At 37.4% G+C, this 72089-nt stretch overlaps 2 protein-coding genes across 2 annotated transcripts in view; both read left to right on the forward strand.

Moving 5' to 3' along the window:
* Window positions 1-5841: 5841 nt before the first annotated feature.
* Window positions 5842-55076, forward strand: DENND6A (DENN domain containing 6A; the record flags this gene model as incomplete). The annotated part of the gene is made up of 20 exons (XM_084248076.1): window positions 5842-6072; window positions 21500-21538; window positions 21639-21681; window positions 35606-35718; window positions 37448-37528; window positions 38995-39100; window positions 39712-39791; window positions 40827-40889; window positions 41705-41760; window positions 43119-43241; window positions 44025-44120; window positions 45990-46084; window positions 49759-49824; window positions 49909-49973; window positions 50495-50584; window positions 52282-52335; window positions 52443-52552; window positions 52775-52877; window positions 54425-54499; window positions 54945-55076. The coding sequence occupies 20 exons, from the start codon at window positions 5842-5844 to the stop codon at window positions 55074-55076; spliced, it is 1821 nt and encodes a 606-aa protein (XP_084104202.1).
* Window positions 55077-66530: 11454 nt separating this feature from the next.
* The window catches only part of ARF4 (ARF GTPase 4), a gene marked incomplete at both ends in the record, with an annotated part of 13060 nt that continues 7501 nt past the window's right edge, over window positions 66531-72089 (forward strand). The window contains one exon of the mRNA XM_084247677.1: window positions 66531-66597. Coding sequence (XP_084103803.1) covers window positions 66531-66597 — 67 coding nt within the window. The remainder of the gene's footprint in view (window positions 66598-72089) is intronic.

The raw sequence follows: 72089 nt of genomic DNA on the forward strand, positions 1-72089 counted from the left end.
GCTTTCTGAACTTTTTTCTGAGTCCTTTCTTTCAGTTCTACTAACCTTTTACTTTCTGCTCCTTTCATGATCAGCCTCAGGCAGCCTCTTCATTCTTCTTATTTGCTGTTTACTCTGAGAAAGACAATTTATAATTAGGATTATGACAAAATTCAGACAAAATAATTTATGAGTGAATTTTATTGGTTATTTTTTCTTTTGCATATTGACTACAGATCTATTAAACCTGCCTCCTGGTATGCATGGGTCAGACAATTAATGAAGTAACCTTCAAATAAGTGATTTGCTACTATCTTTACTTTTCATAAACTGGAATGAAACACATTTTCAAGTACTGAAATGGAACTTTTTTTTTTTAAAGATTTATTTATTTATTTATACAAGCACTGGGTACAGTCAGAAGTGTGGGAGGGTGAGAGAATTCACCAGAGCCAGAGCAGGGAGCAGAACAGGCAGACAGACGAAATACACTGCTGAGGGGAGCAGCGGGCAGGAGAGGTCTGCGCGTGCCATGTGGGACCCCCCCCCCAGGATGGCGCTGTAGAGGCTATGGGCAGCTTCGCAACCCAGCGCTCAACCGCTGCGCCACTGGGGAGGCCCTGGAATGGAACATTTTATATAAACTTTTAGTGTGTTCTAACAACTGCCCGTGACAGAAAATTCTATAATATAGGAAAACAACATTAGAAATTTGTTCATTTAGAAAGTAATTACTGAATGAGCATAACATGCCAAGCACTGTATAAATACTTGGAATGTAAAGATGGCAAAATCAAAGCTCTTCACCTTAAAAAAAAAAAAAAAAGCAAACTTTCACAAACAGTATTTAGGAAGCATCTAATTGTGTATTTTATTGTCATTTTTGCTTGGATCCTCCCTTTAAAATCTACATTTGAGCATTTTGTTTTTCAGGGATGTATGGCAGTTAGCTCAGTCTTTACCACTAACATATTGGCTCTTGAGTTTCTCTGTATTTTCTTTCTTTCTGTATTTTCTTTCTATATTTTCTTGCTACCACAAATATAGTTATGCCCCAGCAGCTGCTGTAACACATAGCTCAAGAGCAAGAGGGAATCCTCTGACTGCCCGACTGAACATCTAGGGCATTTGGAATTATTTCAGATCCAAAAAATATGGCAGTGCAATTCACAGCATTATCTGAAGCTCACCCTCTCTTTCTTCCTTACTTCCTTCTTCCCTTCTCTCCTCCTTCTCTTTCCCCCTCCCTCGATCCCTCTGTCCCTCCTTCCCTCTTCTGTCTCTTATTTTTAAGCTATCAACATTGTTGAAATGCCAGGAGTTTGATTAGGGGTGAATAGGGAAGTTTGGAATGTTTTTAATCCTGTGCTTAGTGTTGTTGGTAATATTAGAAGAGCAGCGGACCCACGAATCCAGTTGTGCTTTTGGCTAAAGCAACCTACCCTGACTTAAAGCATTCCTTAAATGAAAAAAGACATAGGGCTTTAGTTGACAGTAAATGCAATTTGAGCCAGTAGTATGACCTGGCTGCCAAAATCAGCAAATGTGATCTGAACCAGCATTAATAGAAGGTTGGTAGCTGTCACAAGTAAGATGATAGTCCCAGAGAACACTCTGCAGTGGTCAGATCACACCTGGAGGATGGTGTTTCCTCCTGGCACCACATTTTGATGGTGATGTTGACAAGTTGGAGTAGGCCCAAGTTGGGCAACAGGATGATGAATAGCTGAGAAACGACCTCTCTGAGAAACTGTTGGAGGAACTGAAAACTGGAAGGCATAAGGATGTGGGACAACCATTTCCAAATACTCACATGGCTATCGTGCAGAAGAGTTGGACTCTCCTGTGTAATCTCTGCAATTTAGACCAAGGGTGTATATTACAAAGTAGCTGATCTTGCGTCCATAAGAGGAAGATTTTTTCCTAGTCCTTATGAACATCAGAAAATGGCAGCTTTGCAAAATAGTGACTTTCCCTTAATAAACAGTGTTAGAGTGAATGTTGCCTGACAGACAGCTGGAAAATCATAAATAGGATGGGAAGTTTGGAAAAATGACCTAATCTAATCTGTTCAGATTCAAAGATTCTAATGACAGAACCCCAAGAAAAGAGGAAGCATTAGCACTTTTTTTCCCATGTCCTATGCAAATATTAACCACAGAATATAGGCTAAAATTGACAATATAGCCGAAAGTCAAAGTTTTTGTGGATAGTAGAGGAAAAAAAGCCCTACGAACTTACTGTTTTCCCTAGTGGTTTTTATGTTTTGTGTATAAAGGTTTGAGAAGTCATGTTTATTAGTTTTTTCCAAAACAGACTTGAGTATATGACCTTTTATTTTCCTTTTAACTTTTAAGATTCTCTAGAGCCTCTGATGTGCTTTCTTTCTCACTAAACTGGTCTTAAAGTGTTATTTTCTGTATACTATATTTTGAAAATATTACTCTTTTTTTAATGATTTATTTATTTATGCATACAAGAGCTGGAGTAGAGGCCAGAGATTGAGGGGGGCAGAGGATTCACCAGAGACAAAGTGGGGAACAGAACAGGCAGATTGACTGAAATACACTGCTGAGGGGAGCAGCGGGTGAGTCAGGAGAGGTCTGCTGCGCCATGTGGTTTTCTCCCTGGTTGGCCAGGGATCGAACTCATGCTGCAGTTGCTGTGGATAGCTTAACAGGTTGCATCTTAAACCTTGTGCCAGCAGGGAGGCCCGACAATATTACTCTTAATCCAAAATTAGAAAGGGCACTTCAGTGAATAGGGACCTATGTTCACATGTCAAAGAACCACTCCTATGGACTAATTCTGTTTAAAGTTCATTAATCATTAATAAGGTAGCACCCTCTAAAATGTGTGCATGGGAGAGATTGTCTCTTCCTGACAACCAGTGAGATAAGTAAGCTTATCATTCCTATTTTACCAGTGCAGAAAATGAATCTTACAGTAGATTGTTCCATGATCAAGGGTGGTTCTGGCTGTAGAATTTAAGCCTTCTGACTTCTAGTTCAGAACTCTTCTAATACTGTTTTTCATACTAAAGGCGGCTGTTCTTTCCTATTGCAGATTTACTTCAATGCAAAATGTAGTTTTTTACTCATGTAAAAGTAGATTGCTTTGGTTAAAGAAGTGAACTTTAACTTTCAATGTTATCCCTAGTTTATATTTTGTCTTTAAAAATTGTCTAGCAAACATCATCCTTGATGTTTGAGCTTTGACTCTCTCCTTAAAAACAGGATGCTAACACTACAAGTAAAAAAATCCTGAGGGTATGAAGAGGATAGTGTTTGTCAAATGGTGTGAATTTGACTAGGCAGTTCAGCAAGATGCTTAGGAACTTAGACTGAGTCTGATACCTTGGCTTAAATCTTTGTTCTGCCACTACTGACTGTGACATCATCATCACCTCATGGACCCTCAGGGTCCTTATCTGTAAAATGGGGATTTTTTGCTCTTGAAGGAATTAGAGAAGATAATATGTGTAAAAGCCTGAATACTGTCCTTAAAAAAAAATGTTTATACTGAATTACTATCCATTGTCTTTTACTCATTTTTCTATTTTTTTTTTAAGATTTATTTATTTATGCATACAAGAGCTGAGGTACAAGCCAGAGATGGGGTGGTTGAGAGGATTCACCAGAGACAGAGTGGGGAGTAGAACAGGCAGATTGACTGAAATACACTGCTGAGGGGAGCAGTGGGCGAGGCAGGAGAGGTCTGCTGAGCCATGTGGGTCACCTCCCTGGCTGAGGCTTGAACATGCTGTAGTGGCTGTGGGTAGCTTCATAGTGCTCCATCTTAACCCCTTGTGCCACCAGGGAGGCCCCTCTATTGAGGTATTATTGTGTGTTTCCTGCTTACTTTCACTGTTGCACTCATATTCAGCAAAAAGTGGGTGTTTAATAAATTTTAGTAGTATCATGCTGGACCAATAATCAGTAACAATTCAAGAAACCAAGTGTCTCTTGGGTGCCCAGACCAGTACTGATGCTAAGAATACAAAGCTTGCTATAATGAGTGTTATTGGGCAACCCAAACCTGCCTGCTTTTTTAAAAAAATTTATTTATTTATGCATATAAGAGCTGGGGTACAGGCCAGAGGCACGCGGGTTAAGAGGATTCACCAGAGACAGAGTGGGGAACAGAACAGGCAGATTGACCAAAGTACACTGCTGATAGGAGCAGCGGGAGAGTCAGGAGAGGTCTGCTGTGCCATGTGGGTTGCTCCCTGGCAGGGAATCAAACTCGTGCTGCAGTGGCTGCCAATAGCTTCACGGGTTGCATCTTAACCCTTGCACCACCAGGAGGCCCCAAATCTGCCTGCTTTAGTGTGCAATAAAGAGAAAAGAAGGGAAAGAAAAGATAAAATAGTTTCCAAATCAAGTACCCAAAGTTACTCATCTCCTAGTGGGTAAATGCTTAACTAAACACAGCTCGCCCAAAGCAGGGCCAGTGAGGACCGAAAGCCTGCTACATGTCTAAGGCACCTCCTGGTGGTGGTAGGAAAAGGCCAGGAGTCCAGCACGTTTTGGACAGGAGGAGCAAAATCAAAATCAAGATAAAAGCTGCCATTGTTAACCGCCCCACAGGTCTCTCACCCACATCTGTTTCAACCAGTCCAAGACCAAGAAGCCAGCGCAGCTTCTTAACATGTCCCTTTGTTCCATGTCCCTCCTCCAGGTCTCCATCTTTCTTTCTTCCTTCTCCCAATTTCTTTCCCAGCTTCTTTTCCTCTCTGCTCAGCTCTACCTGTCCTTGGGTGGGGCAGGGAAACTGGAACCATCCCTTTTGCAGGGAACCACCCTGTTACACTAGAACCTTGCTAAGAGAGAATGATCCCTGGTTGCTGTGGAAGCTAACCTGTCCAGAAAGATCTGGAGATGTGTGTGTTTAGTGAGTCAAAGACAACGGGGTCAAGAAATATGGGAGGGGCCTTAGTGGAGAGGGAAAAGCTGAGTAAAGGCACAGATCTCTGCATCAGCAGAACTTCCTGAGTAGACTACAAGTTGATATTGATATTGGAGTTGTGATACTCTGGGGCTTGCACGTAAACCTCTTAGAACTTCAGTTTCCTTATCTGTAAAAATAATGACATCTGGGCCTCCCGGGTGGTGCAAGACGTTAAGACACAACCTATGAAGCTCTCTGCAGCCACTGCAGCCCGAGTTCGATCCCCCGGCCAGGCAGCTACCCACATGGCGCAGTAGACCTCTCCTGGTTTACCGGCTGCTCCCCTTAGCAGTGTAGTTCAGTCTTTCCGACTGTTCTGTTCCCCACTCTGTCTCTGGTGAATCCTCTCACCTCCCACAACTCTGGCCTGTACCCCAATTCTTGTATGCATAAATAAATCTTTTTAAAAAATAAATAAAAAATGATGACATCTACCTACTAGCTATGCTGTGAAAATGGAGGGAGCTTATATTTTTAAAGTACTTGGTTGGCACATCAACTGGTACAGTGTTCAATAAGTGTTAGCCACTGTTACCACTATGTTTCTAAGATTTAATAATGCCTTGTGATTATGAATCGTGTCATTTCAAGAATAATCCCCCCCCCCCCCGGGTCATCAGACTGCAAAGCAGGGTGCCGACCATTCATAAAACACCGTTTCAGCTTTGAGCAGTTTGAAGGCCAGGAGGCAAGGGCCGGCTTCACAATTCTGCAGTGACGTCCCCACCTCCGGGCAGCGGCTCGGGACAACCCCCGCGGCGCGGGACTCCCAGGGTCACGTGGGCGGAGGCCCCGCCCCGGCCAGGCCGGTCCCCCGCGGCTGCGGCAGCCGGGGCTGCGCCTGCGCAGAACAGAGCGCTCGCTGCGGCGCGGTCCGCGGTGGAGGCGGCGCGAAGAGCAAGGGGGCGGCCGATGGCTCTGCCGGGCCCGGCCGGCTCTGGGCCCAGCTCCCGCGGGCCGTTGGACGAGGCGGTGGCGGCGGCCGAGGAGAGCCAAGTGCCGGCCATGGTGGTGGCTGGAGCCACTCCAGAGGACGAGGACGAGGGCCGCGACCGGGGCCTGCTGCGCTGGGACGGTTTCTCGGCCTGGCTGCACTGCGTGTGCGTGGTGGGCTTCGACCTGGAGCTGGGCCAGGCCGTGGAGGTGAGGCCGGGCGGCTCGTTGCCCCGCGCCGCGTCCGGGTCCCGCGCCCGGTGGCCGCAGCCGAGCCTGTGGCCCGAGGGCCGGCCGCGCTGGACCTTGGCCGCCGCGCATCCGGGCGTGGCCGTCGGCCCCTCCGAGCGGCCGCAGGGCTGCGGTGCACGGGCAGCTCCCGCGGGAGGATCGTGGGCTGCGGTTAGGGGTGAAAAGTTCTCTGGGCCCCTCCTAAATACTTGTTGATTTTTTTTTTTTTTTACAACCCGGAGTCTCGGGAATAACAAAAATGGTTAGCTGCATCCGGAGCAGGCTTGCAGTCTGGATGTTTGGGACTTGCAAGCAGGAACAATGCCCTGGCATATGGTGAACTAGAATAGCCAAACTTTACGCAGCCAACTTTTTCAAACTTATAGGTTGTTTTGGTCATTTTGGGAACTTTTAGAGCGTTATGCCCATCCTGAGCTCAAATGCTTATGTCTGCATGCATTTTCTCCTTTTGTTCCTCTTTCCTGTGATTTTTTTTTTTTTTTTGGCTTCTGAAACAATTGGCCTGAGAACTGTTATCAAGGTGAATATAGGGAAAATTGTTTGCTTGTGAATCAGTCAACTTTTTTATCTTCATGGTGCTTATTGAAAGTCCTTTGGATCTTAACTGTTCTTGACATTGCTTAGGGTTCTTTTGTTGCACAAAAGATTGTTTTTAGAATGTGTCGAAGAAAAACCTTATTTTATTTGTTATGGTGGCAATGATGGGTTTTCATGAACCATTACGTTCTGACATTAGTGTCATGAATTGACTGTAAAAATTGGCGGCTTAATGGGAAGCTAGTGTTTTTTTGTATTCAACCTGTCTTTTCTGTGCTTTGTCATTATATAGTTCACTACACATTTGATTTCCACTTGGATCTAGATATTGTGCTGGTTGGTGGGCATGCAAATATTAACTATATGCTTTGTATGTGTTTGTATATTGAATCTGCAGTTTGGAGGAGAACCAAGAATTAATCACAGTAGCAAGTAGAGCCAAATGCAGTGTCTGGCACATGGTGGGTTTCAGTAAATGTTGATAGAACCAGTGAATGCATGGGCAATTCTTTTATTTTACTGAGAAACAATGGTACCCAAAGACATCATTTTCAGTCACATGTTAACTCAAGTTTCACGTAAAATAGAACAGCAAAATAGAATTTAACTTGAAAGCTTAGGATTGTGTTGTTTTGATTGATTGCATTTTTAAATAACTAAAGGCGATCCTTTTGGGGTCTCATGATTTGGAACATTTTTTATGAGTTTTTTTTTTTTGACCAATTAAACAAAATACTTTGGATAATTGATGTGCTGCAAAAATGTGACTCATTAAAAAACTTATCTTGAATTTGTTTTTCATGGTATATGTTTTCTTTAGGTTAGTAGTGTCTAACGTTTTTTGCGTGCTGGGTCTTTTTAAAAATATGAACCCCACGAACTCTGCACTAGGAAAATGCTTATAAATACAAAATTTTTGTGTATAGTCTCCCATGAACTATTTGGGATCATCTATGGACTTTCTATTTCTTGGCCCCCAAGTTAAAAATCACTGATTTTTGAAGGTGGGGAAAAGTTCTTAATAAAGGATCCAAAGAAAGATAAAACACAGATGAAAAACAGCTTAATTTTGTTTTCCTGATCAATGTAGATAGACTAATGTACCTTGTGATTTTTAAAAGGAACACAAATTAGGGCCTCCCCTGGTGGCGTAACGGTTGAGCGCTGGGCTGCGAGGCTGCCTGCAGCATCTGCAGCGCCAGTTCGTTCCCTGGCCACCAGCGAGGGTCCCACAAAAAAAATAAATAAATAAAAGGAACACAAATTAGCAGTTAATGTGGAAAAGCAGTTGAAAAATATATTTCACTTTTCTATTCCAGCCATACCTAGGCCAAAAATGAATAGCAGGGGTGACTAGACTGGGACAAGAAGGGAATGTAGAATTGTGCTGGAGAAGTCACATTCTACTTCAACTTCTTATAATGTACAACTATGGGGACCGAAAAGAAACATTAATTAAAGAATAGGTAAAAGCTGAGTTTAGAAGGTAGTATCTTGGGACCTACCCACATTATCGAAAAAGGCGGTCATTGCATCTTAGATTTGAGAGAGACTTAATGAGACTGTTCATGACAGAAACTAACATTTGCAGACTTTTTAAAAAAAGATTTATTTATAATACAAGAACTGGGGTGTAGGCCATAGGTGTGGGGCGTGAGAGGATTCACCAGAGACAGAGTGAGGAGCAAAACAGGTGGATCTATTGAAATACACTGCTGAGGGGATCAGTGGGCAAGACAGGAGACGTCTGCTGCACCATGTGGGTGCTGTCCCAGGGAGCTGTCCCTGGCCAGGGATCGAACTCATGCCGCAGTGGCCAGCACAGTGGCTGGCAATAGCTTGATAGTACTGACTTTAACTTCTGTGCCACCAGGGAGGCCTCTCACTTGCATATTTTTAATAAATGCATAAACAGTACCACTTATTTAAGCTTAAATCCTTACTAAAGACAATATAGAGTAATGATGAAGAAGCCATGCTCTATTGCTAGGCTACCTAAGTTAGAATCCATGTCACTTTGGGCACATTAATAGCTTGTCTGAGCCACACATCCATCCTCTGTAACAGGGTAACATTGACTTGATCATAGCATTGGGAAAATTAGAAAAGTTAATATTGGTGAAGCATATGGAACAGTGCCTCGGACCCAGTAAGACCTATGTAAGTCTGGTTGGGAAGCAGTGAAATTCCCTTTGTCATTTACAGTGAAAAGAACCCTTAACTTTTACTTTGTTGAAGATGAAACCTTGATTTGCTTTTTGCATTATTAATACTTGATGATCATTTAAAGTCCTATGCTTTGACTTTATTTATTTATTGAGGTAGCATTGGTTTACAATTATATATGACCTAGAGGTATAGGATCATACCTCTTTACATGCTTGTTAACCCATCACACCCACCATCAGTGCATTCAACAGCCTTTCACCATAGTTTATTCGGCTTCCTCCCTCTTTTGCATGCCCCCCCCCCGCCCAATTTCTAGTTTATTTTTGCCTGACCATTTGTTTTGCTTCTCTGTATTCCACATGAGTAAAGTTAAATGGTATCCCCTCCAGTTCCATCCATGTTTTTGCAGCTTTTTATAGCTGCATAGTATTCTACTGTACACACACACATACACACACACACACACACCCCTACCTCATTATAATCCACTTAAGATGAGGCCTCTATACCTTAGTTTTCTCATTAGCAAAATGAAGTCAAGGTACAGAATCAATACTTTCTTTTAAGTGAGGGACCTTTTTTCCCCATACAAATGAAAATCCAATATGCTACCTTACTAGTGAATCTGGTTTAGATTAGTCCTGTGTGTGTATATTTGATTATAGACAGCAGAAACTAAGATACAGCTTAAATAGAAAAGGAGAACTTGTAAAGAGTTGTCTCAAGGTATCCAAGTCATTCTAACTGCAAGAGCTTATTTTTTTTCACTATACTGTGTTGTCCTGGTTAAAAAATTAAGTTAGTTTCACTTATTACTAGAGAAAACCGAAGCAAAGCAGATATTTGAAGTGCCAGTGATAACCTGCGCAAAAAATACTAAATTATTGGCAGTTATATTGCAATTATCTTTCCATTAATATATCATAATGGATTCTAGGATCATTTTGTGAGTTATGAATGAAAGATCTTTGACATTTTATAGTCCTTTAGATGGCAAAGTGCTATGAAATGCACAGTAGACAACTTCTTATATTAGGAGAAAGAGACCTATATCTAGACCAATGTGACCTATGTTAATGGCATAAATATTCTGAATGTAGGTATTCTGTTAATTGAAAATAGAAAATAATTCATGATCATGGGCATATGCTGAACTGAAATAACAGTAGTTACTACTCAGTGTATTTGTGAGGATTAATTCATACAGTACAAGTATGTCTAGCACGGAATGTGGTACAAATGAAACATTTGATAAATGTTAACTCTTCTAATTATTTATTGAGTTTATCTGGTCTAGTTCATTTGAATTCTATCACTGTTACTCATGTAATGAATTCCTGCTTCACTGTAGCTTCCTCCATAAGAAATATAGACTCAGTTTTGGGAGTAGCATGATTTTTGTTGGTATATATTAGAGCACTGAGGCCATAATGATTTATTTATTCAGCACCTATCATGTGCAAAGGATTCCGTTAGGTATCTTAGCCAAAAATGAAGACAGAAGAATCCTTACTCTCCAGCAATTTAAATGAAGAGATAAATAAGACCAGGCTATAAGTAATGAAAATTTCTGGCGGAAGCTATGAATTGATTTGAATCTCAAAGACTACATTATTAAAAGTTTTAACTTATCTAGTTAAAAAATAATATATGTGCTCATTAAAAATTGTAGAAATTAGAAAAAGAAAATGGAAATCATTTATTTCATATGTTGTTAGAACTTAATAGGCATTTTTAAAAATGAAGAAATAGTTCCTAAGCATGAGCAAGGGAGGAAGCAGGGAAATTCAAAGCATATTTATTAGGATTAGTGAATACATTATATACTGAATTGTTGAGATCATCTATCAAGTGAAAAAAGCAGAGGTGAGAATATTATTGTTAATAAAAATACATTTTTCTCTGAAAGATATATATATATATATCTTTAATAATGGTCATATTGGCGGAGGGAGAGTTCAAAGTCAATAGAGAGACTAATTTTTATTTCATGCCTTTTTAAGATTTGAATTGATTAGCTTGTGCTTATAATTCTTTTTTTCTTCAGATATTCACATGTCATAAAATTTACTCTTTTAAAGTATATAACTTAAGTTTTAGGGTTTTGTGGTGATCTCCACTACTATCAAATTCTGTAATATTTTCGTCACCTCAAAAACAACCCCATGCCATTTCTCTTTTCACCCTTGCTCCCGGCAATCATTAATCTACTTTCTGTCTCTGGATTTTTCCCCTCTGTACATTTTATATGAATGGACTCATATAACATGTGACCTTTTATGTTTGACTTCTTCCAGTTAGTATAATGTTTTCAGGATTCACCCATGCTGTACTATGTGTCAGTCTTCATTTCTTTTTGTCACTGAATTATGTATCATTATATGAATATACCAAATTTTGTTTATTTGTTTATCATTTGATGGAAATTTGGATAGTTTCTACTTTTTTGACTATTAATAATGCTATGATGTACATTCTTGTACAGGCTTTTGTATGAATGTATGTTTTCACTTCTCTTGGCTCTGTATCTGGGAGTGAAATTGCTGGATCATTTGTTTAATTTCTTGAGAAACTACTAAGCTGTTTCCCCAGCATGGCTGCGTTTTCAAATTTCCATCAACAATGTATGAGGATTCTAATTTCTCCTTGCCAATGCTTGTTCTTCTGTATCCACTTGATCACCATATTAGTGGTAATGAGGAGGCATCTTTTCTTAATTGAAAATTTTTATTTATTTGATACTGTTCTACAAATGAACTTGGAAAAAAAAGAATGAATAAGTTCTTTGCTTATAGTCAAATGGCAGATTCAATGAATCAAGTCCCACACAGATACTAAAAAAAAAAGTTATATGATACAATGGCAAGAAAATAGCATTTGCAAACAAAGAATGATATTATAACATTTTTAATATGGGATAAATTATTATAACAATTTTTATCCCCTTTTGCCTCACCAATAATATACTAAATAATAAAGGAATCACTGTACTCTTTGGGTAAATATTTTAAAACATGAGTAGGTGTCTTATTTTATTCCCATGTCTCTAAGACTGAGGTTGAGTCTCTTTTCATGTGCTAATTTGCCATATGTATATCTCTTTTGGAGAAATGTCTACTCAAATCCTTTGCCCATTTAAAACTTAGGTTATTTGCCATTTTTATTGTAGAATTTTAAGTATTTATATATTTTGTATACTAGATCTTTATTAGATATATGATTTGCAGGTATTTTCTCCCATTCTTCGGGTTGTCTTTACTTTTTTTGTCAGTTTTATGCTGACAAAGCAGTTTTATACTTCGATTAAGTTCAATTTATTTGTTTTCCTTGGTTGCTTTTGCTCTTGTATCATACCTAAGAAGCCATTGCCTTATCTATGGTAAGAAAGACATTCCTATGTTTTGTTCTAAGAGTTTTATAGTTTTAACTTTTACACTTAGGTCTTTGATTCAGTTTGGGTTACTTTTTGTATATGATGTGAAGTAGAGGTGTTACTTTTTTTTAAACATTCTTTAGAGAGAATAGACTTAGTTAACATTTTATATCAGTGTAGTATAATAGTAAAACTAAGAAAATAACAATGTTATGCTATTATTATTAAGCGAGTTTATTCTGATTTCACCAGTTTTCCTACTAAAGTCCTTTTTCTATTTCAGAATGCAGTCCAGGTTCCCACATTGCATATAAATGTCATATTTCTCTATAGTCCTCTACAATCTATGGAAGTTCCTAAGTCTTTTCTAGTATTTCATGACTTTGACACTTTGAAAGAATACTGGTCAGATGTTCTATAGTATATTTCTCAATTTAGGTTTTTCTAATGTGTTTATATAATTAGTCTGAGGTTATGCATTTTGGGGAAAAATACCCAGAGATGATGTGCCCTTCTAAGTACATGATATTAAAATGTCTAATTGTTGGTGATTTTAACTTTGATCATTTGGCTAAGATAGTGTCTGCCAGATTTATCCACAATAAAATTACTAATTTTCCCTTTGTAATTAATATTTTGTTGGAGAGCCTTTGAGATTGCAATTTACACTGAATTGCTAATTCAAACTCTGCGGGCTAATATTAGCTTCCATAAATAGATCTTTCCACTCATATTTAAAATACCAGAGTAATTAATGTTCTAATAGTGATTTTCTTTATTTTCCTTATTCCTTCCACATTTGTTAGTTGGAATCCTTTTGTAAAGAAGAGTTGTCTTTTCTTAATCCATCTGCCATCAGTGTGGACTTAAGGATACTTAATATTTGTGTTATAATATATTATTGTTACTTATTTTATTGATTATTTTATTGTTACTTATTTTATTGAACTGCTCCAGGTTTGAAAATTGGTGCTTTTCTTAGGTTGGCTCCTGTGTCCTTTAGACATGTCCTTATCTTTTTTTTTTTAAACAATTTCTTCCTGGCATCACAGGATGCTCAGTGATCAGGCACCTCTGATCATAAATCAGCCCTGATTCTTTTTATTCCAGAACAGTGTTTAACAATCAACATTTGGGTTTTAGATGTGCTCATTGCTACTGGGGTGTCATTGATTTATTTTTCATGTTAAAAAGTCTTTTAAAAGAGATAATGCATTAATATGCCAAATATTTTTCAGCCAACTAAAAAAATTATATGAGACATAACCAGTTGAAAAATATAAACTTGTTTTCTGTACTGTAAATAGTTTCCATCTTCTTTCTGGAATGCTTGTTATTGGCTAGTCATTGAAGACATAATTCTCATTGGGTTTAAAATGATTATTTCCTTTAAAATTATGATGATTTTGTATATGACTTAATGTTTATGTTGGAGATCTAGGCAGGTGTTTCTGGGGAAATGCAGTATCTGCCAGTCCTGGAATACTTTGTACAGTTTCATGCAATTGTGACAGACAGTGGGTCACATGGCAGCAGGCAGGTACCCATTCATGCTTGACTGATACACATGGTAGACATGAATTTTTCTCATGTCCAAATGATACTATTAAGTTTTTATTAGCTAGTAAGTTAACTGATATTTCTAATTTTCCTCATCCATGATTATTTTCTACACTGAGGTGGGAATGTTAGCGTATGCAGGGGTGAGTGACAGATCAACAATACCTCTGAAGAGAAAAGCCCCATTTAAAACATTGTGTAATATGATTTTTAAAATGTATATTTACTATTATATATACTATTTAAATACATAATAGTATATATACTATGTATATTAATATGTATTAATATATTAATATTTTTCTAGGCATATTTTTTCCTATCAATGTGAAATATTCATGCCGTCACATCATTTTTTAGGCTTTAATAATTATATCAAATAAAACTTTCTGTTTATCACCTGGCCAACCTCTCTCTCATTGCTTTTAATATGAGAGATCTTAACGTTGGTAACAGAACCAGGGTGATACTAGCTGATGCTCTCTGTCCCCCTTTGATGCCTCCCAGGAATGCCAGTGGCCTGGGGGACAGAGAGGCCTGGACTTGAGCTGTGGAGAGAGGAAACTTCAACCGAGAGGCGTCTCCAGGTACTGGGGCCAATCCACAGTTGGTTAATTCCCATGTGGGTATCAGGAGCTAACTAAACTAACAGTGATTGCCCAAACTTATAAAGTTTTTTTTTTAATAAAATAAAGTATGTACATAGATAATAATTCTAGTAACTGTGGTGATTTGGTGCAGTTCAAGATGCTTAACAGTGGTTAATATTCTTTTGTTTTTTAAACAAAGAATATAAAATATAATTGAAGTTTTAAATTAAATATGCATTTTTCTGATTTAGCTGACTAAGTACAGTCTGCATATTTGGATAGCTATTGTATAAAATATGTGTTTTTTCCCAAATTTCCTATCTCTTTCAAAATAAAATACTGAGTAGTCTTAACTCAGACCAATCAAAGTCTAAATGAGCTACTATGATATCTTTATGTGACAAGAATAGAAATTTTGTATATTTTTTTGAGTTGATATTTTAATTGCAGGAAATAAAACTCTGAGGGGTACTCATAAAACTGGTTTTGGACTCTAAAATTAAGCTATTACAAGTAACTCAATTTACCAGTAATTTTCTGACCAGCAAACTCCTGTGTAACTTAGATCTAGTGATATTTCTTAAAAGTATGCCTTACTATTAGGTTATATGTTTGCTATTTCTGCTTTAAACTTTAAAAAAAAAATGGTCAACATCCCTTTTGTTATTGAAACAAAAAAAATCAAATATTTGGGAATAAATCTAACAAAAGAGGTAAAGGACCTATACAAAGAAAACTATAAAACACTGTTAAAAGAAATAGAAGAAGACACAAAGAAATGGAGAGACATCCCCTGCTCATGGATTAGAAGAATAAACATTATTAAAATGGCCATCCTTCCAAAAGCAATATACAGATTCAATGCTATTCCAATCAAAATTTCAATGTCATTCTTCAAAGAAATAGAACAATTATTGATGAAATTCATATGGAATCACAAAAAACCCCGAATAGCCAAAGCTCTCCTGAAAAAAAAAGAAGGGAATGGAGGCATCAGACTCCCAGACTTCAAACTATACTACAAAGCCATAATCATCAAAACCGCATGGTATTGGAACAAGAATAGACATACAGACCAATGGAATCGAATAGAAAATCCAGAAATAAACCCACAGGTTTATGGTCAACTAATCTTTGACAAAGGAGCAAAGACTATGCATTGGAGCAAAGAAAGTTTGTTCAATAAATGGTGCTGGGAAAACTGGGTCGCTACATGCAAAAGAATGAAGCTTGACCACCACCTCACACCATACACAAAAATCAACTCAAAATGGATTAAAGAACTAGACATAAGACCTGAAACCATAAAATATATAGAAGGAAATATAGGCGAAACACTACGTGATTTGCACATCAAAGACATCTTTACAGACACATCACCCAAAGCAGTGATAGTGAAGGCAAAGATAAACAGCTGGGACTATATCAAATTAAAGAGCTTTTGCACAGCAAAAGAGACAATAACAAAAACAAAGAGAAACCCCACCAACTGGGAGAACATTTTTGCACCCAACACTAATGATAAAGGACTGATCACAAAAATCTGCAAAGAGCTGATGAGTCTCAACAACAACAAAGAAAATAATCCAGTCAAAAAATGGGCAGAAGAGCTTAAAAGAAACTTCTCTGAAGAGGAAATGCAAATGGCCAACAGGCATATGAAAAAATGTTCAACATCACTTGTCATCAGGGAAATGCAAATCAAAACTACCATGAGATACCATCTTACACCAGTGAGAATGGCACATATTAAAAAAACTAGCAACAACAAATGTTGGCGAGGGTGTGGAGAAAAAGGAACTCTTCTGCACTGTTGGTGGGAGTGCAAACTGGTCCAACCACTGTGGAAAGCTGTGTGGAGATTTCTGGACCTACTAAACATAGAGCTTCCATATGACCCAGCAATTCCACTCCTAGGTATTTACCCAAAGGACACAGAAACATCAATTCCAAAGAACACCTGCACCCCTATGTTTATAGCAGCACTGTTTACAATAGCTAAGCTTTGGAAACAACCCAAATGCCCAAAAATAGATGACTGGATCAAGAAGATGTGGTACATATATACCATGGAATATTACTCAGCATTCAAAAAAGATAAACACATGCAATTTGCTGCAACATGGATGGCGCTGGAAGGGATCATGCTCAGCGAAATAAGCCAAAAAGAAAAAGAAAAATACCGGATGGTCTCACTCATAGCAGGAATCTAGAAAACTTAAATAAGGGACCAGGAAAATGAATAACTATAAGAAAGTGAAAATCAAAATCAACAAAAAACTATGAACCAGAGACACTTTTAGGGGGGCGGGGGCGGGAGGGGAGGGATTGGGGTCAGAATGGGGGGCTGCAATTGTATGGGGAATATAACAATAAAATTTATAAAAAAAAAAAAAAAAAAAAGAAAGAAACATCAAAATCAACAAACAACTATGAGCCAGAGACACTCTATGGGGAGTGGGAGGTGCGGAAAGGAGGGATTGGGGTCAAAATAAGGGGGTTGTAATTGTATGGGGAATACAAAAATAAAATTTAAATTAAAAAAAATAAAATCAGTAAGACCAACAAACTGATAGAAAACTAGGGAAAGGATGAAAAATAAATGAAAATTTTAAAGATCCTTAAAGATTTATACAATATTCAACTTCATTCCTAACAAGGGAAATGCAAATTAAAACTTTGAACCACCAGTTTTTACTTCTTATTGTCAAAGATCTAGTGTCTACAGTTGGTTAGTAAAGGCAAAGAGAAACCGACATTGCTATTTATTTGATTGTCAGTCAAAACAGTTCTATTGCAAAGAATTTGTTCAAAGTTTATTAAGTAATTCTACTTCTAGGAATTTATGCTACACATCAATTTGTATATCTTCAAAATAAAAAAGATAGGTGACTACTCATTACAACATTGTTGGCACCAAAAAATACTTGAAACAACCCAACTAGAGTGTCTGGTTAAATAAATTACTTTACTTGCTTTTATTTGAATACTCTGCAGCTATTGTGCAGAATAAGCTAGGTCAAGTATCAAAGTATTGATATGCACTGACTGAAAAGTGGAAGATGCAGAAATGTGTGCAGAATATATTACCAATTAAAAAAAAAAAAATGGTCAAATGGCCTAAGGTTAAAGCCATTTACCCTTAAAGAAGAATTTTATATTATTATTAAATATAATAATTATTTTCTTACCTTTATTAGATATAGTTATTAGATATAATAAAGGTAAAGAAGAATTTTATATTATTATTATTAGGCACTGAGTTGTTGAACTAATTTGAGGGTATAAATTAGTTGATTTATACTGATTAAAGATTTTTTTTAGTGACTACCATGAACCAGACACTGTTCTGTGTGTAATAGATAGAGTGGTGGAAAAACTCGGCCGGGTTCTTGCCTTCATAAATTGCAGAGAGAGAGTTTAAATCTGACTGGTCAGAACATGAACTACAAAGCAGAGAAGTAGAGAGAGAGTATTGATGTTGGTGTGATTCTCTATTCCAGCAATAATGGTGGTCCTTATGTAATACTGTCTCTGTGCAAGCCTCCCCATTGACTTGGATTGAGAAGGATTATTTGCTGTATCCTGGCTGGGGAAAAAGGGGGATACCATGGCATGTTAGTGATTGCATCTATGGGTAGAGAGGAAGGATGACTTTATTTAGATATGTAACTTTGTATATATCTTATATAACTTTGTATATATCTTGTACAAAGATGTATAACTTTGAACAGATCGATTGATAAGTTCAAATCTTAGCTCTGACACTTACAAATCAAATAAATTTTGGGAGAATTATTTTACTGTAATCTTATTCCTCTTTCTGTAAAGATAGGGGGAATTAATAGATTTGTGAAAATTGAAAACTCCAGAAGATGCTCATTAAATATTCTTCCCATCTTTTTTCTTACCTTAGTTTCCTTACATGTAAAATGGGGATGCCACTGCCAGTTTATCTGTTTTTAAGAACTAGATAGATGAAATAATATGTGAAGCCACTTTAATTCTGTTTATAATGTGATGTTACTACACATTATTTCTGGAAATGGAAAATTTTCATATTCTGGGTAATCGAAGAATTTGTGGGTTCTTCCAGAACTGGAAAATCATGGATCCCCACAGCAGCAACCCACCATTAATGTAATTTAGCTACTCTGTGTTTTATTTTCTCTACTTTTTTGTTAATCTGCTGCTAACTAACCTGCCTATTCCTAATCCCATCTCTTTTTCACATTCCTAAGAGAATCTGCATTGGCTCACTTGAGTTCAGTTATTCTTTTGGGTAGAATTTTCACTTCCACCCATTTCCAGGAAGTTGGTTGATTGGTCTGTAAAGTGTGTACCTGGGGTCTGGGGTTTACTAGTAACTCTCCTAGCCTGGTCTTGCATCCTTTGCAGGGCCCTTTGTTGCATTTTCCCTTAGAAGGTGGCTGTGGTCAGCATGGGCACTAAACTGACCTGTCTAGGAGAATGCAGTTAGTTAAAAGAAATTAACTAATTAGCTGGAGGAAATTAGGACAGGTTTTATGGTGGGACATGGCCTTTTAGATATCTTAAGCTGTGGACTTTTTTTCCCCCCATTTTTCTTTGAATAAAATACTTAGTGATTTGCATTACTTTTGAAATCAATTAAAAATTATTTCTTTGGGCCTCCCCTGGTGGCACAGCAGTTGAGCGCTGGGCTGTGAAGCTGCCCACAGCCTCTGCAGTGCTGGTTCAATCCCTGGCCGCTGGCAAGGGTCCCATATGGCATGCAGTCCTCTCCTGTGCCCGCTGCTCTCCCCTCAGCAGTGTATTTCTTCAGTCTGCCTGTTCTGCTCCCCGCTCTGGCTCTGGTGAATTCTCTCACCCTCCCGCGCTTCTGACTGTACCCAGTGCTTGTATAAACAAACAAACAAATAAATAAAAATCTTTAAAAAAATTTTCTTGAAATACTTATGGTACTGTTCTCTCTTTTCTCTCTAGTTAATAGATCAAGTCCTCTTTTGATTTTAGACTTCCTAAGAAAAGACTTAGTAGGGCCTCCCCGGTGGCGCAGCGGTAGAGCACTGGGTTGCGAAGCTGCCCGCGTCCTCTGCGCTGCCGGTTCGATCCCTTCTGCTCCGGCCACCGGAGGAGGGTCCCACATGGCGTGTAGACCTCTCCTGCTGCCCGCTGCTCCCCTCAGCAGTGTGCTTCGGTCCTTCTGCCTGCTCTGCTCCCCACTCCGGCTCTGGTGAATTCTCTCACCCTCCCGCGCTTCTGACTGTACCCAGTGCATGTATAAACAAAACAAACAAACAAACAAATAAATAAAAACATGCCTCTATAAAAAAAAAAAAGAAAAGACTTAGTAAACTTTGAACTATTGGTAATTCAGTTGGCAAATTATTATTATTTTTTTAAATAATAAATTTTATTTTTATATTCCCCATACAATTGCAACCCCCCCATTCTGATCCCAATCCCTCCCCTCCCGCCCCCCCCCAAAAGTGTCTCTGTTTCATAGTTTTTTGTTGATTCTGATTTTCACTTTCTTATAGTTATTCATTTTCCTGGTCCCTTATTTAAGTTTTCTAGATTCCTGCTATGAGTGAGACCATGGCAAATTATTCTTGATAATTTAATATTTTACTAATCTTTTAGAGATAACTTTGACTCAATTTTTTTTAACCTAATGTAAATCCTTTTCAGTTCTCCCAGCTTTTTCCATGTTTCATTTTTAAAGTTTGTGAGCTATTTCTTTTTCTTTTATTTGAGATATAATTGCCAGAAAACATACTAGCTTCAGGTGCAAAAAGATAATGATTCAAATTTTGTATATATTGGGAATGATCACAATATGTCTAGTTAACATCAGTCACCATACATAGTTACAAAATTTTGTTTTCTTGTGATGAGAACCTTTAAAACTTATTCTTTTAGCAACTTTCAAGTAGATAATACTGTATGATTAACTACAGTCACCATGCTGCACATTATGTCCCTAGGACTTACTTTATAATTGTAAGTCTGTACATTTTGACCCACACTGTAACTCCTTGCCCCACCCTTCCCCTGGCAACCAGCAATCTATTTTCTGTATCTATGAACATGGTTGTCCTTTCTTTTCTTTTCTTTTTTTTTTTTAAGACTCCATGTATAAGTGAGATCATAAGGCATTAGTCTTTTCTCTGTTTGACTTACTCAGCATAATGCCCTCAAGGTCCATCTATATTGTCACAAATGGCAAGATTTTATTCTTCTTTATGGCTGAATAATATTTGTGTGTGTGTGTGTGTGTATACACACACATACATACCACATTTTCTTTATCCATTCACTAAGGGATGCTTAATATTGTTTCTAGATTTTGGCTATTGTAAATAATGCTGTAGTGGACATGGGATTGCAGCGGTCCTTTCCGGTTGGTGTTTTTACTTCTTTGCATAAATACCCAGCAGTGGGATCTTAGGGTAGTTCTATTTTTAATTTTTTGAACAACTTCCATATTGTTTTCTGTAATGGCAACACCAGTTTACATTCTTACCAATAGTGCATAAAGTTTTCATTTTCTCAATGTCCTTTCCAACACTTTTTTCTTTTAACAATAACCATCGTGTAGGCAAATTCATAGAAACAGAAAGTAAATGAGTGGGACTATAAGGGAATGAATGCTGATGGGTTTCTTCTTGGGGTGACAAAAATATTTTGAAATTAGATAGTAGAGATGGTTGCCCAACTCTGTGGATATTCTAAAACCCAATAAATCATACATTTAGAAAAATAGCCATTCTAACATTTATGAGGTGATATCTCTTTGGTTTTGATTTACATTTCTCTGAAGATTAGTGATATGGATCATCTTTTCATATACCTACTGGTCATCTTATGTCTTCTTTGCAAAAATGTCTATTTAAATCTTCTGCCTGTCTTTTAATCTGTTTTAACTATTGAGTTGTATGAGTTCTTCAAATATTTTGGATGTTATCCCCTTATCAGATATATGATTTGCTTATGTTTTATCCCATTTTAGTGGGTTGGCTTTTCATTTTCTGATGATTTCCTTTGCGGTAGTGAACTATTTCAGAAAATAGTTCACCATTTGACCCTAGTCAGCTTGTGTTCTAGAAGTGCCTGCCAATGTTTATAACATACTCAATATATCTGTCTAACACAATGTAACTTTTTTTTTCAGGTAATTTATCCTCAACATTCCAAGCTTACTGATAAAGAAGTAAGTAAAAATATTGTTCTGTATAATCTACTGTTGTATTTCTGTTTGTTTTTACTGATGTGTGTGTGTCAGCATATATAGCTTTTGTTTTCTTTTTCAGAAAACCAATATTTGCTATTTGTCTTTTCCAGATTCAAATTCAGGTAACTATTTTTTCATGTGGTGTTTCTGTTGAATTTTATATTAAGAATCCTGATTATACTCTTAGTGTATGAAAATTGATTAAAATAGTGTATTGGAATGCAAACTCAGTTTCTTACTAACAAGTCCATGTTTTTGATACATAGTTTAATGATACCTTATTATGTCTGTTGATTTTAGTTCATTCAGCCTTTAAAATAACTGTTAATGATATAAAACAATCAAGGAACAGTAACTAGTTAAAATAGTGAAAAGACTGAAAATTGTGACATTGGTGTGTTTGGGGTTTACTTTCAGTTTAGGATTTGGGAGCTTGCCAAGAATTTTGTGAAAGCACAGCATTAAATAAAAACAAAACAAAACCAAAAAAAATGGTGAATCTGGTGATGAAACATGGCCATTAATTATTTGCAATAGTCTTTGTGAGCTAATATATGTGAAGTACGTGGAATAGTGTTTGAAATATAGAAAACAACATATAAGTGTTTGCTATTATTAAACTTGGTTTTGCTGGTCTCTTTCAAACTCTCTCTTGTGTGGTCCTAATTGTTGAAATCTTTCAGGTTACTGGTTGTGTTCCACTTTCAAAACAACCTTTTAGGTTTACCATGACCAGAATATGTCAGACCACACACAGTTAGGACTCTGTGAGGCAAAGACATCCTAGATCCCTTTCCTTTTGTGGTTACTTCTAATATCCTTTTAATTTAGTTTAATCTGATTTGGGAGACTTGACATTTTAATTTATTAAAGATTTTTCATTTTTTTATTAATGCTCCCAGAGGTCCATTACATTTGAAACTCAGTTTTTGTGATATATGTAAAAGAGAAATGATGTCTTGGTAAAAAAGATGGCTTTGAGACATCTTCGTAGGACTATTCTTCTAACGTGGGGTTATTGGAATCTTTTAGTACATTTTGCCTACTAATGAAATTTGATAGAGGAAAGGTAAGGGAAGGAGCCAGTTCATTTACTTTCTAAAATTTGCACATGCAATTCTGAATGTAGTTAGTATTGGATTTGACTTCCAGGATGTAAGGTAAGCTGAGTTAAATTGATTGCAGGATGAATTGACTTTATGTGATTGGAGTCCCACTGGACTATACTGCACACTCTTCTCTTTCATATCATTGCCAGTTTTCATGGTTCACTCTCTTTTCTACTTCTTTATAAGTATGAAGGCTAAGAAGGTTGTATAGCCTTATTTCTAGTTTTATATACAGTTAGTCTCTTCTTAGTCATTTCTTTGATTGCAAGTTAAGTTAAAGTGTAAAGCTGTGTAAATCAGAATTTTTAAAAATACTTTTAGGTATTTGAATATTATGTATTCAAATATAATAAATATTTGGGTATTTATTTTATCTTGGATCAGTAATAAGAGTTTGTGTACTGGCATCAGTCTGTGACTACAGTTTGAGAAACTCTGGTCTAAAGTCCTGCTTCTCAGCAATTCCAACTCAACTACTCTTATCAGAGGGAGAACGTCTACATAGAGATGAAGTTCAGGGGTTGGGGCTAGCTCCTGAAGTCTCATATTTTATCTCAGTCTCATGCACTCTGAACCACTATGTGTTGTTGCTACTGTACCACTCTAAACCACTGACCCATGCACTATGAACCACTCTGTGTTGGTGCTACTGTAGAAGTAATCTTTAAAGTTGCCTGTTCCCTTTAAGAATACTGTGTTGGTGCTACTGTAGAAGTAATCTTCAAAGTTGTTTGTTCCCTTTAAGAATACTATTTAAGCTTTTTTTTTTCTCAAATTTCCAAGTGGTTACTAGAAGGGGTCCTCTGTTTGCCTTTAGCTTTGCAGTCTCAATTTGATTGGCAGAGGTAAAACAAGCTTGAAAAATATCTTGGGCCTCTGATTATCTTAAAATGGGAATTCTTTTTGTGACATATTGTATATACCACATGCATTTATGTAGGAGGAGCCATGACTAAATGAACTGGCTCCTTCCTTGAATAACAGAGATCAGTGAGTTCAAGAACTGTTATGTGAGTGGTAGTTTTCAAAAGAACTTTGGTAATTTTTGAGCAAAGAAAGCAGCTTTGATCTCTGCCCCAGTTAGCAGTGATATAACATTTTTTTTTAAGATTTTATCTATTTATACAAGAACTGGGGTAAAGGCCAGAGGCTCGGGAGGGTGAGAGAATTCACCAGAAACAGTGGGGATCAGAACAGGCTGACTGATGGAAAACACTGCTGAAGGAGGCAGTGGGCGAGACAGGAGAGGTTTGCTGCGCCATGTGGGTATCTCCATGGCCGGCCAGCAATTGAACCTGCGCTGCAGAGACTGTGGACAGCCCCACAGTGCTGCACTGAAACTATTGCGTGACGGGGGAGGCCCTGATAACAACATTTTAAAACAGTTTTATTGAGGTATAGTTTACTGTATAAAGTGTATAATTCAATGACTTTAAGTATATTCACAGACCTACACAACTATTATCACAATCAATTTTAGAAAAATTTTGTCACCTGAAAAGAAACTCTGTTCCATTTTCTTCCCCTTCCCCCACTGCCCCAAGCTTTAAGCAACCACTTAACTACTTTTTGCTTCCATGGAGACCCCTATTCTGGATATTTCTTTAAGTGGAAAGTAGCATTTGTGCAGTCCATTTAGACTTGAAAGAACCAGTATGATGTAGTGGTAAAGAGTACCAGCTCCAGAGTCAGACATACTAGGTTTAAATTCTTGATCTGCCACGAGGGGATTTTTTTCTTGTGATGGTTATAAATCCTTTCTTTGCTTTGGCTTCCTCCTCATAAACAGAAATGGTAGTGGAACCAATCTGAGAAGCATGAAGACCAAATGAGTTAATATAGTTAAAGCATTTAGAACAGTACCTGGCACAGAGTAAGCAATCAATGGATATAAGTAATACATATATTAGAAGGAGGAATAAACACTTCTGAAGTAGTGACAAAATAATGAAAATAATTTTGAACTGACATTCTATTTAATTTTTCTTTTTTTTTTATATAAATTTTATTGTTATATTCCCCATACAATTGCAGCCCCCCATTCTGACCCCAATCCCTCCCCTCCCGCCCCCGCCCCCCTAAAAGTGTCTCTGGTTCATAGTTTTTTGTTGATTTTGATTTTCACTTTCTTATAGTTATTCATTTTCCTGGTCCCTTATTTAAGTTTTCTAGATTCCTGCTATGAGTGAGACCATCCGGTATTTTTCTTTTTCTTTTTGGCTTATTTCGCTGAGCATGATCCCTTCCAGCGCCATCCATGTTGCAGCAAATTGCATGTGTTTATCTTTTTTGAATGCTGAGTAATATTCCATGGTATATATGTACCACATCTTCTTGATCCAGTCATCTATTTTTGGGCATTTAGGTTGTTTCCAAAGCTTAGCTATTGTAAACAGTGCTGCTATAAACATAGGGGTGCAGGTGTTCTTTGGAATTGATGTTTCTGTGTCCTTTGGGTAAATACCTAGGAGTGGAATTGCTGGGTCATATGGAAGCTCTATGTTTAGTAGGTCCAGAAATCTCCACACAGCTTTCCACAGTGGTTGGACCAGTTTGCACTCCCACCAACAGTGCAGAAGAGTTCCTTTTTCTCCACACCCTCGCCAACATTTGTTGTTGCTAGTTTTTTTAATATGTGCCATTCTCACTGGTGTAAGATGGTATCTCATGGTAGTTTTGATTTGCATTTCCCTGATGACAAGTGATGTTGAACATTTTTTCATATGCCTGTTGGCCATTTGCATTTCCTCTTCAGAGAAGTTTCTTTTAAGCTCTTCTGCCCATTTTTTGACTGGATTATTTTCTTTGTTGTTGTTGAGTCTCATCAGCTCTAGGCAGATTTTTGTGATCAGTCCTTTATCATTAGTGTTGGGTGCAAAAATGTTCTCCCAGTTGGTGGGGTTTCTCTTTGTTTTTGTTATTGTCTCTTTTGCTGTGCAAAAGCTCTTTAATTTGATATAGTCCCAGCTGTTTATCTTTGCCTTCACTATCACTGCTTTGGGTGATGTGTCTGTAAAGATGTCTTTGATGTGCAAATCACGTAGTGTTTCGCCTATATTTCCTTCTATATATTTTATGGTTTCAGGTCTTATGTCTAGTTCTTTAATCCATTTTGAGTTGATTTTTGTGTATGGTGTGAGGTGGTGGTCAAGCTTCATTCTTTTGCATGTAGCGACCCAGTTTTCCCAGCACCATTTATTGAACAAACTTTCTTTGCTCCAATGCATAGTCTTTGCTCCTTTGTCAAAGATTAGTTGACCATAAATCTGTGGGTTTATTTCTGGATTTTCTATTCGATTCCATTGGTCTGTATGTCTGTTCTTGTTCCAATACCATGCAGTTTTGATGATTATGGCTTTGTAGTATAGTTTGAAGTCTGGGAGTCTGATGCCTCCATTCCCTTCTTTTTTTTTCAGGAGAGCTTTGGCTATTCGGGGTTTTTTGTGATTCCATATGAATTTCATCAATAATTGTTCTATTTCTTTGAAGAATGACATTGAAATTTTGATTGGAATAGCATTGAATCTGTATATTGCTTTTGGAAGGATGGCCATTTTAATAATGTTTATTCTTCCAATCCATGAGCAGGGGATGTCTCTCCATTTCTTTGTGTCTTCTTCTATTTCTTTTAACAGTGTTTTATAGTTTTCTTTGTATAGGTCCTTTACCTCTTTTGTTAGATTTATTCCCAAATATTTGATTTTTTTTTGTTTCAATAACAAAAGGGATGGTCTTTTTGATTTCTTCTTCTTCAGATTTATTGTTTGTGTATAGGAAGGCTACTGACTTTTGCGTGTTGATTTTGTATCCTGCCACTTTACTGAACTGATTGATGAGTTGAATTAGCTTTTCTGTGGAGTTTTTGGGGTTCTCTATGTATAATATCATATCGTCTGCAAATAGTGATAGTTTGACTTCTTCTTTTCCTATTTGGATTCCTTGGATGTCTTTCTCTTGTCTTATTGCCCTGGCTAGGACTTCCAGTATTATATTGAAAAGCAATGGTGAGAGTGGACATCCTTGTCTTGTTCCAGATCTTAATGGAATTGCTTTCAGCTTTTCACCATTGAGAATGATACTGGCTGTTGGCTTGTCATAGATGGCCTTTATGATGTTGAGGTATGTTCCTTGTATCCCAAGAATTTCAAGGGCTTTTATCATGAATGGGTGTTGCACTTTGTCGAAAGCTTTCTCAGCATCTATTGATATTATCATATGGTTTTTATATTTCTTTTTGTTGATGTGTTGGATAACGTTGATTGATTTTCGGATGTTAAACCATCCTTGTGCCCCTGGAATGAATCCAACTTGGTCGTGGTGAATTATCTTATGGATACATTGTTGGATTCTGATAGCTAAAATTTTATTGAGGATTTTTGCATCAGTGTTCATTAGGGAGATTGGCCTGTAGTTTTCCTTTTTTGTGTTGTCCTTGTTCGGTTTTGGTATTAGTGTAATGTTGGCTTCATAGAACGTGTTTGGTATTGTCCCTTCCTTCTCAATTTTTTGGAAGAGTTTGTGAAGGATAGGCACTAATTCGTCTCTGAATGTTTGGTAGAATTCATTTGTAAATCCATCAGGTCCTGGGCTTTTGTTTTTGGGGAGGTTTTTGATTACCATTTCAATTTCGCTAATTGTAATTGGTCTGTTTAGGTGTTCTATTTCTTCTTTATCTAGCTTTGGGTGATTGTAGAGTTGTAGGAATTTGTCCATCTCCTCTAGATTGTTAAACTTGTTTCCATATAACTGTTCATAGTAGTTACTGATTATTCTTTTGATTTCTGCTGTGTCCGTTGTGATTTCTCCTCTTTCATTGATGATCCTGTTTATTTGTGCTTTCTCCCTTTTTTCCTTTGTGAGCCTGGCTAGGGGTTTGTCTATTTTATTGATTTTTTCAAAGAACCAGCTCTTGGTTTCATTGATCTTTTGGATTGTTTTTTTAGTTTCAATTTCATTTATTTCTGCTTTGGTTTTTATTATTTCTTTTCTTCTACTGGTTTTGGGGTTTTTTTGTTGTTCTTTTTCTAGATCTTTGAGCTTCGAGATTAGGTTGTTTCTTTGCGTTCTTTCTTGTTTCTTGATGTGAGCTTCTATTGCTATATATTTTCCTCTTATTACTGCTTTTGCTGCATCCCATACATTTAGGATATTGGTGTCCTCCTTGTCGTTCAATTCAAAAAATTTTTTAATTTCTTCTTTGATCTCCTCATTAGTCCAATGGTCTTCCAGTAGTGTGGTTTTTAATCTCCATGAGGTAGGAAAGTTCCTTGCCTTCTTTTTATGGTTTATTTCTAGTTTGATGCCTTCATGGTCAGAAAAGATGGTTGATATGATTTCAATCTTGGTGTATCTGTTGATGTTTGTCTTGTGCCCCAGTATGTGATCGATCCTGGAGAATGATCCGTGTGCGCTTGAGAAAAATGTGTACTCCGTTTTTTTGGGGTTTAGTGTTCTATAGATGTCTGTTAAGCCCAATTGCTCTAGGTCTTTATTTAGAGCTTTGGTTTCTTTACTTATTTTTTGTCTTGTTGATCTATCCATTGTTGATAGTGGTGTGTTGAAGTCTCCCACTACGTATGTGTTTTCTCTGATGTCTGTTTTCAGAGAGGACAACAGTTGTCTGATATATTTTGGTGCTCCTTCGTTTGGTGAGTATATGTTAATGAGTGTTATTTCTTCTTGAAGTATTGTCCCCTTGATCATAATGTAGTGACCATTGGGGTCTCTTTTTATCTTTTTGAGTTTGAAATCTGTTTTATCTGATATAAGTATAGCTGTTCCTGCTTTCTTTTTTGGTCCATTTGCTTGTAGGATTGTTTTCCATCCTTTAACTTTGAGCCTATTTTTATCTTTTGTAGCTAAATGTGTTTCCTGGAGACAGCAAAAGGTTGGGTTTTGTTTCTTAATCCAGGCTGCAACTCTGTGTCTTTTTATTGAAGAGTTTAGTCCATTTACATTTAGAGTTAATATTGATATGTTAACATCTGTATTTGCCATTGTGTTTGTCTTTCCTTTGATTTTATTTATTTATTCTTTTAATAACTTTTTTTTTTTTTTTTGGCCTTCTTTCATTGTTATTCGTCGCTCTGAGGTTCTGGCTTTAGGACTCCTTGTAGTATTTTTTGGAGTGGGGGTTTAGTTGCAATGAAATTCCGGAGTTTCTGTTTGTCTGGGAAGGTCCATATTCTTTCTTCAAAGAGGAAGGAGAGCTTTGCGGGATAGAGTATTCTTGGTTGGCATCTGTTTTCTTGGAGTCTGTTGACTATGTCCCTCCACTCTCTCCTTGCCCGTAGTGTTTCTTCGGAGAAGTCTGATGTCAGCCTGATTGGTTTTCCTTTGAATGTTATCTGTTTCTTCCCTCTTGCCAGCTTCATTATTTTTTCCTTGTCCTGGATTCTTGGGAGCTTTACTATTATGTGTCTTGCTGTATTTTTCCTTTCGTCGTGGAAGTTTGGTGTTCTTCTTGCTTCTTGTATATCAATTTTCAGCTCCTTCTTCACATTTGGGAAGTTCTCTTCAATTATCTCTTTGAATATTTTCTCTGTTCCTACATCTCTCTCCTCTCCTTCTGGTATTCCTATAACTCTTATATTTCCTTTCCTCATGGAGTCAGATAGTTCCCGAAGTCTTTCTTCATTCTTTTTCCTTCGTACTTCTCTTTCCTTTTCTGTTTTGGTTCTTTTTATTTCTGTGTCTTCAAGATTACTTATTCGTTCTTCCATTTCATCTATTCTGCTTTCATTGCTTTTCCCAGAATTCTTTAGTTCTTCCATTAATTCTTTGATCTCCTGCATTTCTTTTACTTCCCTCTTTAGGGACTCAATTTCTTTCTTCTGACCATTGTTTTCCCTCTCTAGGGACTCAATTGCATTCTTCTGATCGTTGATTATTTTTCCCTTATCATTGTTTTCCTTTATGACTTCTGTCAGTTTTTTAATCACGGCAATTTTAAATTCTCTTTCTGGAAGGCTCAGAAATTCTTCCAAGTTATTGTCGTTGCAATCTGGGGGCTGGCTTTCTTTTTGTGGTGTGCTTTTTCTCTGGAGAGTTGCTAGGTTGCGTGTGGTTCTTCTCCTCCCTACTGTCTGTTTTCTAATTTGCCGTATGCGTTGGGACACTGTGTTGTTGGGACTGGCCGGCATCTTGGGTGGGCTTCTCTGTTCCCCTCTGGTTCTTCCAGGAGTCATCTGTCAGTTTCAAGCAGCCTTTACTGGAGAAAGGTCCCTGTTCTAAAATGCCGATGTGGGGACACACTCCCCTGTGCGCCTGGTCTGCCCCGGCGGTGGGTTCCTGCTCCCCTCTGGGCTTGGACTGCAGGCCAGAGGGGGTCTGGCGTGGGCGAACTTCCCCCGCTCACCTCTGGCTCCTGAGGAAGCCTTCTGCAGGTAGTCTTTACTGTAGAAATGTCCCTGTTCTAAAATGGTGATGTGGGACACACTCCCTGCGCTTCTGGTCTCAGGCACACTATTCTGCGCGCCTGGTCTGCCCCGGCTGTGGGTGCTCGCTCTCCCTGTGGGCTCAGACTACTTGTTCAGAAGGGGCCCGGTGTGGGCTAACTCCCCAGCTGGCCACTAGCTCCTTCAGTAGCCTGTGCTGGGGTCAAGTCGCTAGGTGGCACCAGAGATCTCTCCTAGAGCCCTTGGGGAGCTGATTTTCCACCCCGTGGGACAGGGAGCAGAGCGGGGATGGTAGGGTACACCTCAACGGCTTTGGGGTGCTGTGTCTGCCTTGTGCCCCACCATCGTGGGGAACCCACGCCCCTAATTTCGTGCCCCGGGTCTCAGTTCCAAAGCCCTCAGTTCCAGGACGCGGGCTGTAGCCCAGATCAGTGGCGCGGGAATGGCACCTTTTGAATCCCGCTCCCCTGCCTGGGCGCCTTGTTCCTGCTCACTCAGGGAGGGCCTCCGCCCGGGTCTCAGTTCCAAAGCCCTCAGTTCCAGGACGCGGGCTGTAGCCCAGATCAGTGGCGCGGGAATGGCGCCTTTTGAATCCCGCTCCCCTGCCTGGGCGCCTTGTTCCTGCTCACTCAGGGAGGGCCTCCGCCGTCTCCCCGCAAGCCTAGGTCGCAGGTGCAGGGCCCTGGGCAGCTGCAATCCGAGCGCCGCTTTCGCGCAAGCTTACGGGGTGGCCGGGGCTGTGTGCTGGTGCTGGTCTCCTCCTGGTGGGCGGGGCTCTCTTTAATGGCGCCTGGAGCTCACCTCCGCGGCGGATCCTGCAGGGTTCGCCTCAGCTCCCGTTCACGGGGTGTGGTGGCTGAAATAGTTCCTTTCCACTCACAGTCCCACTTGCTGCATCCGTTTTTCTTGTTGGGCGTTTTGGTTTGTTGTTTCCCTCGTCTCTGCCGGTCGGAGAGTGCCGCCTCTGTGGGCGGGGGAGGGGAGCAGGGTTCTGCGCTTCCCTCCCTTGTCGTCCTCTTTTATGGCAACTTTCTTCTTCGGGCAGTTTGCTGGAGTCGTCCGTTTATCTTCCGTGTCCCAGTTCTCACTGGGACCTGCCGCTTTTCCTCCCTATTAACTTTTTTTAATGGGAGATCTTACTCGCAGCGTCTCCTCGCCGCCATGTTGCTCCGCCCCTCTCCTATTTAATTTTTCTTATAAGAACTTAGTTATTTGCAAAAGGATGGTGGGGGAAGGTTATAGAAATTTTCTTAAAGTGTCAGATTATTCTGTTTTCTAGGCTAGTAGATTGTGTTAGATTAATGAAATGGAACGCTTCCAAAGTTGTGAAGTCTTAACTGAACAAATTAGCTGTTTTGTTAATACTTGCTACTTTTGCAAGGGGAAGGGCTTGTGATGTTCTTGATAAAGAACCACGGTGGGCCTCCCTGGTGTGCAGGCAGTTGAGCGCAGCGCTGTGGTACTGTCCGCAGCCTCTGCAGCGTGGGTTCGATGCCAGCGGGGTAGATACTCACATGGCGCAGCAGACCTCTCCTGTCTCTCCCGCTGCTCCCCTCAGCAGTGTATTTCAGTCAATCTGCCTATTCTGTTCCCTGTTCTGTCTCTCGTGAATCCTCTCACCCTCCTGCACATCTGGCCTGTACCCTGGTTCTTGTATGCATGAATAAATAAATCTTTGAAAAAAAAGAACCATGGTAAGGTGTGTTTTTCTTGGAGAAGTGTCATTTAATCTTCATTTTTAAACGGTTAATCCCATCTTTGTTAAATTTACCTCTTTCAAAGAGGCAGCTCTCCTGCCTGCGTGTAACTACGCGGGTGTTTGTTTTCATAAACCTTTTCCCTTTGCAGCTCTTTCTACTGCTTATGTCTGTACAAGTGCCCTTTCCTTTCCTTTTTTTTTTTTTTTTAATGTAATAAACTTGCCCTTTTAGAGATGTGTGTGTATAAAACTGTTATATATGTATATGTATGTATATATATGTAAAGGTTACTATATACCTTGTTTTATATAAAGATCATATATTTTGAAATATTTTCCCATTTTTTAACATGAATAATTTGAAAGCTATGCTGCCCATAGCATAACTTTTTTTTTTTTAAAGATTTATTTATTTATGCATACAAGAACTGGGGTACAGGCCGGAGGTGTAGAGGGTGAGAGGATTCACCACAGACAGAGTGGGGAACAGAACAGGCAGACTGACTGAAATACACTGCTGAAGGGAGCAGCGGGCAAGTTAGGAGATGTCTTCTGCGTCATGTGGGTTGTTCCCTGCTTGGCCAGGGATCGAACTCATGCTGCAGTCGTTGCGGAGAACTTCATAAGTTACATCTTAACCCCTTGCGCCACCAGGGAGGCCCCAACTTTTAAGTTTTTTTGAATCTTTGCACATCTTGACTTATCTTAGTGATATATTGGATAAGATGCTTGGAATTCAGTACAGTTGTTGGGTAGTTGTGGAATTTTACTTTAGAATCAGTGAATATGACTGCTCAAAGGGACTTTAAGAGATTATTTTATGATATCCCTTATATTTGTTGACAAGGAAATTGAGAACCTTGGGTTACATTACTTTAGAAGGCTAAATTTTTTTTTAATTAAAAAAAAAAGCAGAACAGGCGAATCTACTGAAATATACTACTGAGGGGGACAGGGGGCGAGACAGAAGAGGTCTGCTGCACCATGTGGGCCAGCTCCTTGGCTGGGGATGGAATTCAGGCAGTGGCTGGCAATAGCTTGATAGCTCTGAGACTTTAATCCCTGCACCACCAGGGAGGCCCCTAGAAGGCTAAATTTTGATAGACCTGGAACTAGGTCCTATTGATTGTGTTTCCTTTTCCTCAGATTATAGCTATCAGGCTTGCCCTGCCTTTCCTAGTCATCATTTCTGCAAGGCAAATGTAAAAAAAAATCTGGTTGTCAATCCGTACTGTCTCTTTTCCTATCAGCATAATGGTGAGGTCGGGATGGAGACCAAAGGTCTAGCCAGATAAAGAGCTGATATTTCTTTAGTTACCTTTAGTGTGTGAAGGAACAGATCCCTGAAACAAAATGGGGACCATTTATTTCAGGTCACAAAGGATACTGTAGCTAAAAGTCTTTTTTTTTTTTTTTTTGTCTTTTAAAATCATTTTATTGCTTCAAATTCTTTTTTTTAATTTAAATTTTATTTTTATATTCCCCATACAATTACAACCCCCTTATTTTTACCCCAAACCCGCCTTTCCCCACCCTCCACCCCCCATAGAGTGTCTCTTGTTCATAGTTATTTGTTGATTTTGATATTTTCTTTCTTATAGTTGTTCTTTTTCCTGGTCTCTTATTTAAGTTTTCTAGATTCCTGCTATGAGTGAGACGATCCGGTATTTTTCTTTTTCTTTCTGGGTTATTTCACTGAGCATGATCCCTCCCAGCGCCATCCATGTTGCTGCAAATTGCATGTGTTTATCTTTTTTGAATGCTGAGTAATATTCTTGACCTACTAAACATAGAGCTTCCATATGATCCAGCAATTCCACTCCTAGGTATTTACCCAGAGGACACAGAAACATCAATTCCAAAGGGCACCTGCACGCCTATGTTTATAGCAGCACTATTTACAATAGCTAAGCTTTGGAAACAACCCAAATGCCCAAAAATAGATGACTGGATCAAGAAGATGTGGTACATATACACCATAAAATAACAGTGTTTTTTAAACTGATAAAGTAGCTTCCTGATAATTTTGTACAGCTTTCTGGTGCAGTAGGTCACTAGAAAGTTCTCATAGCAGGTATATGATTTGGGAATGGAGCCAGGTGGGTAGAGATTTAAGGCTGTGGGAACTTCATAACTCCCCTGCGTTTCTTACATTTTCCAGATACTATGTATCTCTCTTTTAAAAATTCATTGCATGTTTCTGCTCTGTTTTACTAAGTACCTCACTTTCTTTCCTTCCTTCCCTACCGCCCACCCTTTCTCCTTCCCTCCCTTCCTTCCTTTCTTCCTTTCTCTTTTCAAGAGGAAAATTGAACATCAATACATAAATTTGTTGAAAATTAAAACAATGCTATGAGTATTTTCCATTATCTCAAGTTGCATGTGTTTCCTTGTTTTTAACCTATGTACTTTAACAAATAAAGGAACTGAATTGACCTGCTCTCCATTCCCTTTTGTTTCTTTCCTTTACCACCAAAATACTAGTTTTTATTATTATGTATATATGTATATATATGTATATATTGAGTTGCTTTTTAAAAAACTTAAACATTTCAAGCTTCTGTTTTCTTTTTTGAGACTGTCATGTTAAAAAAAATAAGTACCTCTGTGTATAATGTAATCTTCAGCACATTTCATATTTAATATAAACCTTTTACTTTTAAATACTAAATATCATAACTGGAAGAATTTAAGTGACAAGCTACTTCATGTGTCTTATTTTTTAGAATATTTGCATCTTTTGCGATTATTGCATAACAATTTAGGTAAAGTTTGCTTTAAGACATTTGCTGAAACAATTCAAGTTTAAAAACTTTATTTTTAATTGAAATGATAAAAATAGTAAGTCTGCTGCTTTGGCTCTTCCTGAAACTCAGTTCTTCCTGTGTCATCTGCATTACATCTTTTTTAAAAAAGGCTTTTCACTGTGGAATACCAAAGACATACCAAGTAAAGAAATAGAATTTACCTGTACCTCAGAAGTCTCCTATGTCCCCTCCCAAACATTATTTCCCCCCCACTCCAAATGTAACTGCTATCTTGACTTTTCTAGAAATAAGTTGCTTTTCTTTATAGTTTAGTTTTGTCCGCTTTAAAATCAAAACTTTGTGTGAATGGATTCAAACATTAAGTGTCTTTTTAATTTTTTTTTTTTAATTTTTTTTTTTTTTTAATAGAGGCATGCTTTATTTATTTGTTTGCTGGTTTGTTTGTTTGTTTTGTTTATACATGCACTGGGTACAGTCAGAAGCGCGGGAGGGTGAGAGAATTCACCAGAGCCAGAGCGGGGAGCAGAGCAGGCAGAAGGACCGAAGTACACTGCTGAGGGGAGCAGCGGGCGGCAGGAGAGGTCTGCACGCCATGTGGGACCCTCCTCCGGTGGCCGGGGAGCAGCCGGGGATCGAACCGGCGCCGCAGAGGCCGCGCGCAGTTTCGCAACCCAGCGCTCAACCGCTGCGCCACCGGGGAGGCCCCATTAAGTGTCTTTTTATATTTGACCTTTTTGCTCATTATTGTATGTGTGAGTCAGTATTACATGCAAACAGTTTTGATAAAAAGTTAATTATATTGGGAAAATGGAATAGAAAAAAATACTGAAGTGACTTAGGAGGTAATACATGTTTTACTAATAACTTTGTCAACAAAAGTGACAATAGCTTAACCAGCGAAAGTGGTTTTAAGCAAGTCACTGAACTATCAAGATCTCCTTTTTCTTTTCTAACCCCTCTAGAATGGGTTAAAATGGTTGAAAGGACCCAGTCAGCACTGACATTTGAAGAAACTGGTCAGATAAATGTTATTCTACACTATCCTTAATTTCTTTCATTTTTGTTTTCATTAGGTTGTCTTGGAGATACCCAGTTTTGTTTTAGATTTCGACAGTCTTCCGGGAGGAGGGTGTCACTGCATTGTCTCCTGGATCAATTTGACAAAGATTTGCCAGTTTACTTAAAGGTTGGAAAAGTAGTAATAGAAGAATGTCCATGGGAGAAGAACTTTTAAAACTTGGTTATCTGTTATAGCATTCAGAAATATTTTGCTTTTGTTTTGTCACTGTAATATACAGTTGGATTTCTTAAGTGAATCTAATAGGATTTAGCATGTGAATGAAAAAGACTATAAAAATTACTGTTCTTAAACCATTTTATAATGCCATTGTGAATTATAGAAATTAATTTGAATGTTGAAGTGATTTTATTTGTTAATTCTGTGTTGAAATGTAGAGGTGGTACAGTACCATACTGGGTAATACCACCCAGAGTTGTAGATTACCAGTGGTAATTCCTGCCTACTTTATGATAGAATTATACTTGTCTCTGTTTGATTTTTTTCATGGACTTTGTTTTATAGTTATTATTTATTAAAAACAATGATTCATATGATTTATAATTCAGTTAAAAATTCAGATGATTCCAGAATGCAGGTTTCTGTTTGTGATTCCACACTTATACCTCTAACTACATTAGGAAGATTTCCATTGGGATGTCCTATTGGCATATCCAACATGAAGTTGCTATGTTTGCCTAAAATCAACATTTATACTTTACCTTCTAGGTTTCACTAATGACAGGAACCCTATTATAATACTAATGATGGTACTACTTCCTTGTCCTCATATTTTGGGCCTTCAAAATAAGACCTTTACCTTTCCAATTTCCAGCTTCATTTCCTTTCTATAAATGTCAGCCAAATTGACTATGTGCTTTTTCCTGAGTTAGCTTCTGTTTTTCTTTCTCTGTGAGGTTTTACTCACACTCTTGATTATCTCAACTTGGAATGTCTTTGTTTAAATTATATCCATCCTTCAATGCACAATTCAAAAATAGCTCCTTCTATGAAGTCTTAACTGATCTCTACAAACAGAGGTAATCTCTTCCTCCTTGGCCTCTTTGTAATAACTTGTGCTTTTCCTCATGGTACCTGTCATCCTATTACACAATAGTCATTTTTGTACTTTTCTTACCCCTCTTAGATTTTGATTTTCTTAAGGAATCATGTCTTCTGCATCTTTTTATCTTCTCTAATACAATGCCTTGTTCAAAGTAGGTGGCTATCAAATATTTGTTTAAATAATAGCAATCAAATAAGGAACTGAGCCGAAGTTTATTCCATTAGGATATAAAAATGTCCTAAGTTTAGGGGAATGTAAATTTAAGACATTTTTTAATTTTAATTTCTCAAATTGTACATTTATGAACATTCTAATATTTCATTATTATTGGGTAAAAATATAACTTGTTATGTAAGATTCCATTTGGCATTTAACTTTTTTTCTCCCCTCTCTTGAAATTTTACATTAAGATGCCTCATTTTGTTAAGACTGACTCCTAGGACTTTATGAACCCCAAATTATGGGTAGATTAAAAAAACAACAACTATTATAATGTTGGGAAACCACAGAAATTGATTGTTTCCGACCTCTATAGCTATAATAGAGTAAACATAAGCTGAGTGAGTTATAGAGGGAAGAAGCTGACTTTAGTACATTAGTTATGATTATTTCATCTTTGGGCAAGTTAGTGAGTTTTTTTCTGGAATTTATTGTCATTGTTGTTTGTGTTGGAGGAAAAGTGTAACCTGCTCTTTGTGCTTACCTAATTTATCAGTTTGAATTTATAAATTAATATTAAAGGGTGGCAGTTTGTATATTGATTTATCAATCAACGAATCACTTCTTTCATAGAAGGATCCTGCTTATTTTTATGGATATGTGTATTTCCGACAAGTTCGAGATAAAACTCTAAAAAGAGGCTACTTTCAGAAGGTAATTTTCATGTCACTAATAGAAAAAGTATTTTTATATTGTGATTAGAGAAAACAGAAATGTTTCCACTTTAAAACTTTTTATATTTTATCTTTAACATACTAGAATTTATATTTTGTTTTTGTAGATTATAGATTAACTGCCACTGAATTTTGCCTTTCTCCTATTTCTGTGCTAGAGTCCTGACAGTAATTTACAGTTATTACATAAAACTGTCAAAAGTCAGAAGAATCTTCTTAATTTTCACATTTTACAATAAGAGAAAAAACAGATTATATTATTAGTTAATAAATACCTGCAGTATCTTTTTTTTTTAAGAGCTAGTGAATATACTTTAGCAACACCTTAGTGATTACAGTTTCCACTTTAACTGTACAAACTTGTCTTTCTTAAAAGAAAAAAATAATTGTTTTGATTTAATCCCAGCTAACAGGGACTTACCTTTAACTTTTTGTAACCAAGAATGTGCCCTGATCACTAATAATGCTGGGTTGAAGGTTAAAAACTATTTTTTAAAAGAAAACTACTTTGGAGGAAAGAAAAGGAAAAAGAAGAAAGTAAAATACATCACAAATAAATCAAAATAGTATATATCTGAAGTGATCAAACTGTAGTTACAATTTTTAAGTATTTGGTGTGATAATTCAACTCTAAAAATTTAACAGCTATAGGTATTAGTTTGAAAGGCATCACAGTTTGTTCTTTCCTTAATAGAAAGAGTTCATCATTCCTGAAATTGCTTTGCTGACATTAATAGCTAAATTTCAGAAGTTATCTAAGACATTAGTCTGTTTGTTAGCAAATTCTTTTTCCTGAAAAACAGGAAAATCTATGAATATGTTTTTATGCTTTTAAAGTTTAGTAATAGCAGGTAAAACTGCTTGCATAGTTTCATGTGTTCTTTCAACTATCCACTGTAAAAAGTTATTTCAAAATTCACACTTTTTGCTGAATTTATTTGTAATTGTGTAAGAAACAACATACTTTTTTTTTTATATATATATTTTTATTTTTATTTATTTTTTTTTTATAAATTTTATTGTTATATTCCCCATACAATTGCAGCCCCCCATTCTGACCCCAATCCCTCCCCTCCCGCCCCCGCCCCCCTAAAAGTGTCTCTGGTTCATAGTTTTTTGTTGATTTTGATTTTCACTTTCTTATAGTTATTCATTTTCCTGGTCCCTTATTTAAGTTTTCTAGATTCCTGCTATGAGTGAGACCATCCGGTATTTTTCTTTTTCTTTTTGGCTTATTTCGCTGAGCATGATCCCTTCCAGCGCCATCCATGTTGCAGCAAATTGCATGTGTTTATCTTTTTTGAATGCTGAGTAATATTCCATGGTATATATGTACCACATCTTCTTGATCCAGTCATCTATTTTTGGGCATTTGGGTTGAGAAACAACATACTTAAATTATAATCATAAGAAAACTTAGAAGCATTGTTTCTTTCTTCCTTCTAGTCCTTGGTTTTGATCAGCAAACTCCCTTATATTCATTTTTTTCACACCGTGCTCAAACAGATAGCCCCAGAATATTTCGAAAAGAGTGAACCTTATTTGGAAGCGGGTAAGTTTAAAAGCATATGAATTAGATACCTTTATGAAGGAGTTTTAAATTTTTTATTGGAAACTAGTGATAAAAATGAAGTTTCCTAAAGTACCAGTTAAGAATTTTAAGGAATATATAGTGGGAGAGAGGTATAAAATTATTCTGGCATTTTTACCTACAAACACTAAAAACCTTATCTTTTGCTACTCCTTTTTGCAACATAGAGGATATCTATTTATAAAGCTAATAAGAAAAAAGTATTGAGTAGACATTTCTAATACTCAGAGTATTAAACAGAAGTCCTATGTCACTCAATACAGAGGGAAGGCCCTTGTCAAATGGTATGTTTTTGTAGTTAATTTTAGTGCTTAATAAATGTATAGGAAAACTCCCTTTAAACAACCTATAATTTTGTTGCTTTCCCAAATTTTATTTGCCAATCCTAGAATATAGGTATATTCCTGATGAAAAAAAGATACTTTCACTCTAATTTTTTATTGACCACCTTTCCTAGTATTTTTTTTTTTGATCTATACAAAATAGAAAGTAGAGTTCTAATTTCTTGTGTCCCTTTTTTCACATTTTATTATTTTCACTTATATTAAGGGTTATTTTTAAATATTTTTCAGCTTGTAATGATGTTGATCGATGGCCTGCCCCAGTACCAGGGAAAACATTACACTTGCCTATTATGGGGGTGGTAATGAAGGTAATAGTTTATGTTTCATTTGTTTGTTTTTTTAAAAAAGAAAGTTCACACGAGTTATGCTTTTTAACTTCCTAATAACACTCAATCCTGTTATTGCTTTCACTTTTTTACCTTAATGTGAGGAGTTGCAGTGATACCACAATTCTTCCTCCTGTACAGAACCACTCGTCACACAACTTCAGGGGCTCCCCGTCCTGTGTTATCTTGTGAATTTGCATGAGCGTATCATTCTTATGTAATACATGTGAACTTAAATGCCACCTCCTAGGATTCTGTAACACCATAGCTTTCCAGAGATGGGTGGTAGGCAGAAAGAGAACCCTTGTGGGAACAAGGATGAATTAGTAAAAATTAAAAGAAATTAGGAAAATCATTGGTTCTTTGTCCTGAATGGTTTAGCTTTTAATGTGAGACCAAATGTATTCATTCCAGGAATTTGTTCTTGATTAAAATTTTTAAAAAGATTAGTATCTTATTTTCAAACTTTGTGTGAATAGGTTCTATGTGCTTTTACTATTCATTTTCAAGTTGGGCTTATTTTTAGCAATGCATTCTCTTTAGATGTGCTCTCGTCTGTAATCAGTATTTTGTTTTTCCCTGAGAAAATGTGAATATGAAATAGTACACAGAGCTCCAGCTTGAGAGTTCTCATGGCTTCTGTGAGATTTATCCCATAGTTTGGAAAGCTTGAGAGGGTGTGTTTGGGTGTGTATAGTAATGAAGCAGATTGGAACAATAAACAGGAAGCAGTATGAAGTTGATGTCCTTTTTCCATTTTTCAACACAGTTGCTCCTCACTATATTAGTGATTTCTGTGTATGGGGCTATGGAGACCTAGGTTAACTTAATTTTATTCTGTGACTAAAAATAAATGACTAGTTTTTTAATCTGATATAAATATTTTATTTTTATGACTTTTTATCCATACTGAATATACTTTTGTAGTGGCAGGATAAGGCCCTTCTAAGACTTGTAAATTATAAAAAGGACATTATTTTGCAGCCAGAGTTAATTTCTTTTCTTCTTCTCTTTAAGGTACGGATTCCCACATGTCATGACAAGCCTGGGACCACTCAAATAGTGCAGTTAACTCAGCAGGTAGTGTGGTACCCTATAACTTAGCTCATATAATCTCTTTTAACAGAAGTTTTTAAATAAGCAAATATTTGGGTTTATGGTATTTTTCTGAATATTACCGAAATATTTCATTATTCATTTTTTAACTGCTCAGTAAGTTCCTAACTCTTATGAAGTAGGATGCTTACTTAGATTTTTTTTCTTTGGGAGATCCTGGTGATTGTACTGTAATTGTGAAGGCAAAGAGAAAGTAAATAGTTTTTTCAGCAAGGTCTAATTCTAGCAAAACCTCTTAGAGGAGTGATCAGCAGACTTCTGTTTTTAGGAAACCAGCAGAAAAGATTCTGTAGTTATGATCACCTTTTGTTTTTCTCAAAGCTACATCTGCTAATAGTTAGAGTTGAATTTTTCATTGGAAATGTTTTAATTGGTATATTATCACTCCAATTGTTTCTTGAATTGAATAAAAATAAAAGTAATAAGAAAACTAATTTTTCCCGTTATGTTTAGGAATGAATGATCTGTAAGAACTGTTAAGGGAGATTAGAGAAAAAGAATCTCTTTTTTAAAAATTTTTTTTTATTTTTATATTCCCCATACAGCTGTACCCCTTTTATTTTGACCCCAATCCCTCCTTTCCCCGCCACCCCCCATAGTGTGTCTCTGGTTCATAGTTGTTTGTTGATTTTGATGTTTTCTTTCTTACTGTTATTCAGAAAAAGAATCTTTTTAAGAGATAGAGCAATTTGATTTATTGATGGTGTGGTAGGCATATTTCAAAAATCAATTTATGTAAATTTTAATGACACCTCTATTTTTTCTTTTCTATTTCTTAGGGAGACACACACATATCTGTTATTTTACCTACTGTTCATGAGGTGGATCTTTTTCGGTAAATAATAAAAAAATTTTGTTAACATCCTTTTCTCTTTTGATTTGTGATATTGTTGTTAATTTCCTTACAAAATGAATCTTCTTATAGGAGACGTGGAAGAATATAGTTACTATGTTTCATATTTTGTAAATCAGTGGTTCATCCCTGGCTACAAGTTATTTAGATGTGTATTGGGACTTTCATGATAGAAACAAATTATTTTTTGTTTGGAGTGAAATACTTTCCATACTCTGCTTAGGCTCTGCTTCATCTGTTGAATCAACCCCATGTGGGGTACCCTTCTGCCCCATTCATAATCCTATATCCCACACTAGACCACCTCTTCATATGGATGCCATTTTCATCCTGCTTGTGCTTTGACTCTGGATGCCACGCCTACCCCACGTGAATGCCTTCTTTATCATACTCATGCTCTTAAGTCTTGCTCCAGATCACCAGTCATGGAGATACCCTCATCCCATTATGATATCTCACTATGGACAACCTCCTCAACCTACTCTGGAGGCTCTGACACTCCATACCAGATTGCTTCTCTGTGCTTCTCACACTCACTCTGTCACTGTAAACCAGATCACCCCCACACATAAACACCTCTTCACCACATTTGGACTGAAACAGCCCCACAGCAAACCACTTCCTTCACACGAGCCCTGACACCTCCCTCTGAGTTAGCATGGCCCTCTTTTTTCCTCTTAGCAGAGATGCCTACCATGCTCTGTGTTCTGATTTAGAATTGAATTGTTTAGGAAGGAAAGAGGAAGAAAAGCTCTTTTGCCTCATCCTTAAACTGTTTTGTTTTATACTCCCTTCACATTTGTCTTCTTGACTTTGAATATTAAAATCAACTTTACCTAACTTCTGTCTCACAGATTTGTTGCATTTTTGCACTTACATATTTTCCCCCTTCCTTCATTTCTTATATATGTGTGCATTTTCAACAGGTCGATTGGTTGTGGTTTTTAAATAGACAAGTACTTTAATTTTTTCCTTCAAATTAGAATACAATTTCAAATGGAACAAAGCAATATCAATAAAATAGATGTACAATATAGTACAATTAGTAACTATTTTATATGCTTTTATTATTTGTTAGCTATTCTGTCTGTTCAATATATTGCATTTAATTTTATAAAAATTGGAATGAGTGAAATTGTTACATATTTTTATGTGGGTAAAAGGGACTTACCTATTTGTGTTACCATATTCTAAATGAATTTGTATTATAAATGAAGGGGCACATTGCTGGAAGAACTGATACCGTGAACTTTTTAGAATGATTATATAGGAACTTTATTATCTATTAGCCAAAGGAGTTGGATAAATAACAATATTTCTATTGTGAAAACACCTTCCAGGTGTTTCTGCCCAGTTTTCTTTCACAGTCAGATGCTTTGGGAGCTGGTTCTCTTGGGTGAGCCCCTTGTGGTCATGGCTCCGTCACCATCAGAGTCATCAGAGACTGTATTGGCACTTATTAAGTGAGTATGCTTGATTCTTTTTTTTTTTTTTTAAAGATTTATTTTTATTTATTTATACAAGCACTGGGTACAGTCAGAAGCGCGGGAGGGTGAGAGAATTCACCAGAGCCAGAGCAGGGAGCAGAGCAGGCAGAAGAACCAAAGTACACTGCTGAGGGGAGCAGTGGGCGGCAGGAGAGGTCTGCGCGCCATGTGGGACCCTCACCTGGTGGCCGGGGATCGAACCGGCGCTGCAGAGGCTGCAGACAGCTTCGCAACCCAGCACTCAACCCCTGCGCCACCAGGGAGGCCCGTATGCTTGATTCTTAATGGTGATATTTATAGCACTTTCCTATCTGTAAAATGCTTGCATTCTTTGCATTGATCCACACAATAGGCCTGTAAGAAAGTAGTGTTCTATAGCACCATTTTATGGATAAGAAAATTAATTCAGGCTCTGTGAGTGTCAGAACCATGTTTTTGTTGTTCTGAGTAACAAGCACATTCTTTCACTTACTGGAAGTTGTGTGAGTGGTCAGTGTCTGATAAAAGGCATATTGCTAATAAGTAATAGAGCCAAAATTTCCCCCCATCTCCTGCTTCAGGTCCAGTGTTCTTTCACTATGCGATTCTGCATTGTGTTTCCATTTGTATTTCTAGTTTCTTGAAGTAAGCTTTTCATTTAGTTAGATAGAAAGGTTATTTATCCCTTGAGTAAAATATGTGTGTATATATGTTTTAAGTTATTGAGTAAGGCCTTTAATTTCTGTGTCCTTTGTTTTACACCTTCTTCTTGCTTCACAGCTGTATTTCTCCATTAAAGTACTTCAGTGATTTCCGACCTTATTTCACTATTCATGATAGTGAATTCAAAGAATATACTACTCGTACTCAAGCCCCGTGAGTAAACAGAATAACTTCTACCTAGCATTTGCTAAATTTATAACAACAATTATGTGGGATTGCTTTTGGTAATTTAAAAGTTTAAATTTTGAACTTATTGGCAGTTTGATTTTACAAAGTAAGGTTTTGAGATGCTGCTGGACATTTCAAGAATCATTATTTTCTTTCAATGATTTTATTAATGGAGGCTGTATTGTCATTCTGTTATTCAGTCCGTTTTATGGCATCAGTGATCTTTTTGCTCTGTGACCTTCTTTTTCCTCTTCCTCTTCATTGACTCAGCGTATAACATGAAAATTCTTCCCAATTTGTGAGAGGGAAAAACATTATCTTCCCCGTTCCCTTTTAGGTCTGGTCCCATTGCTTACTTCATTTTCATAGCTAAGTTTCTCAATTAATAGCAAAATCTCCACTTAGTGTCTCTAACCCTTGATTTTCTGGTTGCTTCTCAATCTACTGAAGGTTGATTTCTTTATTTCAAATGAAGCTGGCCTTGCTAAGGTCATCAAGACCGTTCTTACTGTCTGAATCAGTTTGCACATTATTGCTGTCTTCTTCTTTTTTTTTTTTTTTGGTAACATTTAAGTTGTTGATCTTGAAAATATTTTAATCCTTGATAAACTGTTTCCTGACTGTCTAGTGGTGCATCTCAGTCTCCTGTGCAGTTGTTTCTTCTCTGCCATCACCTTAAACATTTGTGTTCTCCAGTATTGTGTTATGGGATCTGATTTCAGACTGATAATTTCTGTACAAATTACTCTGTATCTATAGCCTTTGTTAATGTCTGTATACTGAGGGATGAAATTCTTCTTCTTATCTAAATCTTTTCAAGGTCCAGACCAATGTATACATGTTGTTGGTTTTTACCACATTGCCACTGGGACATCTTAATGGCATCCAAAACTAAATATGTTCAAACTGAATTCTTTTTTTTTTTTTTTTTCATTTGAATTCTTCTTGTCTCTTTCTTTTCTTCTATAATCTCACACCTCTTCCTATTTTGATAAATGGTACTACTTTTCACTTTGTTATGAAAAACAAATTTTCTCTTAACATGCCTCACATCAGGTTTTATCAAATTCTGTCAATTCATCTTCCTAAAATACCTCATAAAATTTGTTATCTTCTTTCTAACACTCCTTTCTCCGACTTTCACCTCTAGTCTATTTTATCTCCTGTTGCTTTTTTCTGAACCCCATTCTGTTTTAAATTTCATAGTTTTTCTAATAAGTACATTTTTATTCATGTGGCACTCTTCCACTCAGTTTCTCTTTTTGCCTGTGAGATAAAATTTGAACTTCTTAACATATTGCTATGTAATTTGGAACTTAATTATTTGCCAGCATCTGTCCATCTACTCTCATTTCTGACTATTCATCCTTTCTACATTTTGCTGTAGGAATACTGAAATATTTGTAATTCTACAAACAGATCATGATCCCACTTCATTATTCTGCACATACTATTCATTCTCCTATATCACCTTTACCTCCCTTACCTACTTGACAAAGAACTACTAATCTTTTATATCTTTGTGCAGATGTCCACTTTGGTGAGGCTGTTCCAGTCCCCTGATAGTTTCTTCTTTGTAATGTTGTACATTTTATACTACTTTCATTGTCTCTAATTTTTGGCATCATAATTGGATATGCATACCCTTTTTCTTGTGTACTTTTAGAGGGGTCATGTCTTTTCATCTTTATATGCCTAGTGCTAAACATGATGGCTGGTATGTAGTTGACATGGAATATATCGAGTAAAGGAAAGATAATCTTATTTATTGTTCACTCAAAAGAAATTATAAGCTAGTCTTTACTGATGGAACATTCATCTTTTTCTCACTGTTTTTGTTTTGTTTTTATGTAGGCCCTCAGTCATTTTAGGAGTAACCAATCCCTTTTTTGCTAAAACACTTCAGCACTGGCCACACATTATTCGAATAGGAGACCTTAAACCTGCAGGTAAAGTATAAACTCAATGTTCTATTTTAAGTGTGTAATGTGGCTGAACAGATTTATTTTTTCCCCTTTGCCTTCATCTCTTGGTTTCTTTTTAATTATGTTCATTACAACCTTCTTTGAGACAACCTGAATAAGGACCCTTGGAGAAGAGTATAAACTTCTCATTAAAATATACTGGCTTTATTATGTGTAACCCATCACATCCTTCTACCCAAAAATCCACTCATAGTGTTATAGACATTAAATGAATTACAGCGAAACTTCAAAAATTTGAGCTACTTTTGTATGTGTGTAAGTGCAATTAGAGATTTCTAGCACTTTTTAGGAAAACCTTACAAAAGCTTAGATTATTCAACTTGCTACAAAATTCTTGACTATGTCTTAAAACAAGTACTATACTGGGGCCTCCCTGGTGGTACAAGGGGTTAAGATGCAGCATTATGGAGCTACCCACAGCCACTGGCAGCACCAGTTCAATCCCCGGCCAGGGAGGTGACCCACATGGTGCAGTAGACCTCTCCTGTCTTGCCCACTGCTCCCCTTAGCAGTGTATTTCAGCACATCTCCCTGTTCTGTGCCCCACTCTGTCTCTGGTGAATTCTCTCACCCCCCCACAACTCTTGCCTGTACCCCAGTTCTTGTATGTATAAATAAATTAATCTTTAAAAAACAAACAAGTACTATACCTTTCTGTGGCACAGGTTGATCACAGAATTGGTTAAAGATTGTGCTTTCCTTGAAGAAGAGCCATATAGTTCCTTCCTCCTGGCAGCTATTAAATTTTTTTCTTCATTTTTAAAATTTTTATTTATTTATTTATTTATGCATACAAGAGCTGAGGTGTAGTCCAAAGTTGCGGGCGTGAGAGGATTCACCAGAGACATAGTGGGGAGCACTGAAATACACTACTGAAGGGAGAAGTGGGCGAGACAGGAGATGTCTGCTATGCCATGTGGGTCAGCTCCCTGACTGGGGATCGAACTTGTGCTACAGTAGCTGCGGATAGCTTTATAGTGCTGAGACTTTACCCTGTGCACCACCAGGGAGGCCCTTTATAAATCCTACAATGAAAAACTACTCTGAACTCTAGCAAGCAAAATGACAGCATAAGCCTCAAGATGAGAGATATTCTCATTAGAATTAGTAGATGGGAATAGACTAAATTGAGGACTAGTGAATCAAAAACATTTCAGAAATTTGAGTGTTTCTGGACTTCTGTTCTCTCTGTCCCAAAAGCCTTTTGGTTTTATTTGTCTCTGGAGCTTCAGAACTCTCTTTTCTTTGCCAGCTGTACACGCCTTGTTTTAGGTTGTTTTAGCCTGGAGCAGTACTCTGCAGTGCATATATTTTATCTTCTCTTCTCTTTTCACTTGAAACTCCTTTGTGAAACATAGCAGCTCTACTCAGAAACCCTGTTGATCTGTAGCTCAGACCTATCTGTGGCTGTGGCATATACTTTCACCACCTGGTGGCAATGAGTCTGTTAAATGCAGGTTTGCTCCTGTAATCTTACTTTGCTCATTCACCACTTTCTGTGCCCATGCTTTCAGTCTTTCAATTACCTTATGTCAGACGCCTTAATAGTTCTTGTTGATCTGACCCTTGATTAACTCTGTAGTTTCATTCCTGCCTTTATAGTGTTGTGGTTGAAAGTGGTTGCTTTGGAGTTGGACTGTTTTCCTTCTTATCCTAACTCAAACATTTTATACTTGGAAAAGCTATCTCTGTGCCAAGTTATGATAGACCTAATAACCTGTTTGAGTGGGGCGTTGACCATTCAGAGTGGATGAATGGCCTCTGCTGCATTCCAAGTGAATGTCAGTTTTGTCCATGCCTCAGTTTTTTCATCTATGAAATGGGTGATAAAAGGCACTTTTATTGTGAAGTTTAAGTGTGATAATTCTTGCAGTACTGTTAGACCAGAACCTGGCACAGAGTAAATACTGAGTTAACGGTGCCCATTATCTGACCTCCTTAAGCAACATGCATTTTCATACTTACAGATTTAGCTGTTTACTTTAAAGGTTTTTTTTTTCCTCTCAACAACTTTTTATTCCTCGTACAAGACTGTTTAACTATCATCTCCTTTTGGAATCCTCAGTGCTTTTTTCACTCCTCTTTGGGATACTCTTCTATAGCTCTGTAGAATTTTGTTTATAAATCTCTTCCAACATATATCCTCTTGTATTGCTATTTGCCTTATTTTACCATTAGATTGGGAACTTTTTTTTTTTAATATTTATTTTTGCATAGAAAACTGGGGTATAGGCCAGAGTTGCAAGGGTGTGAGAAGACTCACCAGAGACAGAGTGGTGAGCAGAATACGCAGATTTACTGAAATACTCTAAGGGGAGCAGTGGATGAGACAGAAGAGATCTGCTGTGCCATATGTAGGTTAGCTCCCTGGCCCGGATCGAACTCAGGCCATCACTATGGTAATGTTGAGACTTAACCTCTATTCCACAAGGGTTAAGTTCCCAGATTGGGAACTTCTTGGTATCAGTAATTATTTCTTTTATTACCAGTATCTCACATTTGCTAATATTTATAAATCAATGAAAAAAATAAATGTGTATTTGTATTACTGACTTCCTTAACAAGTATCTACTTAAAGTTATTATTAGGGCACTTGATAAAATTGGAGTATAGACTACATTATTCTGCAACTTTTCTGTAAGATTGAATTTATTTCAAAGTAAAAAAGTTTATAAAAAAGTTTTACCATAGTACATGCTCTTAAATTTTTTTAACAGAATAAGATTACAAGTGAAAATGCTGTTCTACAATTACACTCCTATGACAACTGCAGTTAGCAGCTTGATCTATATGATTTAAACAAAGGTACTTTCGGGGAGGCCCTTTGTAAATTTAGAGACTTGAATTAGATAATCTCTAGGTTGTCTTTCAGGTCTTAGGTTCTCTTACGCAGAGAGGAGGACAATGGAGAAAGTCTGTTAAGTTAGTGTACTTACAACACTTCTAAGTGTTTCTCTTGGGACATATTTCTTCCAAATAGAAGGGTTGCTGGGTTGTAACTTCTGTTGTCCTCAAGACCAGGGCCATTGTATAAGCTATGTAAGTTATTCACAGTGACCCTGTTTGGAGGCCATGTCCAGTGTAGTTTGCTGTGGTTCTGGCTTACACTGTCACCACCTGGTGGCAGTGTAAGTTTCTACAGTCAAAAGCAGAATCTGGGGAGATGTCAAAAAACCTTTGAATATTACATCTGCATACCAACTTAAGAGTTGCTTTCAATTCCATTTACTTAAGATGTTTTGTTCATATTTGCCACATAAAATTTCATTTCGTATACATGGCACAAAGATTTTGAATTATAAGTTGAGTGACAAAAAGGGAAAATTTTAATTAATGGTAGGTATTAATGAAAAATCAAATATTCATTTTATGTAATTTATGCAAACTATTTTTATTGAAGTGATGAGCATTACCATATTGTATCTAATTAAGAGGCACAAATTATTTCTTCAGTGCTGTAGTAATCTAGTGATCCCTTTATCTAAGTACCAGGAATACATTAGTAAATATTAATTGATGTTAAGAAATAGTTTAGCTAATGATCAATAGCCAGTAGCTCATGAATCTTAGACTATTCTATTTTTGTGGTATGTGGAAATTCAATAATTTTAGACTAATTTTTATCATATTTCCTTCAGGTGAAATTCCTAAGCAAGTTAAAGTGAAAAAATTGAAGAACCTGAAGACTCTGGATTCTAAACCTGGTATTGACTTTTATTATTTTTTAAATCTATACTTATATGTGTACTTGGGTCTTACTGTTTACCTTATTTTTTTTTTCTTCTTAGGAGTTTACACTTCTTATAAGCCATATCTAAATAGAGATGAAGAAATCATAAAACAGTTACAGAAGGTAATTGCTTGCTCATATTAATTTCCTTGTTCAGGTATGCACTATCCAGTCAGACAATATGTGCTTTATGTAAAATAATGTGAAATGAGATCTTGCATTTGAGATAGAGCTTCATAAAAAACAGAATATGAAAGTAGCAACAACTATGGACTTGAATTACATGGCTACAGCTCCAGACTTTGCAGTCTAGAAGATTGGGAGTTATAGTGAAAAAGGTTCTGGGTTAGTATTTATTAGAAAATGTAAACAGTATGCATACTGAAGCATGAAATAAAGATATCCTTTATTGTGAACTGATATTTCAAGTATGGGATGAATGTCTTATGTTTTCCTCTAGGGATTTTCTTTATAGGATATTACACAATGAACTTCAGATTAAAGTTCTTCAAGATGAAAAGTGCTTGGGTTTTTTAATATCAAGTAAAAGTATATATCTACATATCAGTGGCACTTTTATAATTATCTATTGTTTTATAATCCTTGATCCTAGGATATAGGTTTTCATTGTTTCCTCTTTTAAGGGTGTACAACAGAAACGTCCTTCTGAGGCTCAAAGTGTTATTCTTCGACGCTATTTTTTGGAACTGACACAAAGCTTCATCATTCCATTAGTAAGTCAGCATACACATTTGCTTAATTTAATGATTTGTTGAAGTGTATATGATGTTTTTTCCATCTAAAACCTTATGTTTTGAGTTTTGCCTGCCCATCTTTTTAGTGATTTAAAATAACCCTTTTTGGGCCTCCCTGGTGGTGCAAGGGGGTAAGTCTCAGCACTGTGAAGCTCTCTGCAGCCACTGTAGCATGAGTTCGATCCCCAGCCAGGGAGCTAATCCACATGGCGCAGCAGACCTCTCCTGTCGCGCCCGCTGTTCCCCTAGCAGTGTCAGTCAGTCCGCCTTTTCTGTTCTCCACTCTGTCTCTGGTGAATTCTCTCACCTCCTATACCTCTGGCCTGTACCCCTGTTCTTGTATGCATAAAATAAATAAATCTTAAAAAAAATATAATAACCCTTTTCATGAGACCTGGACATTTTGTTCTTTTATTAGCTGTGTATCTTTTATAAGTGACTTCCTATCCAACCCTCAACCTTTTTATCTGTTAAATGTGGCTAGTTTCACTTTTCCTAAATACCTTTTAGGGTTCTTGTGGATCTTAAATGAGATTATTGTTGTGAAATACATAGTCATTGAATTTTTCACCTTACAAAAAGGTTATCCTGAACCTCCCTGTGGTGCAAGGGTTTAAGTCTCAGCAATTTCATAGCCACTGCAGCATGAGTTTGATCTCCAGCCAGGGAGCTAACTCACATGGCGCAGCAGACCTCTCCTGTCTCGCCTGCTGCTCCCCTTAGCAGTGTATTTCAGTCAGTCTGCCTGTTCTGCTCCCCATTCTGTCTCTGGTGAATCCTCTCATACCCAACCCCCTTGCACCTCTGCCCTACACCCCAGCTTTTATATGCATAAAATAAATCTTTAAAAAAAACCAAGAGGTTATCCTGGAGCTTTCTTTGATAATATTTTCCCATGCACAATTTGATTTAATAGCCATAAGATAGGGCTCTGTGATGACGGGGACTTACCTGTCTTCTTGTCTTTTCCTCAGTCTGCTATTTGGTAGCACTTAATAAATATTTATGGAATAAATGACTTCATGATATGGTTACCCTATGAAATTCGGTCACATATCCTATTAAATTACTAAAAGGTGCCTCACAATATCAGGCATTATGGTGATATGTTCCTAGTCTGGAGGTGTTTGCTATTTTATTTAAAAAAAAAGAAAATATTTTTTCTTAACCTATTGGATATCAGTTAATTGTGTTCCATTTAAATCCATTTTTAAAAGTAAATGAACTTAACCATAGTGCTTAAGAACACTTAAGCTTGAAGTCAACTAGTACCGAATTCAGGTTCAAACTGTTTGACTTTGGGCAGGTTACTTAGCCATTGTTTGAAGTCTCCACTATCTGCCACATAGAAGAGTTACACAGATTAAAAGAGTCCATGTATGTGAAATGTTGAGTTTAGTTTCTGGCACACAGTTACTCAGTAAGGTTAATCATCATTAAATACATGTAGTCCCTTGAATTATCTGAGATTTAGTTAAATTTTTATTGAAAATATGACTTCAATCTAAATTTAGCAGTATTTATTGTGGGAATTGATGGTGTTCATGATATCCATTGAAAGAATATATGATGAAAAATATGTAAACCCATTTCTATTAAGTAGGCCCGTTAAACATTTTTCATTATTGACTCTGGTAAGGACACCTAACTTTGATTGACTTTTTTCTTGGTTTTAGGAAAGATATGTGGCAAGCTTGATGCCTTTGCAGAAAAGTATTTCTCCATGGAAGGTATATATACATTCAAGTAAATTCCCATTTGAATTTTTCTAATGGTAATTAACTTCTGTGCATATATCCATTTCTAATTTTGAAGTACAGTATGTGCTGTTTTCTAGAGTCCACCCCAATTAAGACAGTTTCTTCCAGAAGAATTTATGAAAACGCTTGAAAAAACAGGACCTCAGCTGACTTCTAGGATAAAAGGCGATTGGATTGGACTTTATCGGTTAGTCTTTGTTTTCTCTCTTTCACCATCTATAGAGTTTGATCTAAAAACAAAACAAAGCAAAACACTGGACTTAAGCCTATATATATATATATTTTTAAGCTTATATTCTTTAAAAAATACCATTGTTTTACATGCTTCTCTGGGCTATAATTGGAAAGGTATGGTGGAAAGGAAGTAAGTTGTAATGAAACTTTGCTTTTTCAAAATTTATTTTTATAGGCATTTTCTAAAATCACCAAATTTCGATGGTTGGTTTAAGACCCGGCGGAAGGAAATGACCCAGAAATTGGAGGCTCTTCATCTAGAAGCTCTTTGTGAAGAGGTTAGAAAATAGCATGTTTGTATGATGATTAACCACTGTTAAAATTAATGATAAAATCCTTAGACTCTGGCAAATTTTACCCATATACACTACTTAATAAATAGTAGCTAACTTTTCTAATCATGTGCTATGCAAGAACTGTGTGTAGGTGCTCTATAATGATAATGGAGTTTGATCTTTACAACAGTTCATTGAAATAGGCATATTATGACCTGCATTATGGGCTACCTGAGGCTTCTAAGTTAAGTGATTTGTTTCAGATCATGTCATTGCTATGTAAGGGAGCTGACAGTGTGCTAGATCCCACTTGTACAGGGTCACAAGAACTTACTATATGCATCTTGGTGATCTCAGGTTGGAATTTTGAAATTAGCTACTGTAAGAGTATTATACCATAGAAATTGGCAAGTGCTACAAACCAGAGACTTTGGAGAACTAGTTGTTAAATATTTACAAGCATACTACTATATGGAGTTAGGATTCAAAATCAAGTAATCTAACTTCATATCTTTTCTAGCAACCTTTATCTTTTCCACCCATACTAACATTTTTTTCTTTATTTGGACTGACTTTTTTTATATCCCGTAATTTATCACCAGACTATTTTAAATTAAGCTACTTGTGAAAATATTAAGGATAGTATCATTTTCATATGCATTAGCTTGTGCAAAGTGTGCAAAGTGGTAACTTTTTTTTTTTAATTTATATATTTTTTATGTCATTGTTCATTCTCCTCTCAGGTGTAATCCCCATAAAATACAGTGATAAATTTCTAGTCATAAACTCCCAATGATTGTGATTTTGAGAGAAGGCATACAATGAAGGCAACTTCAAATAAACCCAAAAAGAACTTCTATGAAGATGCAAAGTTGATGTCCAGTAATATATTCATGTTCCTAGCTATCTCGATTTGTTAGCTAACATTCCTTTTAAAGTAGTCACTACTTGGTGGGGATGAGAATTAGTATTGGACTTTGGATTTACAGTCTTGTTTTCTTGATTAATCTAAAAAGATCACCTCTGGGCCTCCCTGGTGGCGTAGGTGGTTTACTGCTGCACTGTGAAGCTGTCTGCAGCTTCTGCAGTGCGGGTTCAGTCCCGGCCAGCCGGGGGAGAAAATCCACATGGCGGGGCAGACCTCTCCTCTCTCGCCCACTGCTCCCCTCAGCAGTATATATCGTCAGTCTGCCAGTTCTGTTCCCCGCTCTGTCTCTGGTGAATCCTCTCACCCTCCCGCATATCTGGCCTGCACCTCAGTTCTTGTATAACTAAATAAATCTTTAAAAAAAAAATCACCTCAAAAAGGAATGTTTTACTTTCAAATATTAGATAGTCATTCTGGCTTATGTTGAAAATTATCTAATTAACATTCTTAAAATATTATGTACAGAATTATTCTTGCATTGTAATACTATATCTGGGCTAAATACCCTATTTTCCTTTTCTTTCCTACTCTTTTTTTCCCCCAGTAGCCTCCCCTATTGATATAATTCTGTTTGAATATTATTCTGAGTATTTGCTGATTTGGGATTTATTAATTTTTCCAGGACTTACTTCTCTGGACACAGAAACACACAGAAGTAGAAACAGTAGACCTTGTATTGAAGTTAAAAAATAAGCTGGTATGTAGTCAAAGAAAGATTAAATTGACTTTTCTGTGAAAATATCTTCCTCTCATTTGAGATGACAATGGTATATTACAGACTTAACTTTTTAAGTGAGAAGACTTGACATTGGTCAACTGGATGGTAGAGCAAGCAGATCATAATGATGCCATATTATTTAAAAATTATTTACATGGAGTCTAATGAGCACCACAAAACAAGACAAACATTGTTACTTATATTTTAACACTGCATAGTATGTGCAGGTGCTACCTGTTAATATACATAGAAGTCTTTTATTAAGTTTAGCCGAGTGTTGTTTAGATGGAATGTTCTCTGCTTTTTTACAGTTTCTGTAATTTCTGATCTAAATCGTTAGACTATTAAAACTATGTATTTAGAGAATATATATATTAATACAGATTCAGGATAATTTAAATACTTCCAAATATTCTTTATGTAGTTGCAGGCTGATCGAGAGCATTTACCTGTGAAACCTGAGACTGTGGAAAAGTTACGGACGCACATAGATGCAATTATCTTAGCATTGCCAGAGGACCTCCAAGGCATACTGCTCAAAACGGGCATGACATGACATTGCCAGAATTTTCCAGCCAAAGAGGATTGTGCATCATGAAGCATACTGACATTTCAACCAAGCGCACAAAAGAGATCTCTTGGAGTGGAAAATAGCTGTGAAAGCTAGATACAGGGTGGAAAGACTGACTCTACTGTATATACAGACCTTTTTAGTGCATTATTTTTAAAAATGTGTATCTGTGGTGGTTCCACTTTAATACTGAAACTCCGAAAGGCATTTGTATATTTTTAATCATGTTCTAAAGTGCTCTTATGAGAGACCTGTGGGCCATCAGTGTAAGTGATTCCAAACTGCAGTGCTGGCATTGCAGATATTTTTTTAAATTGGTGCTGCTTTGCCCAATCATGTTAAAACTCAGGGGGATATAAAAGTAACATTCTCACTGGCTATCTTCTTAAGAAGAAGGAAAAGACTGAATTGTAGTTATAAGTAATGCTTTTGTAGTGCCTTCCGTTGTCCTTAGTATTTCACGAAACCCAGCTGCTAGTCTTGAAGCTTTTCCTTGATTATGATATGTAATTTTATAAGGCATTCTTTTGAGTATCATTACTTAAAAATATGTTTTTGTCTCTTACCAGTTTATTAGTAGGAGCTTGGAGCTTTTTTCCCCCAATTATCATTACTGGTTCATTTCATTATTTTCTGTATCATTTTCAAATTTAATCTTACCAATTTCTCCAAAGGTAAGAAGGCCTCAAGTATTAATTCTGAAGGAATTTATTTCTTCTTACCCTTTACTTAATTGGATAAGTTAATTAGGTTGGACACTTTTCAAAGAAATTCTAATTATAAATCTCATAGCCAACAATTTTTAAACCAAACTATTTTTATTTGAAAGGCATTCATAAGCCTTTTATGTGATAGTCATTTAGTGCTTGTAGAATGATTTCTAACATTATTTGCTTGGTAGGTTTTTTTCCCTCCAAATTAATTTTTCCCAGAACACTTTCCTATTGTTTGACATGGGAGCTTTTGCCTGAATCACTATTTCAGCTAGTTTTTTGTTGTTTTTATCTTTTTCTTTTTTTTTTTAAACTAGACTACTTTGCCAAAAATAGAAGACTGTGGTTTGGTAAAGTTCTTTGGCTTGTGTTTGAATAGGAGTATCCTGCAGAAGCCACTATTTAAAATAGGCTCACATGACATAGCACATATGTAAATAGCTGTGTCTTGAGTTACTCTCAAGTAAATAATGAAATTTAGCTATATGTATGTGTAAAAGAAATGGCTTCAGAAGCTATCTCTTGTTTTCTGTTAATACAACTCTTTAGAACACTCCTGACCCAAAAAAGGCTCCTTGTGTTCGTAACTTGTGGTCTTATACCCAAATGTGCCCTTTCCTCAAGGATATCGTCTCTTGAAGCATACCTCAGTCATAGAATATGGCATTTGAAAGAAATCATTTGCCTTGGATCATATGAGTTATTTTGTGAACAACAGTTGTCCTTATGGAAAAGGGGAACCTACTTTTATATGCTAAAGTATTTCTTATCTTTCTGGGAAACCTTATTTAGGTATAAATGGTCATCTTATTATTTTTCAAAAAGGTGTATTTTAATAATCTTAACAATTTATATGCAGTTTGTGACCTGAATTTGAAAGTTATGTGTCATATCAAGGATATTTTAAATTATACCACTACAGGATATATCATTTCAATTTTATTTTGCACAGCTAAAGAGTAGCAAAGGATACCAGTTAGCTTAATAATTCCTTCATATGTACTGTTTTTAACTGAAACCCAACACATGTTGAAAACCCCATCATACTTAATCAGTATATTAATTTCAAATTATGTACTTATAAAAATAACTTAAAATTACATTGGGAACCTGAGAAATACTGACTGGTAACTTATTTTTTTTGTGTGATTTTCAGAGTTGTCCCCTTTCTTTAGGAGACATTAATATCTAAAACCTGCCATTTAATGTTTATCTCCACCAGCATCAGAAGGAATCACTGCTTTCAGGGTGTTATGTAATGCCTGGTGCCTTCTCTTATGAGTGAAAAAGAGGTTTTGTGAAGGCATTTATGGTCATTATCAAAAACTGAATTAAAGGTCTTGTATTTTAAACTCTTGGATACCTTGTGTTATTTCTGAGTAGAACTAGAATACTTGAAAGAAAATGAATAGTAAATGAAACTTGTACGTTATTGGATTTCCTTTACTTCCTGCCTTTTAAAAGAAAATTCTAATGAAGACCTTTTTCTGTGCACTTCAATATGAACAGGTGAATAATTCAGTTTAATAACATCAATTAAGTGATTTTACATGCTTTATGCACTGATTGTATGAAATGTTCTGATAAAAATGTTCTGATAACCTTGGGTGGTAGAATCCAAGGTTAATAATCAAAAGTATTGTTGAATTATCATTTATTTGCTACTTTTTTCTTTTTAAGATTTATTTATTTATGTATACAAGAGCTGGGGTGTAGGCTGGAGATGTAGGGGTGTGAGAGGATTCACTAGAGACAGAGTGGGGAACAGAACAGGCAGACTGACTGAAATACACTGCTGAGGGAACAGCGGGTGAGACAGGAGAGGTCTGCTGCGCCATGTAGGTTGCTCCCTGGCTGGCCAGGGATCAAACTGGTGCTGCAGAGGCTGGGGATTGTTTCATAGTGCGGTGCTTAACCCCTTGCACCACCAGGGAGGCCCTATTTGCTACTTTTTTAAACCTTAAATCTTTAAGTGTTATTTCTTCCTCCTTTTAAAAGTAAGTATGAGATATGATTGTTTGGGTTTTTAACTTACTTGCTAATAAGAAAACATATTGGCTATTGCTTTTTGAAGTTACTGAGTAATAGCCTTCACAGTATGCTATAAAATATTTTAGTACATTTAAGAGGTACCCATTAAAATGAACCTTTTGTTTTCATGCTCATAACATCATTTATTTTTATATACCCACAGTTTCTCCTTTTAACATAACTTGGGGGAAAAAAGTACTAACTTTCTAATATTAGTCCTCTATAAACAGATCGTTGAAGATAGCTTCTCTACTATGGATAAATATCATTTAAATAGCAAAATAAATTAACTCATAACGAGTAAATTATCCTAAATAATTTGATGTCTCATATAGCCAGTGTTTATATGCCATCTGCAACTTGTTTGAATATGAATTTATTTTTATTATCAATAAAAATTTATATTTGTTAATAAAGTAGAGCTCCTAAATTTTTTTCCCCAATTACCCTTCCCTGTTTGTTTGAAATGGATGGAGCAATTTCATGCAAGATACAGTGTGATGACTCCTAAATGTTTCCCACAATTACTCAAATTTTAGATAAACACTTTTTTTTTTTTTTAAATAGAGGCATGTTTTTATTTATTTATTTATTATATTTGTTTGTTTGTTTTGTTTATACATGCACTGGGTACAGTCAGAAGCGCGGGAGGGTGAGAGAATTCACCAGAGCCAGAATGGGGAGCAGAGCAGGCAGAAGGGCTGAAGTACACTGCTGAGGGGAGCAGCGGGTGGCAGGAGAGGTCTGCGCACCATGTGGGATCCTCCTCCGGTGGCCGGGGAGCAGCCAGGGATCGAACCGGCGCCGCAGAGGCCGCGGGCAGCTTCGCAACCCAGCGCTCAACCGCTGCGCCACCGGGGAGGCCCCTTAGATAAACAAGTTTTAAGTTAAGTGTTGGTTAACAAAATAGGTTTGTGACTTTTTTTTTTTTTTTTTGCAGTTATGGCATTGCCTATCATGATGCACAAATGTTGAACAAAAAAGATGGTAGAATTCTGTTGTATCCTATTCTCCAGGATTACTCCTGGACTTTTGAACACAGGCCTTTTTCTACTACCTTTTACTTGCTATACTACACCTTTCTCCAAGTTAATTGTCTAATAATAATAAATCTCATTGTTTTACTAGTGTTACCACTAGATTGAGTTCTGTTTATTTTCACTTCTCTATTCTCTTTGCCATCATAATACCATTTCTGCTTAGCCATTAGAAAGCTAACCTTAGTGGATTCTTCATATTTGTTCTCCTTCATGTTTTTCCAGTTCAACAGGTATATGAATACATTGTTATGTAAGTTGTCTCTAGGTTGAGATACTTTTGAAAAACGGTAACTTTACATTTTGTCATACTTGCCATTTAGTGAATAAATTTTTACACTTCAATAGGTGATACATTTTAACTTAGTGAAATGGGTAAATATTTTAAAAATAGGACAGTCTGGTGGTATAACCCAACAATTTGTTTCCAAAGAACAGCTTTACTGCAGTATACAATAACTGGATACAGTATACAATATTGTATACAGTATATAATATACAGTATACAATAATATAACGTACAATGAGCTGCGAATTTAAAATACACATTTTGATAATTTGAATACATCCACAAAACCATCACCACCGTCAAGATAGGAACATAGAAACAGAGCCATCATCCCCCAAAATTTCCTCATCCTTCTTGGCATTCCTTTCTGCCATGCCCCCCACCTGCTTCCCAACCATTGATCTCTTTTGTTAGTATAATTTTGTACTTTCTAGGGTTTTATATAAATTGAATCATACAGAATGCAGTATGTACTTTTTTTTCCCTTAATATGCTAAGAAAAAAAGTACAATTCATCTTTTCTTTGTAAACCCATGTCAACCACTTCCCCAGGGAGTGAGGCTGTGCGGAGATTCGGTCTGAGTTCTTTCAGCATAATGATTTTGAGATTCACTTATGATGCACATATCAATAGTTCATTTATTTTATTGCTGAGTAATAGTTACTCCATTATATAGGTGTAATACAGTTCATATATACTTACCTGTTGAAAGATATTTGGGTTGTTTCTAGTTTTGGACTATCACAAAGCTGCCTGTAAACACTGGACAAGTCTTTGATAAGACAAATATATCATTTTCCCTTGGGGAAATACCTAGGGTTGATATGAATACAATGGCTTGATCATATGGAAGGTGAATATTTAGCTTTTTAAGAAACTGCTTAACTGTTTTCCAAAGTGGCTGTCCTACTTTGTTTCTACCAGCTGTTTATGAGAATTACAGTTTCTGCACATCCTGGCCAACATGTGGTATGGTCAGACCTTTTAATCTTTCTGTTTTATGGTCTTATTAACATACAACAATGTGCACAAACCATCTATTTGTTTTTCTTCACCTGGCATTGGGATTGGTGACTGATGGCCAGCAAGGCTGCTCCTTCCATAATGGCTTTGCAGTTCCTGGAGGAGATGTGAACAATTTCAGCACAGTAAAACCTGCATGCTAGCAGCTCTTTGAGCTCCTTCACATTGTAGACCAGAACACTGGAAGCCACTGCACAACCCGTGCTTGTTTTTTTGCTGTTTCCATAACTAGTGTTGGGTGTCAAGACCTGGCCCTCTGTATCTTCTGAGCATCCTGTTATCAATACCTCTGGGTTTCCACCAGTTATCCTTAAATTTGTCATGTCAGTCTCACTAGTGCTAGATGAACTTGGCCCTCTTGAAGATCTTGAGCTTCACAAAGGGTCTGAGGGCAGCCATGATCTAGGTGGTGGCTGCCACCTCCATAGGCAATGGTGTGGAATAGCATGGTCAGCACCTTTTTAATATTAGCCATTCTAATAAACTTGTATTGCCATCTCAGTGGGGTGTTAATTTGCATTTCCCTAATAACCAGTAATGTTGAACATCTTTCCATGTGTTGATTAGTCATCTGTATATCTTTGGTAAAGTATGTTAAAATATTTTGTTCATTTTAAAAAATAAGTTGTCGGATCTAGGAGAAGATGGTATCAGAAGAGGTTCCCTGCTCTGTTCTGGAAGGATTAATAAGGAACTTAGATGTAAGGCTTGAAGCCACACAATACATAGAAGAAGGCGTAGGCTACCATGCCTTTGTAGATTCATTTCCAACAGCAAGAGAAACAAGAGTATCAACAACTGGGACATCAAACTAAAAAGTGCACATTGTAAGAAACTGTCACTAAAACAAAAAGACACTACAGAATGGGAGAAAATATTTGTATATACATCTGACACAGTACTGATATCTAAGATCTCAGCATTCATACAACTCAGGTTTTTGTTTTTGTTTTTTAAAGAAAGTGAAATGTTACTTTTTTAGTTCTTTTTTTTTTTTTTTAAAGATTTATTTATTTATACAAGCACTGGGTACAGTCAGAAGCGCAGGAGGGTGAGAGAATTCACCAGAGCCAGAGCGGGGAGCAGAGCAGGCAGAAGGACCGAAGTACACTGCTGAGGGGAGCAGCGGGAGGCAAGAGAGGTCTACATGCCATGTGGGACCCTCCTCCGGTGGCCGGGGAGCAGCCGGGGATCGAACTGGCGCTGCGGAGGCTGCGGGCATCTTCGCAACCCAGCGCTCAACTGCTGCGCCACCGGGGAGGCCCAGGTTTTTTTTTTTTTAAAGATTTATTTTTATTTGTGCCTACAAGAACTAGGGTGTAGGCCAGAGGCGAGCCGGTGGGAGGGTGTGAGAGGATTTACCAGAGACAGAATGGGGAGTAGAACAAGCAGACTGACTGAAATGCACTGTTGAGGAGAGCAGTGGGCGAGTTAAGAGAGGTCTACTGTGCCATGGGGATAGCTCCCTGGCCGGAATTGAACTCATGCTGCAGTGGCTGGCAGTAGCTTGATAGCATTGATATTAACCCCTGAGCCATTAAGGAGGCCCACAACTCATTTTGTTATTACAAAAATAAATATTTACCTTCACACAGAAATTGATATTCTATTAAATTGCTTAAAGAGTTAAAAAAAATCTGACTACAGAAAATCAAATTGCTTTTCCTTTGCATTTCCTGTTCTTTTAAATGTTGTACATTTAATTTCACCTTGACTTATAATGTTATTACTGGAATATTTGGAAATTAAAGAAAAAGTAGAGAGTAAACCCACTGCAGTCTACAAAATTACCATATCAAGCTTTTGTTCTTGATTGCTAAGGTTCACTCCCGAAAAATGAAAGTTTTTAAAGGACAGTTTTACCAAAAGAAGCTTTACTTAGCAGCTCTTAGCAAAATACTCTTTTTGAAATTTTGCTGATTTTTCTTTCAATTCAATCATGCAGAATGTGCCATTTGGAATGAGCAACTACAGAACTACCCAGGTTAGCAATCTCAGGAAGAGATTAGATCATTGTCCTGGCAATGGGTCTAATTATAGTCTTAATTTATCACTTGTGAATTTATAAATTTGTACCAAAGCAAAAGCAAAGTTGGAACATCTGGGCCAGTAATCAGTGAGGGAAAGAAACAAAAGGGGATTTTAATCTTCTTTCCAAATGTTCATCATCACTTGTAAGGAAATGCAAATCAAAACCACAATGAGATACCACCTTCCACTGGTGAGAATGGCCCATATTTTAAAAGAAAAAAACCTGTAACAAAAACAAGTAATGACAAGGATGTGGAGGAAAAAGGAACCCTCTTACACTGCTGGTGGGAATGTAATCTGGTCCAACCACTATTGAAAGCTGTGTGGAGGGTCCTCGAAACAGGAAAAATGGATCTAGTAAATGATCCAGCAATTCCACTCCTAGGAATCTACTCAAAGAACACAATACACTAACTGGAAAGAAAACCTGCAACTCTATATTTACTGCAGCACTATTTACAATAGCCAAGATAGGGAAACAAATGCCAAAAATGGATTAATGGATCAAGATGTGGTATCTATACACAACTAAATACTACCCAGCTATCAAAAAAGATAAACTCTTATCACTTGCGGCAACATGGATAGAGCTGGACGGATTGATGCTAAGTGAAATAAGTCATAAGGAAAAAGATAAATATCAGATGGTTTCACTTATTTGTGGAATACAGAAAAACCAAACAAAGGATGAGACAAAGACAAACCTTGAAAACTGACCATAGATATGAGGTATCCAGAAGGGGAGAGGAAGAAGGGGTGAAAACAGGAGGAAAGAAGAACACAAGGGAATAGGGTGATGGACTACTGTATGGGTGCTCTGGTGGTGGGAGAACTATGGTGACCACACCTGAGGGGAGAAATCATACATTGTCCAAAAATTAACAATGATGTAAGAAAAAAGTACTACATTTAAAAATTAAAAAAACACATAATCCTAATATGAGTACATATGCTATATATAATTACATATAAGCTAACAGTATAAAAATAATAGAAATAAAGATGTGAAAGATCAAAAATATTTAAATATTTTTTCTAGAAAACTATTGTTTACTAACAATGCTTAATGTACATTAGTTGAATATCTTACAAGTACCACATAGCAAACGTGAGGGAAATTCTCCTCTATAAATTCTTGGAAGTAGAATTTCTGGATCAAAAAAGATGCACATTTTGCAATTTGATAGATCAGCTAAGTGATTTTACATGCACACAAGGGAATGTAGCCCCTAAAATGAGTTAATTTCATAAGTATTGATATTTTAAAATGTCCGCAGTATATTTTTAGATTGACAAAAGGGTTGCATAGCAGTATAAAATCCCATTAATATTCGTATTGAGATGTTTGTATTTCAGAGAGAAAAATTTGGAAAATTGTATGTGAAACAAGTGATCAATTCGTTCATCAAAATTCAAGGATTATTCTTAAAAACTTTTAAGTAATGATTTAGTAAATTCACCTTGTAAAAATAAGCAGATACACAAACACTTCTACTCAACTGTTCAAGCCTTTATTCATAAAAGTCCCTAACTTAACCCAAAGCTTATCACTGGTGAATGCATTAAAAAAAAAAAGAGGTAGGTCCATACAAAGGAATAGTACCAAGCAATTTAAAAACACCTATTAATATAGGTTATAACATGGATGAATGTCAAAATCATTATGCTAGGGGAAACATGCCAGATGGAAAAAAACTACATAATATGTAATTCCATTTATATTAAATTTTGGAAAGGGTAAAGCTAGAGTGAGAGCAGATCAGTGGTTGGTAATGGTCTGGAGGTGAGGAAAGCAGGTGACTGCAAAGCACTATGAGGGAACTTTTTGGGGACTAGAAATGATATTGTAATCATTGTATTGGCTACATTACTGCAAATATGGACAAATTCATCAAGTTGTATACTTAAAATTCGTGTTTTATTAGATGTAAATTATATCTCAAAAAAAAAGATTTGTATTTAAAATTACAGATAACTTTTCAGGACAACTCCAAAACCAGGTTCCTTTACTCCCAGGGAAGGCTATCTCCTCCCTCCAGAGAGGTGAAACCGATAACCAGCATCACTACACTGCAGATCGTACATCTTATTCTGCATTTACACACTCTCTCTCACACACACACACACACACACACACACACACGGAGTGGGGGGAGTGGAATCTACATTTTTATATTACTTTACAGTACTTATCCATTGTTTGACTTTTGCCCCCACTAACTATGTTGGAGTTCTTTCATTAGAACAGTTCAAGTTCATTCTAATTCCTGACATTATTCCATAGTATGGATATACCATCTCTATTATTCTGCCATCCCTATATCCAACTATAATTGAGTCTCACTGTGTGCCAAGTCCAGGGAATACAATGGAATATAAAAACGGACTAGAGTCTTGCCTTCCCAGTGCTTTCACATAATGGGAAGAGGCAGAGGGTTTCACTTAACATTGAAAAAGATACCACATTCACTAAAGAAAGGTTATGATTCTTTGAACCTGAGTAACAGAGAAATTTATGTAGTCAAGAGGTCAAATTTTTTCCAAGAGAATTAAACTTCATTTTTATCTTTTTATTTACGCATATAAGAACTGCGGTGTAGGCCAGAGGTGTGGGATGTGAGAGGATTCACCAGACAGAGTGGGGAGCAGAAGAGGTGGATCCACCGAAATACACTGCTGAGGGGAGCAGCAGGCGAGACAGGAGAGGGTTGCTGCGCCATGTGGGCCAGCTCCCTGGCAGGGGATGTAAGTCACAGATAGCTTGATAGCGCTGTGTCTTTAAACCCCTGCGCCACCACGGAGGCCCCAAGATAGTTAAACTTCTGATAGATTTGAGGCAGGGATGAGCACTACTTAGGCAGGATAAGGACAGGGGTGGGTGTGCTACTAATACTGAACTGCGCCAACAGAGTGGAGGCAACTTGCTTTTTCATATACTTTTTTTTTAAGAATATTTTATTTATTTATTTAAAGACATTTATTTATACAAGCACTGGGTACTGTCAGAAGCGCAGGAGGGTGAGAGCATTCACCAGAGCCAGAGCGGGGAGCAGAGCAGGCAGAAGGACCGAAGTACACTGCTGAGGGGAGCAGGGGGCGGCAGGAGAGGTCTGCGCGCCATGTGGGACCCTCCTCCGGGGGCCGGGGAGCAGCCGGGGATAGAACTGGCACTGCAGAGGCTGCGGGCAGCTTCGAAACCCAGCGCTCAACCGCTGCGCCACCGGGGAGGCCCTTCATATACTTTTTAAAATCAAAACGTGTAACTTATTTCGTAATCAGGAAAAATGTTTAAAGAAGAGTTTCCATTTTGTCAACTTAAGAAATAAATCTATGCTTCTTCTAGGAGAGAAAAGATAACAAGAAATGCAAGCTTTTGCCGTGGGTTTATCTTACAAAGCTGCAATGACGAAAATGTCTGGAAGGTGTCTGGTATTGACTTTTGACTAAGTATCTTCTGCAAGACGTCGTGTGGGGGTCGAAGCGTCCAGGCCTAGCTTCTGTATCAGTAGTCAGCGCCTCTGCACCTGCAAGGTTGGCTTTTAACCATTTACTCACCAGGAAGGCGGAGCCCGTCTCTTCACGCTTTCACTAGGGCAAGAGTCTGGTTCAGTGCTTAAAAGTGTACGTTTTAGTAGGAGGAACCGGGGAATCCCCAACACACGTCGAGTTTTAGACGAGGATGTCCAAAGGGCGGAAAGGACTTAAGTCCACCACCCAGCCCAGAACGCAGCGCCAACATTTCCGGAAGCCAGGACTACAACCTCCAGCATGGATTTATCCCGGCGGAAGCGTCTCTCCTTGAATCTGATTGGACGTGACGAAGCGAAGCATTGTGGGATTTTGTCCGTCTCCCACTACGCATGTGCCAATTGGCTTCGTCTGCTCCAGGAGCCACGTCCGGGAGGTGACGCCGGCCAGAGAAGCACGTCAGTGAAGTGGGCCAATCTCTCGCGTGCTCATGCGCAGTGGTTCGGAAAGTACCGGAAGCGCAGGGGGATGGGGCCGCGGTGACGCGATTCTGTCCGCGTTGGAGGGGCCGGCCGCCGCCGGAGTCGCCTCGGCTGCCGCGTGACGTGGCACAGCCGAAGACTTAACGCCAGAGCCGGAGCTGCCTCGCCAGTCGCGTAGCAGGTCCTCGCCTTTGCTAACTCCTGTCCCGGCGCTTCGCCTGACGTGCCGGCCAGAAGCCGTCCCCGCCGTCCTCTTTCTTCAGCTGCGCTTCCCTCTCGCTCGGTGAGCCGCGAGCGCGAAAGAGAAGGCCCGAAGACGCTCCAGCCCCTTCTGCTCCTGCCCATCGCAAGCGCTCCTACCGCCATGGGCCTCACCATCTCCTCCCTCTTCTCCCGCCTCTTCGGGAAGAAGCAGATGCGCATTTTGATGGGTGAGTGAGGGGCCGCCAGCAGAGGCCAGGCCCCTGTGAGGGTCGGGGTAGGCCGGGTTTCTGCGATTGGGGCGGCCTGGGGCCTGTTCCCCACCCCCTCCCTCCGCTCGCTGTGGAGGGGGAGGGGCGGTGGGCTGGGGGTCGGGAGGAATTCTTAAGGGGGAACAATGGGATAAAGATGGGCGGTCCCCCCAGTTCTGTCGACGAGACTGGACAGGGCGAGGGTAGTACTTCCTCCTCCTGGGTTTGGTTTTCTCTCTTTGATCTCTTATTGAAAACCCGACAAGATTGGGCGGAGATGTGGGGCAAGCGAACTCTGATCTCGCAGAGCCCCCGAAGACACCGGCGAGATCCATTCGGAGGGTGCGCTCGGGCTCCCCTTCTTCTCCCCGGTGTAGGCAGCGGTTTGGGAGGGAAGGGGAGCGACTTCATCCGACCTCCTCCCCCTTCCGAGTACACACCCGCACACTCCAGCGGTGTGGGAGCGAGCGGTCGCCGAGAGTCCGGAGCCGGCCTTGGCAGGAAGTGACCAGGCCCAGTGCGGTGGAAGGGAGCGCCCGAGGTTTCTGGGGAGCACCGAGTCCTCTGCGCTCACTTGGCTAAACTTTGCATCGCGCTGAGAAAAGGGGGATTTCCCGCCCTCATTTCCTTATTACTGTCCCTGGAAAGTGAGTTTATCGTGAATTTGTTTTTTCTGATTACCCCAAAACTCAGCATATTTGCCTTTCCACTTTTAGTCTTTTTTTTTTTTTTCCCAACTGACTAAGATATAACGGGCAAAAAAACATATAGGCTAATTTTTCTTAAAGTCGATGAGAGGTTTTCAGTAACTGAACATTAATACGTTTAATTTTAGGATATCCTTGTTAAATGATAGTTACAGAGACTTTCTGGGCGTTCTTTTAGAAAATAGGCTTTTCAAAGCTGCTTTTCAGGGTGGGTTTTTACTCAGCTGGAAGAGAAGGGGCTTGTTTCTTGGGTCATGCAAGCCACCCCTCCTTTATTGTACTGCTAGTAGTCTACATCACTGCTAAGCTCCACGGGCATGAATAGTCAGTCAATCATTCCTAAAAGGAAACCTTGTAACTTCACACAGTGAAACTTGGTTCATTAACTTGTTTCCTAAGATTGGGGGAGAAAGCTTTTATTTTCGAGTTTCTGTTACCAAGGAAGGTTTTTCGATTAAGGTTCAGTAGTATTGCCAGGTGTGTAAAGATTTAAACACACATTCTGTAATCTCACTTTTCTGTTAATCCAGCTTCTTCACAATTCATGGAACAGTTAATAGTTCTTTCACAGAGATAATGTGTTTTCTCTAAGTTTCTCATAATATCTGAAGAGGAAAGTGATTATTTAAGGAGGGAACTAGCACATTAAGCTTTAAAAGTGACTGAAAGTTGGCGGTGTGAAAAGGACCTGGAGTCAGTGGGAGAACTTTGTACTGTGATAAATGGATGTCCAGCATGTTCCTTAAAGGAATTTACTAGTACAGGGTTGTGTTCCTGAAGATGTGTTAGTCCTTTCAAGATTTCTTGTAAATGAATTTTTATTTTTTCATTTCCTTAGTCTTTTGTGATGGATAAACGTTTCAGAAGCAGAAGGCAGTTGTCATAAGTGACTGTTTACTGTCTTATGGGAGCATTTCTCCCACCTACCCTCCAAAGATAATGGTTGAAAGAAAATGGAAAAGGAAAAGTACTTAAGTTTTTCAGGAGATAAGTTATGAATTGGAATTACTCATTTTAATTCAAACGTTTATCACTGTTTTGTTCAGTACTTTTCCCTTGATTAAACACTTAAGTTGCAAAGTCAACTTCTGTGGTGCTTGTCAGATAACACTTTATAGGGAAGATAAATGCATAAATAGAGTAAGACGTTTGGTAATTCTTAGATTTTTTTTTGATTGTTTAGCTTTATGAAAGACAACAAATAACACTGACTCTTAAGGTGTCTGCTGCTTAAGTATTAGAATTTACAGCAAATGCTTGTTTTTTTCAATATTGATGTTCTCTGGCAGGTATGTATGCTTCCTTTCCTTTGTAAGGCTTAGTTAAAATTCATGCCTTCTTGAGTCAGTGATTTTTTTCAGACTTCACCAATTTAAAGTGTGTTAAAAAAAGTTTGCTTATTGTGTCAGACTACTGTGGAGAAATTTTAAGCTTTAGTCTATCCTTACTTTCCCAAAAGTTTGAATTTACTTTTAATAATGTGTTTGATTTTACAGTGTTTAGTTAACTTATTAAAAAATTAAAAGCCAATACAACAGAAATTGTGTCGCAGCCTTTGAAAAGAGAAATCTCTTGTGGGAATATTACTTAAATTCAAAGACAGTTTCCACCTTAGATTTGTCATGTCGCCATGAATTACCCCATTTCAAGTCTCATCTCTGTTTGATCGGTGATAAGATGTAGTTTTGGTAAATGACTCCCCAAATTTTGTTTTAATCTGAAAACACTGTCTTCTATATAGGAATTCTAGTGTCTTTGGTGAGTAATCTTGCCTGCTGAAAAATGGAAAAAGTGTTGCTTTCTAAAGGACTTCTAATACCAGTATAGTTCTGAATTACCTTATATGTGACTGGTCTTGGCCAGACTTCAGAAGGAAAAATCTTATATTTGCCATTTTGAAAATATTACCAATATTTTAGGTGAGGCTTCAAACTGGAGAGTGGTATTTTAGACTTCTCCCCTAGCATATTTTGTAAATGTATTTATTATGTATATGTTCTTTTCGAACCTATTTATTATGTATAATTTCTTTTGTCATGAAAAAAGAAGTGTTGATTACTGGTACCCTCAGAGATGCACTCTATTAGTAGAACATTTTATTCTATTTTCTCTTATTCTTTTAAAAGGAAGTTTTTGTTCCTTCAAAATTGTAGTTGTGCTGTAGGTATTTTTTTGTATTCTCTTTTTTAACTTAGCTTATTATGAGCGTTTTCTCAGGTCGTTAGTTGGAAACAATTTCTAGCCTTTTTAAAGGAAAAGGCCCTTTGATTAGTTACATGAATATAGGAAAACAATAGAAAAGGCAAAAATCTTCAGTTTCATGCACTAGAAGTTGATATAGCCATCCTTAGATGTATCCTTGTACGCTATTAACAAGCTATGTCTGTTAGAGATGTTGATAATTTGCTAGTTAACACGAATTCCTCAGTCTGTCTGCAAAACTTAAGCTCATTGTAATTTTTCTTATACTTTCTATACGTTTTCAGTTTTGATGGTCAAACTGTTGAGGAATTAGATGAAATATGAAGATACAGTCATGTCCACAGAAAAAAACTAAATACAGGATGACAGTATATAAATACTTTTGAGAGGTCTGGCGTCAGACAAGTTTTTTTAAGAGCTGTAATTCATCTATATAAATATCTTTAAAGTTAAAGAAATGCACATTAGGTAATCAATACCTTTGTAGTGTACAATTCAGTGATTTTTAGTATATTCACAAAGTTTCGTAACCATCACCATTGTCTAGAATACAGAAAATTTTCATCAGCTTAGAAAGAAACCCCAAATAATTTAGTAGTCATTTCTCCCCCCAATTCCCCTCCTCAGTCCTTTTGCAGCCACTCATACTTACTATTTCTGTGGACTTATCTCTTCTGAATAACATACTATGAATATGTCGCCTTTTGTGTTAAGTTTCTTTCACCGGGCATGTTTTCAAGGTTCAATAGCATGTATATGTTTTTGTACTCTATTTTGTGACTGAATTCCATTGTAAACCATGTACACATTTTGGTTGTCCTCTCATCAGTTGATAGAAATTTGGTTGTTTGCACTTTTAGTCTTATCAATGATTCGTCTGTGATCACGAATAAGTCTTTGTGTTGGGTATATATTTTAAATTTTTTTAGGGTAAACAGGTAAATTTTCTAAAAATAGAATTGTGTGTCATATGTTAACTACATTTAACATTTTGAGAAACCTACAAGCTTTTTTCAAAGCAGCCAGCCTATTTTATAGTCCCAGAAACTATGTATGTGGGTTGTAATTTCTCCACAGAGTTAGGGTTTTGAATACCTAACTTCTGTGATCTTGGGGACATTTTTGAACTTGAGATGCCACATCTGAAAAATGGAGGGTTATTGTGAAGATTAATTTACAAAAATGTATGGAATCACCTGCTTTTGTGCTTTTGAAACACAATATGCCCTGAAGTTTAAATTACTTGTTAAATTACTATGCAATTGTATTTCAAGCTTTCTCAAAAGATAATTTGAAATATAAAGGAAAATATGAAGAAGTATCGCATTTGAATTTTACTCATCTGAAAATATGCTCTTGTTCTTCCCAGTCTCCCTGCATTTGTTTTTTTCCTCAGAGTTGCAGTAGGAATCTAACTTCCTAAAGTATTTCTTGCTACCATGATTTGATAGACATCTTTTTTTTAATTACTGGCAATGATTTTTAGTTAGTTTTGCTGCTATTAACAATTTGGTCAGAGTGCAGGTCTGGTTAAGAACAAGTAATTCCTGTGTATCTCTCAGTACAGTGACTTGTTTATGGGAGTGGGAGGGAGGGAGGGCATTACTGGACTGTATAGATTAGAGTCTGTCTTATCTTGGCTGGTTGAGAGTTGGTTATAGTTTCATTTTGTGGTGAACCTGTTTGCCAAATATTGCAATATTAAGGAAATACATACCTAAGAACTAACTGAGGTGGCACAAAATTGTTAGACCAATATGTTTTTGAGTAAAGAACTTTGTAAAGAGTTTTGAGCAGTATATTAATTTGTGCATCTTAAATTTCACTGTAGAAATATGTATTTTTAAAAACTTCTGGTTTTCATTTATATAGCACTATTTGGGGTGTAAACACCTCCCTTTTCCTATAAAAATAAGTATATAAATTGTATTTAAGGCTCATAGTGGTCGTCGTCTTGATAGACGCATCAGGAAAAATTACCAGCCACAATTCTCAAAGCATAATCCAGTGGTTTTTCTAATCAGCATCTCCAATCTTCTGACTTAATCTTAGGTATTTGGACTTAGTGTGAAAGGTGAAACTTACTTTATTTAAAACTTGATCAAAATACTTACGAAGACATATTGTCTTAAGGGACTTAGCTTTTTCAAACATTGAAGAGATTAGATTGTTTTCCCCCATTTCAGTATTTTTACTGAAGATGTCCAACTTGAAGATAGCTACTTTTTTTTGTGTGTGTGTGTTTATTATTTGTGTATTTTCTAGAGTTATGTATTCTGATCTTTCTGATACTGGTTAAACACACACACATACACACACACACACAAAACAGAACACTTCCCTAGAGATAACAGTTGCTTCTTATGCTCATGAATGAGAGTGTGAGTCAGCTGCTCATTTTTTTTCTTAAAAAGATTTATTTATTTATGCCTACAAGAGCTGGGGTACAGGCCAGCGTTGTGAAGGGTGAGAGGTTTCACCAGAGACAAAGTGGGGAACAGTACAGGGGGATGGATTGAAATACACTGCTGAGGGAAGCAGCGGGCAAGACAGGAAAGGTCT

This window comes from Talpa europaea (genome assembly GCF_964194135.1).
Source record: "Talpa europaea genome assembly, chromosome: 11".
NCBI lineage: Eukaryota > Metazoa > Chordata > Mammalia > Eulipotyphla > Talpidae > Talpa > Talpa europaea.